At 41.3% G+C, this 72,089-nt stretch overlaps 1 protein-coding gene across 1 annotated transcript; it reads left to right on the top strand.

Annotated features, from left to right (window-relative positions):
* Positions 1–20,917: 20,917 nt before the first annotated feature.
* Positions 20,918–45,625, top strand: SYPL1 (synaptophysin like 1). The gene is made up of 5 exons (XM_049783620.1): positions 20,918–21,065; positions 30,149–30,273; positions 32,115–32,319; positions 39,616–39,804; positions 44,072–45,625. Exons 1-5 carry the CDS (start codon positions 20,997–20,999, stop codon positions 44,204–44,206), a joined length of 723 nt encoding a protein of 240 aa, XP_049639577.1. The 5' UTR covers positions 20,918–20,996; the 3' UTR covers positions 44,207–45,625.
* The last annotated feature ends 26,464 nt before the right edge of the window (positions 45,626–72,089 follow it).

Raw genomic sequence — 72,089 nt, 5'->3', positions numbered from 1 at the left:
CTCCTGGCCTACAGTATCTATCCCAGAATCAGACAAAAGACAGAATGAGAGAAGCTGATCAAAGTGACCAGCCATGACTTTCTCATCAGTGAGCACCAAAGAGTTATTAAGCATAATGTAAAACTTTTCTTTCAAGGAGTCAGTATGCTGTTCTATTCACCTGTGGAGGATTTTAGGGACTATAGTGACAGGGAATTGTCACAGTTTAGTTTAGAATGCCAGGCAAACTTTGGAGCCCAGCTTACATAATACGGTATCTGAAGAACATGATGCCAGTTGAACAGAGCATATCTGTGGTCAAAAATAGAACTCTGTCTCATAACAACCCATACTAAAGCCTGAGCTGAGCAAGAACCAAATGAAATCAGTCTCTGGAGATTCCTGAACACCTGCCCCAGTCATTCTGAGCCTGCCCTCTCAGGAATCACCAGTCCTCAAGTCATGCTTGATCCCTGTCTGAAATAAAAGTACAAGTAATCGTTGACCTAACTGACTTGTGAGGCAAGAGACAGATGTGTACCTTCAAGTGGTGGCAGTTCCAGGCCTCTTCAGGACTGAGTTTCTCAGGACTGCAGCTCCATTTTTATAAAAGATTCAATAGTGGACCCATAAGTACAAACATCAAAGTTAAGAGTTAACTCTGCCATCCTCATGTTCATTTTGTACTGTACATAAAGGCAGAAAGAATGGCCTGGATTTCTCCTAAATGGTTGTTCCAGTCTGTGGCTCATATTCACAGCTGACTAACAGCTCATGGCCCACTTTAAAGAACTAAGAATTAGACAAGAAATTCCATTTCATGAAACACATTAAAATGGTAGTACAGGGGTTATTGAAAAGATAACCTCAATTTTTTTTTTTTGCAAGGAAAGCCTCGTCAATAAGTGGTGTTGGGGCAACTGGTCAGCCGCTTGCAAAACAGCGAACTCAGACCTCCATCTCACACCATCCACAAAGTCAAATCCAAATGTATTAAGGGCCTGGATACCAGACCCAAAACCATAAGAAATATTGAATAACACATAGGTAAAACACTCCATGATGTCAAGACTAAGGCATCTTCAAGGCGGAAACAGCACTCTTCATACAAGTGGAAACAGAGATAAACAGATGGGACTATATTAAACTGAGAAGTTTCTGCACCTCAAAGGAAATAGTGTCTAGGATACAAGCGCCACCCACAGAATGGGAGAAACTATTCACTCAATACCAGTCAGACAAGGAGCTAATATCTAAAATATACAAGTTACTGACAGAACTTAACAAGAAAGAAACATCTAAACCCATCAAAAAATAGGGAGAAGAAATGAACAATTTCTCAAAGAAGAAATACAAATGGTCAAAAGGCACATAAAAATGTTCCACATCACTAATTATCAGGGAAATTTATTATGCAAATCAAAACAGTGATGAGTTACCATCTCATTGAGTTCCCATATGATCCAACTATACCACTCCTAAGGATATATCCTAGGAACACAAAAATGCAATACAAAAATTCCTTCCTCACACCTGTTGGAGACTGTTTGGCATAACTAAAAGCCCCTTTTTACTAAAATCAAAATGGAGTCTCTGAAAGTCTGAGTCAAAATGCCTACGTGACAATTAGCACAAACTGCCAGCCTGAGCAGCTAGCAGATGTGGCCTTTGCCCTTGGACCTAAAGAAAAGGGAGTTACTGCATACCTCAGAACTAGGGGAGTCGACCACAGGCACCAAGATGTTCTCGTAAAAATAGGGGCTAGTGGGCCTAAACGGAGATTAGATCTTATACTTTGTTGCTCAAACACAATGTGGACCTCATGACTGATGAATGCCAGCCTCATGATGTATAACCTTGTTAATTTTGAAAAAACAAGATGTGCCTATGGAAAGTTACAGTTATTCCAAGAAAGCCTTGCCCCCTTTCTCTTTGTTTGGCCTGACTATATAAGGTCTACCTTTCCCCATAATAAATGGACTCTTGGTCGGAATCTTTCGTCTTGAGTCTCTTTATTTCCCAGCCCCTCTTCTCTTTTAGGCCAGAATCCTCTTCGTGACTCGTGAATAACTGTTGTGGTCTCCAGCCTCTCCCGCTGGTCAGGGTCTCTGGTGGGCCGCACACACCTATATTCATCACAGCACTTTTTACAATAGCCAGACTCTGGAAACAACCAAGATGCCCTTCAACAGATGAATGGCTAAAGAAACTGTGGGACATATATACAATGGAATATTATGCAACCATCAAGAGAGATGAAGTCATGAGATTTTTCTATACATCAATCGATGTGGAATCTTTTTTTTTTTTTTTTTTTTTTTTTGGTTTTTGAGCCACACCGGGTGATGCTCAGGGGTTACTCCTGGCTATGCACTCAGAAGTCGCTCCTGGCTTGGGGGACCATATGGGACACCGGGGGATCGAACCGCGTCGTCCAAGGCTAGCGCAAGCAAGGCAGGCACCTTACCTCTAGCGCCACCGCCTGGCCCCGATGTGGAATCTATTATGCTGAGTGAAATAAGTCAGAGGGAAAGAGAGAGACACACAGAGTAGTCTCACTCATTTATGGGTTTTAAGAAAAATAAAAGATATTATTGTAATAATTCCCAGAGATGAGAACTGGAAGAACTGACTAATGATATGAAGCTCACCACAAAGAATGGTGAGTGCAGGTAGAGAAATAACTACACTGAGAACTATCATAACAATGACAATGAGTGAGGGAAATAGAAAGCCTGTTTTGAATACAAGCGGGGGTGGGAGGAGGGAGATCAGGGATGGTGATGGGAATGTTGCACTGGTGAAGGGTGGGTGTTCTTTTTATGACTGAAACCCAACTACAATCATGTTTGTAATCACAGTGTTTAAATAAAAATATTATTAAAAAATACCATGGTTGGGGCCGGAGAGATAGCATGGAGGTAGGGCTTTTGCCTTGCATGCAGAAGGACAATGGTTTGAATCCTGACATCCCATATGGTTCCCCGAGCCTGCCAGGAGTGATTTCTGAGCGTAGAGCCAGGAATAACCCTGAGTGCTGCTGGGTGTGACCCAAAGACAAAAAAAAAAAAATACCATGGTTATAAGTTTGTTCTTATTACATGGTTTTATTTTTTACAAATAAAGTTGTTTATGATTTAGTCAGTCATACAATATACAACAACCTTCACCAGTGGGCATTTCCCATCACCAATGTCAACAGTTTCCCCCTTACCCTGATGCCCTCTTCTCTCCCACCCACCCTTCCCTAACTGCTTCAGGGGGAGGCATTTTACTTCTCTCTCTTTCTCTCTATTTCTTGCTCTCTCTCTCTTTCTCTCTCTTTTTCTCCCTTCTTTTAACATTGTGGTTGCACTACTGTTAATAAAGAGGTGCCATGCACATCCCTGTCATAGTAGACCCTTCTTTACTCTTCAGCTCTTTGTGGCAAGCTTTCTACATGGACTGATTCTTCTAATCCTCATTACTATTGTCTCTGAATATCATCCCCTCACTCTTTTATTTTCCTTATATCCAACAAATTAATGAGATTATTCTATGTTTATCTCTCTCCCTCTGACTTACTTCACTCAGCATAATAATCTCTATGTCCATCCAAGTATAAACAAATTTCATGACTTCATTTTTCCTAATGACTTCATGGTTTTCCATTGTGTAGATGTATCATTGTTTATTTAGCCAATCATCTGTTGTTGGGCACCTGGATTGCTTCCAGATTCAGAATTATTTTTATATTTATCTAAAGTTATTGTTGAATTCAATAACACCAACATTGGTGTTACTATCAAAACTCAGGTATTGCAGTCATTGGTATCAAACACAGTCTTTTCAGGAAAAAAGACAAATATTTGTTGAGACTGAATTACAAAGTCTCATCTTTCCAAATAAATGCCCATTGAGAAATACAGAAACTTATAGTTAGCCAATGACATGATTTCCCTGGCATAGCTTCCTTCTGACCACTGGCCTTTTGCACATTCCTAAGTCCCAAGTATCATAACTTGGCACATCTTGTATAAACACACAGCAAAGAGAAAGTAAAACAATGGCAAACCCTGTAGGTTACTCACTCACAGTTTGACATAATAGGGCTCAATATAAATACCTCAGAAAGTCAGGACAATTTTGCATTACAAGTATTGTTTCCATAACCACCCTGGTTAAAGTGGAACAGGCCATACACAAAACTTCTGGCTTATTTCTCAAACTTGAAGAACAAGCCAGAAGATGGCCAGTGTTGCAGCCAATGTGATACAATCAAAATCTTCTCAGCTTTTGAATCAGTATGCCATCACTATGATGCCACTGTCTAAAAACTCTTGGTTTTTTGTTTTCTTTAGGATTTAAAAAGTGTACAGGTCTTTGACCACTCATCAGCTTTCACATGTTATGTCAGCTCCCTCTCAGGGGTGCAAGTGCAGCTTAGGCTCAGCTGACTGCCAGCAGCTGAGCAGGGCTATTTGTGGCTGGAGCAGCTCAGTCCTCCGCTGTTCCTCCAGTTAGAGCCAGGGAATAAATCCTGACAAGTGACCAGATTCTATTCTTCTGCTTATCTCTAGTTAAAAACTAGTGTCAGATGTTACAGGAAAAGAACTGTATACAGTTCAATCTTTTTACTCTCACACTAAAAAATAACTGAATCTTCCACTGAAGGATTTGAATAAAAAAAAAAAAAAAAAAAACAGAAGCAGGGGCCAGAGAGATAGCATGGAGGTAAGGTGTTTGCCTTTCATGCAGGAGATCATCAGTTCAAATCCCGGCGTCCCATATGGTCCCCTGTTCCTGCCAGGAGCAATTTTTGAGCCTGGAGCCAGGAATAACCCCTGAGCACTGCCGGGTATGACCCAAAAACCACAAAAAAACAAACAAACAAACAAAAACCCAGAAGCAAGGTAAGGGAGGTGGAAGAGAGGCAACAGAAAGCCAAGCTTCTCACAAGTTGAGAAAAACTAAACTAATTCCAAAGATCTCTTTAAAAAAATGAAAGGAAAACAAATCCCAAACTGGATTGCTAAACAATAGCATATTTCAGATTTTTGGAGAGAGGGTGTTCTAGAGATCCCAGGGCATCACCAGCAACTGGTGTGGAAGTTCAATTTAAGAAGCCAAGGATGTGAGGCCGCTCAAGCCCTTTAGTGCTGGGGATTCTGGGGACCTTCCCAGCAATATTGAAGGCCTCCAGACCAATGCCAAACAGTGTTCTGGGACCTCCAGAGCAATACCCAGTGATGCATGGGGAATGATGAGAATGGAACTTGGGTTGGGCTCATTCTAGGCTTCGACCCTTAGATTGTATTATCTCTTAGTTCCTATTTTACATTCTTTGTTAATAAATTTGCAATCAAATAGGATTCTGATCTGTCAATGCACAACTCCTTGGAAAAGATTATTCAGAATAGCCTGAGACCTTGAGGTAGCTCAATGATAGATCACTATCCTTGCAAACCTGGAGGTCTTGATTCCCTGCCAAGCCCCACAGTTTGTTAATCCTGCTGCCACATAAAGTGTCTCATCTCTGCACACTGCAGCCAAGTGTGCATCCCTCAAGAGCACTACAACCATAAGCTAGTGCCCCAACCAAGTGTGTACCATACCCCATCACTGCAACAACACAGAACATCATAAAGGGTTGTGGGGTAAAGAGTAATAATGTGAATCTATGTTACCATGAAACACAAGCCAAATAGTCGATTATCCATACACACACCTTCATGCCCACCCCAAATCAGGAGCCTAAGGGAGCCCCCTCCCAGTTCTTCTGTACTACTCCTTTAAAGCTGTGGTGCCATTCCATGTGGCTAGGGATGCGGCTCAACTGGTAGAGCAGGTGCATTGCAATGTGGGGCCCTGGTTTTGATTCCTGGCACTCATTGTGTCACTCTCACTACAAGAACTAGCACAGAAGCTACAACATCAAAAGTGACCCTGACTGAGCAGACTCTTGGAGTTTAAATCCTGCCTTTATTTTGTGAACTTCAGCAAGGAAATTCAATTTCGATGAGAATTCTATGAGAATTAAGTTTCTTATTTCCATTTGCAGAAAGGAAAGTGAAATTTACATTTTATTGTCATCAGAGTTCATAGGCAAACGTGCCCAGTATAGGGGCCAGCGAGGTGGCACTAGAGGTAAGCCTTGCAAGAGCTAGCCAAGGAAGGACCGTGGTTCAATCCCCCAGCTACCCATATGGTCCCCCCAAGTCAGGGGCAATTTCTGAGCACTTAGCCAGGAGTAACCCCTGAGCATCAAACAGGTGTGGCCTGAAAAACCAAAAAAAGGAAAAAAGAAAAAGAAAAGTGCCCAGTATAAAGTTAACATTTAATTAATGTTATGTGTTCATCCTGCTGTGTTCCAGAACAGTGGGTGGTTAGATCTCGAAGAAAGACTAAACTATGATAAAGGGGGAAAAAAGAGAGAGAAACTAGGCAATAGAATTCTAGAAAGCAATGAAAATGCAATTTTCACTTGCTGAAATTCTGGGGACATAGGTCACACTAATCTCTTTTGTGTGGGTTCGATTGAATCCATTTGTGGTTTTAGTGAGCACAATTCTCATGACCGTTTTAAGCTTATCTCACATTTAAGCAATGAGTAAACTGGAAACATGCTCTAATTTGTACAGGTTATTTTTATAATAATAAGTGCAAATACTGTAATATGGTTTCTAAAGAAATAAAAGGTAGCTTGTATAATGTTTGACATTTTTTAGAGACTTTTCAAGGTCTTTTTTCTTTCTTTTTTTTTAATATGACCCTTGAGTTCAGAGAGTTAGTAGGAATAATGATCCTCAATATTCACTGAGAGGGAAGCTCAGAGGGAAGGAAGAAAGCATCCAAGCAAAAGCTTCACAGGGAATGATGACTCAGCTTAGGAGATGTGAAGGGGACCTGAGCGGTGGTGCCAGCAGTAAGGCATCTGCCTTGTGCACACTAGCCTAGGATGGAAAGGACCGCAGGTCAGTCCCCCGGCGTCCCCAAGTTAGGAGTGATTTCTGAGTGCATAGCCAGGAATAACCCCTGAGTGTCACTGGGTATGGCCCAAAAAACAAATAAAGGAGATGTAAAGGGATGCTCTAGTAGATGGGGATCCTCCGCTGAAGCATAGCAGACAAGAGGGGAGGAAAGGAGGACAGGGGAGTAGAGGGGAGGACAGGGGAGAGGAGGGGATGAGAGGGGAGGGGAAGAGAGGGGAGGAGAGGGAAGGGGAGGGGAGTGGAGGGGAAGAGAAGGGAGGAGAGGAGAAGGGAGAGGAGGGAAGAGGAGGGGAAGAGAGGGGAGGGGAGGGGAAGAGAGGGGAGAGGAGGGGAAGAGATGGGAGGGGAGGGGAGGAGAAGGGAAGGGGAGGAGAGGAGGGAAGGAGAAAGGAGAGGAGAAGAAAGGAGAGAAGGGGGAGGGGATTGGAGGGCATGGGAAGAGAAGGAGGAGGGGGAGAAAGAAGGGGAGGGGAGGAGAGGAAAGTTGAGTTGTTAAGTTGTTTTGTAGGACCTAAGGCTGGTATAGGTCTGAGGCTTTAGGTAAGGGACACAGTGAAGTGGCTGGGCCTCAAAGACCAGATAAGAAGTTTAGATTTTCTTTATAAAGTGTGTTTCTTTGAGCTGAAGAAGGGTAATGATCAGATTTCAGGGGAGGAAGATCACTGTGGCACTGTAAAATATAAGGTGGGAAGATCATTAGCAGGTACTCAATATTTTCTAAGCTCATGTGCCATGAAAGCTTAGGTGCTGGATGTGGTAACAGTGGGAAATAGTGGACAGTCAGTTCGGCACTTAGCAATACAGTACTATCTGCAATCAAAGCATGAGATTATGAAGCAGAAACCAGTGAGTCCTGTTTTGGCTTTGCCAAGTCTACAAACTGTCCCAGAGCATTATTATTTAGATTCCCATTAGGCTTCACTTCTGTGTAATGAGATTATTTATTTGGCGCCAATTTGACCTGTTCATTAATGTTCATGAACTGTATTTGACAAAAATCAGCTCTTGGGAATAGAACAAATCTGACTATATTGGAGAATTGTGCCTCTGGAAACCATGTGACATGGAGGATCCTACAGGCTTTGGGGGTGTTGTTTGTTGTTTTTGTTTTTTGACCACATTCAGTGATGCTCAGGGGTTACTCCTGGCAATGCACTCAGAAATCGCTCCTGGCTTGGGGGACCATAGGCTTGGGGGACCATATGGGACGCCAGGGGAATGAACCATGGTCCATCCTAGGCTAGTAATGCAAGGCAGACGCCCTACTGCTTGTGCCACCGCTCCAGCCCTCCTACAGGCTTTGTTTGTTTTTGGGGTCACACCCAGCAGTGCTCAGGGGTTACTCCTGACTCTATGCTCAGAAATCGCTCCTGGCAGGCTCAGGGGACCATATGGGATGTCAGGATTTGAACCACCGACTTTCTGCATGAGAGGCAAACACCTTCCCTCCATGCCATCTCTCAGGCCTCCCTCCTACAGGCTTTTAAGCAAGGATGGTGCATAATAAAATTGTAGAATTTGGGGCCAGAGAGATAGCACGGAGGTAGGGAGTTTGCCTTGCATGCAGAAGGATGGTGGTTCGAATCCTGGCACCCCATATGGTCCCCCAAGCCTGCCAGGAGCGATTTCTGAGCATAGAACCAGGAGTAATCCCTGAATGCTGCTGGGTATGACAGAAAGAAAGAAAGAAAGAAAGAAAGAAAGAAAGAAAGAAAGAAAGAAAGAAAGAAAGAAAGAAAGAAAGAAAGAAAGAAAGAAAGAAAGAAAGAAAGAAAGAAAGAAAGAAAGAAAGAAAGAAAGAAAGAAAGAAAGAAAGAAAGAAAGAAAGAAAGAAAGAAAGAAAGAAAGAAAGAAAATTGTAGAATTTGATTTTTTGCTGTCTCTATTGCAAATAATGGTTCAAAGAACTTTTAGGTTTTGTTGACTCTCTGATAGGCAGAGTGCCCATGAAAGATCTATCTGGAAATTTCAAGTTCAATATCATATTCTAGCCAGTACTCTCTCTTGAAGTCAGGTCAGAAGCAAAACTGAATGACCCCTAGTTCTGTATAGATGGATTGTTTATATCCAAACATAGAAAATTGACTTCCTGCAGGGAGAGAACAGGGCGTGATAGAGTAGGGACAGTGAGCTGAGCGGATGGAGTGCTTTGTTTTTGGCATGCTGGACAGAATCGCCCAAGACCCAAACTTCCTGTATCTAGCATTAAAAAAAAAAAAAAAAAAACAAAGAAACTCATGTAGCCCTTCCCTGCTCATCTTGGCCTGCAGATTTTGAGTTAGAGCAAAGTAGTACAGTGCAGCATTAACAGAAAATGAATTGCCCAGATGACCATTCTATTTATAGTTAATTCATGCTTTGTTTTTCAGTTTGTTTTGCTGTTCTTCCTTTCTTTGTTTTTCTTTTCTTCTTTCTTTCTTTCTTTCTTTCTTTCTTTCTTTCTTTCTTTCTTTCTTTCTTTCTTTCTTTCTTTCTTTCTTTCTTTCTTTCTTTCTTTCTTTCTTTCTCTTTCTTTCTTTCTTCTTTTTTCTTCTCTTTCTGCAGTGACAGGCTACAGGGCCTCACATATGTAAAATGTGCATTTGAACCAACTCCTCAATGACCCTTTTAAATGTGTACAGTCGTGTGTACAGAAAGCCTGTCATTATTTGGCAACAAAAATTGATCTTCTAGCTTAATAGGAAGAAGGGAGATAAGGAAATACCCAAGAAGAAGCTAACCAGGAAAATTTTGATGCAGAAGAAATGAAGGCAATTTACTAAACAACCAAGGTTTTCTATAACATCATCTGGAAGCAATCCTCTACCAGGGAAGACCCTACCGCTGATCTGACATCGACCTACTCAAAAGAGACTTCCCTTAACACCGAGAAGACTTAACCACAACGACCTGCTTTCAGGAAAGGGCTCTCTGCATTGCCCTCTAATTGTGAGATGAAACTAGAGGATGCTCCACATCATCCTGACTTTGATGTAGGATATGCACAGATTCCAGGATCTTTAACTACAGAAACCTGACACCAACAACAGCGACTGTGTGACTGTGTGAAAAATAAAGTGTATTGGCACTACAGACAATGACTTGGGTTGAACAACCTAGTATGCCTGGAGCCTAGAGTTGGTCCTATGCCAGGAAACTTCAGGGGTAAGGTCTTCTTGTATTTAGGCCAAGGCTTTTCCTTTTCATGTCCCCCATATTTTGCTGGGCCTCTGCAAACAACAATTGCCACTCTAACACCATTTTTTTTTTGTTTGTTTTGTTTTGTTTTTTCTGTGCTCCTTTGACTCTAATTCTTATAAAAAACCACTTAAACTTTTGAGGTTAACTTAAACTAATATGTATGTGCATTGAACTGTAAAAAAAATACTATGCCTTCAATGTTAAAGGAGTTACATAAATTTTGTGGCTTTAGAATGCTTTGTGTACTGCTAAGAAATGTTATAATGTACTTCAATCAGGGGACTTGAGGAACAAAATAATTGTGCATGGGTTTTGTTTTATTTTTCTTAATGTTCAAAATTAAGATGTCAGCAAGGGGATTTCTTTTGAGGATTCTGTTTATGGATGATTGTCTTCCCACTGTAACTTTACCTTGTCCTCTTTCTTTGCATCTTTGTTCTCATAATAAAAAATAAAAATAAAAAAAAAAGAAATGAAGGCAACAAAAGTTTGTTCTAGTTTCCCTAGGAGGTAATAGAAAATGTTTTATTAATTGCTTGGTTAACTGGTTCTTTTGAAGAGTAGCCTCGTAATCATTATTTATGCATTATAAACCTTGTTTTTTAAAAACTATATCATAGATTTATAGTTTTTTATAGTTGACATTCATCCCATTCGTTTTGTTTTGTTTTGAGGGAAAGTCCACATACTGAGGTGCTCAGTGATCACTACTGGTGTAATGCTGTTATGAGGAAGGGGTTACTCCTTAGGAGTCCTGTTCCCTTCCTTTTCTTCTTATACATGTGCTTATAAACCATTGTAATTACTTAATGGTGATCTTTATGCACATTCTACCTCACATACATGTGTCTTGAGGGGTGCTCACTCCTTACCACAGTCCTCACAAGGTTTCTTAGGTGTTGTGAAACCAAAAGCATTGGTCATAATGGGGATGCAGACTGTAGAACTACCAGAAATGCATTCAGCACAGGCAGTGGCACCTGGTATCTGATGCCAGCCTCATGCCCATAAGGCAAAAACAGCCACAGAGCCAGCAATCAGATTCCTGAAACTCCATTTTCAAGTTTGAAAAACAGTGAGTGAGAGAGAGAGAGAGAGAGAGAGAGAGAGAGAGAGAGAGAGAGAGAGAAGAAAAAAGAAAAAGAAAAACACACACTGTGATTTTTTTGTTGTTGTTTTTCCTTTCTAGGTTGGACTGCCCTGAAAAAATGTGTGGAAATTGAGAGATCAATTAGTTGGCAGGGGCTCCAGTCTTCATAATCTACAACCATGAACAAGTACTATTCACTTAGGTCCACAGGAATGAAGCCTTGACTCTCTCAGAACCCTTTGGAAGGCTGTAGGCTTAACATTTCAAACATTAAGGGGCTCCTCAGAGTCAATTCATGAAGTGAGATTGGTTGCTGTGTTTTGATTTTAATACCTGCCTTTTATGTGTTATCCCCACCTCAACACAACCTTCTTCCAGCTGCTTTCCCAAGAATTCCTGGGGCTACAATTTGAATAGATTCTCGCCTAAGGATAAGGAAGCAGAGAAAGGCAATTAGTCCTGGAACTGTTGGCAACTAGGATGGAGACACTTAAGGAAGATACCCAGAGCCCAGAGGAAAAAGCTAACAAGGAAATGTGTAGGAAATGTTTTACCTAGGACAGACAGCTCAGGAGAGTTCCAGATGAGAAATCTCAGGAAAGAGAAAAGGCCAAGTGCACAGAATTAATTTCTCTTTAACTTGAAGGTAGAATGTAAAGAGTCACTGATGTCTCTGCTTCTTCAGCTCTCAGGCTTTCATTAAAATGACCCAATATATTCTTTTCTACCTTTAGCTATTAGACCATTAGAAGAGAAAGCTAGATAGGTGGTGTGTCACTTTTATATTACAAGGATAATTGTGCAAATGTTGATAGAATACTAAAGAACATAGAATTAGGCTCTGTTCTCATAATACAAAGGCAATGAACCAGCTTGATCAGATAAAACTTACTGTTTTCAGGTATTATTTCAGTGAGTAGACATTTTTCTACCTGCCCCTTGGGAGTACTTCTATTCTGATTGCAAAGGTTGGGTAGCTATCCAGATACAATCTCTCAGAAACAAAGCTGGAGAAATAGTACAGTGGGCAGGGCACTTGCCTTGCTTGCAAGCCTACCTGGATTTGATCTCCAGCATCCCATGTGGTCCCCCAATCACTGCTAGGAGAGTAATTCTGGAATACATAATCAGGAGTAACCTCTAAGCACTGTCATACCCCAAATACCTCAGAAATATGGCATCTCCCAAGTAAGTCATTTCCTGAAATACTTCATAATGTAAGTGGCAAGCATAGAAGTCTCTGTGCATATTTCCATGCTCCTAGAAAAATACTCTCTCTCTCTCTCTGGGCTCCTAGGCTGAGCAGCTGAGAAGCTTGGCAGCCAGGATCTACCTTGCTGTCAAGTGGAGTTTCAACTCACAGAAGAAGCCAAGCAGAGAAAAATGGGAGAGATGATAGATAGATAGATAGATAGATAGATAGATAGATAGATAGATAGATAGATAGATAGATAGATAGTTTCTCTCAGAGATTCTTGTGGAATGAAGCTGAGTACAAGTTTCTACCAGTGTTTGCAAATGGCACAATCAGGGCTGTTACTCACCACAGAACCAGTTTGTTTTTATGAGGAGCCATATTTTTTCAGAAAATTTACTGTGGAAGGGGAGACAATAACACACAACAGACTACTTAAAGTTGCTGGCACTGTAAAGTGTAGAACTACCTACTCACCCTGCGGCCTCCCTATATATCCAGCCCCAACTTACTGAATTACTGTGGGAAAAGAATGAAGAAGTTGCAAGACTGAGATAGCACAATTATCTTTTTGTCTTCTCACACATCAGACATTAAGATGTCTGAAAGCAGGGCCCTTGTCTCCCTTTCCTGGATCTTCAAATTCAACTCAGTCCCTGAACACAAAGAGGAACTCAGGGAAGCCGCAAATAAATGAGTTAGAAATGGCATAAATAGATAGAGGCCAAGAGATATTCAACCTGATAAATTCACTCCTTTGAATTAAAGGAGCCTTATAAAAACACATACCTAGAGGAAACATAACTATTTATTTTTTAAATTAAAAAATTAAATATATTTACTTGTTTAAAATCTAATCGTTTTACTTAAGCACCATGATTACAGAATTGTTCATAGTTGGGTTTAATTCATAGAATATATACCACCCTTCACCAAGTGCAACTTTCCTGCCACCAATGTCCCCCATTTCCTTCCCATCCCAACCGGAGACACAATTTTATAGAAAATCAATGGCCATCACTATTGGTAACTACCAGAATGAGGGGAACTTTAATCGAAAGAGCACAAATTCTGAAATTTATTTAGAAACACCGAGCTCCTAAAGTTGAACTTTTTTTTTTTGTACGATCCAACAGTTTACTCTCTCCTATGGGTCTTTGTTGCTTCATAGAAAGAAAACAGATTCTACTCACTTTTCAATATCGGTGGCACAGGAGCCATCTCCATTCTGAAGATGGATTTTGGATTCTCAGAAGCAGTCCCTGGGCAAGGGCTTCAGAGCAGAGGAGTAGTTTTCTACCTCTTCAAAAATATTGTGTTCTGGGCTGCATTATTTCCTTTGGTAGAAGTATAGCTGGCCCAGCAGGAAGGACAAAGACACCTTTGGTCTGTGTGTCAGGTGTCAGGCATGAAAAACACATTTTTCAGAAGTGTTCACCCCATGATGACTTGCTTCTTTGGTCATTCCTTTATGTGTCTTGTGTCTCTTATTGAGGGGCTATGTTATCCAGACCTCTTGGTAGCTGATAGGCCTCACTTATTCCTTTGGCTTTTGGTCCTATGAGAATTTTCGTCTCAGGCCAGGAGTATGGCTCTGTGGTAGAGAACTTGTCTTCCATTGTGAGAGCTGGTTCAATTCCTGTCATCTTATGGTTCTGCAGTAACACCCAGAGTGATCCTCAAACACAGTTGGGGGTATCCCAAAGACCATAAAAGAAAATTCATCTTGAGCCAGAGAGATGATTTAAATGACTGGACTCCTGGTTCCATCCTTGTGGGGTTCCCTGGGCATTTCCAAAAGTGACTACCATAGCCCCTGAGTAAAACTGTATGTGACCTGGGAACAACAACAACAAAAACAGGGACATGAGAGAAGTCCAGGAAATAAGGCACATGTTTTGCAAGTAAGTGCCTGACCCAGATCAATCCCCCAGCTCAGAGCCAAGAGTAAACCCTGATTATAGCAGGGTGTGGCCTCAAAACCAAAACAAAGGTGTATCCATTTATGGGCTGGGGCAGGATTCAGGTTGTAGAGCACATGCCTTATAGGTCTGGGGCCCTGCATCTGATCCTGCAGTACTGCCACTGCATGAAAATAAGAATCTGGGCCGGGTAGGTGGCGCTGGAGGTAAGGTGTCTGCCTTGCAAGCGCTAGCCAAGGAAGGACCGCGGTTCAATCCCCCGGCGTCCCATATGGTCCCCCCAAGCCAGGGGCGATTTCTGAGCACATAGCCAGGAGTAACCCTTGAGCGTCAAACGGGTGTGGCCCAAAAACCAAAAAAAAAAAAAGAAAATAAGAATCTGGGGCCGGGCGGTGGCGCTGGAGGTAAGGTGCCTGCCTTGCCTGCGCTAGCCTAGGACGGACCGCAGTTCGATCCCCCGGCGTCCCATATGGTCCCCCAAGAAGCCAGGAGCAACTTCTGAGCGCATAGCCAGGAGTAACCCCTGAGCGTCACAGGGTGTGGCCCAAAAACCAAAAAAAAAAAAAAAAAGAAAAAGAAAAAGAAAATAAGAATCTGTTTCCAATGATATCTGCCTTATACATTTAAGTGCCTGCACAGCCTCATTCCACCATACGCTTGATCTTGGAATGGGTTTGGCTAGTTGCCAGAAACTAAAATTAATGCCCACTGCTATTTTGTTGGTGAAATGCAAGATTTCTGAAGGGGAGATTTTAATGGTGCAGCTTTGAATAAGAAACTTAACATTTTTCCTCTCCTCTTTTTATTTCTTTTCTAGTGTCTGGGTAAGTTAAGTTACACAGGGGCAGGAAAGTGCTTTCAAATTCCTGTCTCGAATGCATTTTTTTACACATGATCCAATTCCAAGACACACCTCCTCAAGGTCTTTTCAAGAGAACATTTCTAAAAGCAAGGTGGCCTCTCCTTCCCTTTGTGTTAATCCTGCACCTCTACAAATATGTAAAAGATCCCAGAGGAGTGGCAATCCTCACCTTCTTGGCAAATTTCTTTTGTCCTCTCCCTCTTGGCTCACTTCCTATGTCCACAGGATCCTGTGGGCTCAGCTTCTCCCTAGACGGCAGTGGGCAAAAATAGGGAGCACTTGAAAGGCTTCACATCATTTACTGCAATTGTGACCAGAGAAATGATCTCTTGTCTATGCCTGTACTGCTACCTCAGGCTCCTCTGAGAATGAAGCCCGGGACTATTACCAGAAACTCATTGACTAAATGTTTCTAAAAAATTAGTCCGTCAGAGTACTCACATCTTAAGCCATTGGAGTCTCTGTGTTTGATGGAAATAGCAAGTGGCATGAGGCAGCAGGGATGGAGGAGTGGGGGATGGGATGAGAGGTGAGGGTTGCTCTGCTGGCTGCAGAAGGGGAGCTTGTTAGATCATTCTGGAATGATGAGGGGGAGGCAAGACTCCCATTTTGATAGGAGCCCTCTAGGGCCTGCTGAGGGGTGGAAGTTACATTTGACTTTAAATCCCATCCTCACAAAAAAAAAATAATAAATAATAAATAAATAAATAAATCCCATCCTCACTTCTGGCAATGCTGCTTTTGCCTTTATCTATACATCAGATATTTGTAGTTTAAATGAAAAGCATGAGGGTCAGCCAAATAACAAAGGTTGTTGAACCCATGAAAAAACCCACACACATAACCAGAAAAGTTGGAAAATCTAGTCTAGTACTAAAGTTTAGTAAGTACTAGATAAGTACTAGATAAAGTCTAGTACTGCGCCTAGAGTTCTTACCTTGCACTTGGCAGATTAGGTTCTATCCCTGGTACCCTATATGGTGCTCCAGGCACTGCCAGGAATGATTACTGAGTGCAGAACCAGGAATAACAGCTGAGCCGTGCCAATTGAGGCCCTAAAACAAAAACAAAACAAAAATGGGGCTAGAGCAATAGCACAATGGGTAGGGCATTTGCCTTGCACACAGCCAACCTAGGTTTGACCCCTGGGATCCCATATTGTCCTCCAACCCTGCAAGTAGTGATTTCTAAGCATAGAGCCAGGAGTAACCCCTGAGCGCAGCTGAGTGTGATCCCCCTCAAAATATACCAAAAAGCTGTCCACTAAGAACACATTTTTATTTAAACAAGTTAAGTACTAAATAAACACTAAGAATCAAGACAAAATAAAAGAACTCCTAGAAGAAGCAATAAGGAAGAAATGTATACTCTGGTATCTTTGTGTGCCCTTTTCCCCTGCTTTGCCCTGTGATATAAGGTCATCATCTTTTTGTTTGGTTTGGTTTGGTTTGGGGGGGGAGGGGCACACCTGGTGATCCTCAGGGGCTACTCCTGGCTATGTGCTCAGGAATTGGTCCTGACTTGGGGGCCCAAATGGGACGCCAGGGATCAAACCGCAGTCTGTCCTGAGTCAGCCGAGTGCAAGGCAAAAACCCTACCGCTTTTGTTATCACTCCAGCCCCAAGGTTATCATCTTAGATTAAGACTATCTTTTTTGAAAATCAATCATTTCCATGGGTGTCTCCTGAGGCAACATAAGGGTGCATAGTATATTAACAGTGGCAGTTGCTGAATGCAAGGATGGGGTCATTTGGGAAGAGCACAATCAGCACAAGAGAGGACTCCCTTTCAATTAATGCTTTCACTTCAGCACTGCTCCCAACTCCAGTCTGACTTCCTGCAGCTGCCTGGATTAAAGGCCAAAGGGTGAAGCCTCATTTGCTTTGATTTCTAATCATAGAGAAGCTCATTTACTCCTCTTATTACTGGTAAGACCCACTGCAGACAAGATTAAGACTTGAGTGAGGTGCTTTGGTGGGAAGGGGAAATAAAATCATAGATAAAAGCACCTGCCTTAAAAGGGTGAGGGTGAGAGTCCAGTCCCTAGTGCCACCTGCATGTACAGGTGAGATCCTGACAGCTCTGCTGTCTGTGAGGTCTAGTGGCCACACACACAAGCCAGATGTGTCTGGGCAACCTCACTGAGCACCAGGACAAACAATATATCTGATTACCACAGTCAGGGGTGTGGTCCCTTGCAGGGACTTGTGCAAGCCACACAATTGGAGGCTAAATGTCTGAGCGCTGCAGCCCCCCCATCCTGACATCAGCAAAGGGAAGGGTAAGGGGATGACCTCCAGTCATGAATAATAATTACTCATTTTTATGATTCTTTGATGCCTGAATAGCACATATATATGCATTAGGATATTTAGGCCTCCTAATCACCCTCTGACATAATAGTATTCCAATTTTGCAAATATGAAAAGTAAAGCTTAAAGAGGCAAGGGGACTTGTTTAAAAGCATAGAGAAGGAATGGCCCTAACTCAAGTTTTCTGCCTTCAAGTCCTTTGTTCACGTTTGACAGTGATTCTACAATGTCCATCATGTTCACTCCTTTATTCACATACTCTGAGGTGCATCCTCAATACATCTCTCCTAGGACACACACTGGATAATTGACCTCCTATTACATCAGTGTGAATGATAGTATGGAGAGACTGGAGTGTTGTCTTAGATGCATTTATTAGGCATTGATGGAGACAGGATTCAAATTCATCTACTTGGCTCACCAGTTTTTAACCTATAATCTTTCATTTTAACCTATAACCGTAATCTCTATAATCTTGCTTTATTCTTTGGTTTCTTTTTTGAAACTTATAGCTCCTTCCAAATGAACATAGCAGGCACACACAGTGTGCTTTCCAGGGCAAATGACCAAACTCTAGATTGTCGAGACTTCAAGAAGATGAACAATGGCCAGCAGAGCAAACTGAAATGGCATTCACAGGGGGCCTGCAGCCTGATGGGGGAACAAGAAATTAAACCCATAGACTAACCCACAGAGAGGCAGTATGTCTCTTGGGAGTTTCTTTTAATTATTGTTTTGGGGTCACACACGGAAGTGATCAGTACTTACCCCTGGTTCTATGATAAGTGTCTATTCCTGCAGTGCTTGGTATTGAATTGAGGTGATCTCATGTAAGGCATGCACTTTAATATTCCCTGTACTATATCTCTGGTCCCCTTGTGCTAATTCTAATCCTTGAATTTGCTTTGTATTTTGAGGAAAGAGAATCTACCTACTACTGGAGCCTCACTTCCTAGTAATAATTCACAGTCTGAGACAGAGAATGGGACACAAACCTCCCAGTTGGGCATGAAGACCTGTTCTGAAGTCAGCAGTGCACAGATGATTCAAGAGATCTTAGTTTCAAATGCCTTAGCACAAAGCAAATCCTAAAAGATGTGCTTTGTTGTGGTAAAGACTATAATTCATTTAGGCATTTCAAAGGATTTTGACACAATTGGAATAAGTCCCTGGCCAGCTTTTGAAGATTTGCAGGCCTTGCTGATTGAAGAGGAAAGAAGGATTTGTGACCTTCATGGAAAGAAACCCTTGGAAAAAAGTTGGGGGGTGGTGGTGTCTATGTGTCTTTCATCTCCCATTATTATCTGGGAGAACTGCTGAGTGATTCTCTGTACCATGCCTCCTGGATCTCTACTGTGACCATATTAGTCATATGGAGTGGAAGGTGGGCTGCTTTGTAACACCTCTGTGCCTGGGTACAGAGATTGCACAGAGATCGCAGCTCCAGAATTTCAGAACACTGGGACCAAGTTGAAAGAAGAATTGGGAGGCACAGAGAGGAGATACAATTTTTGGGCCAAACCACTGCTGTGGTAAAGCTGATAAAGGCACCTGCTTTAAATTTTGTTCTTTCATTCTCCTCACCCCTTTATTTTTTGCTAATTGCCCTTGAAGTTATTCATTTTTCTGGCAGCTTCACTTTCTAAGACCCCTAAACCAGTATTACAACCATGTTCTACTTATCTATTATTGGTCAGGGGCATGCCTGGTTGGAATTGATGTCAGTTCTCACAACCATCTCTGGATGCATGAACAGCATGGGAGAACATTTTGTCAAATGAACTGAAAAATAAGCCTTCAAGGTAACCACTAATTTGGAACTCCAGTAATAAGGTGCCAGGAGAAAAGGTGGAGAAACAAAGCAAAAAGTATTGGTAAGCTGAGAGTAGAAAGAGCAAGAAGGAAGTAATGCTCTGACAAGGCTTAAGAGCACTGAGTAAGGGCCAGAGAGAGTACAACAGGGACGATGCTTACTTTGGACACAGTCAACTTTGGTTCCATCCTGGACATAGCATATGACCCCCTGACCACTGCCAGGAGTGATCTTTGAGCACAGAGCCAGGGAGTAACCCTGAACACAGCCAGGAGTGATCTCAAAAACCACTTCCCAAAAGAGTACTGAGTACCAAGATTGATCATCTTCTGCTATTGGGAGCTAAGAGGCAACGCTAATCCTTCCTATATACTGAAGAGGAGAAAATTGGCCATTCGGATTTTATTTCACTGTGCAGGAAGCTCTACACTGAGAACTGCAAATGTGAGCCAAGATAAAAAAAACGAAAAAGAAAAAGAAATTTAAATACAGTTTGTACACTTTCTGGATAGCAGACAAGGAGATAGGTGGATCTCAAAACAAGGAATGGTTATTAGTACTCAGTATCAGGTGTCAAATCCTCCTTGGAATAACTTCACTGGCAAATAATCTTTTCATTCATTCATTCATAGGCAAGTGCTTAGAAAGTTGGCTGTTATCTGTAGAAAATCCCTTAGAGACTGGAATTGGGATTTTCTTGCTGAGCTTGATTTAACAGTGTTAAGCCACCTTATCAACTGACACCAGTAGGCTGTCATTTACCCACATATTGGGGACCCAAGCAAGGTCTAAGGGGCAAGAATTAAGTGCCCCACAGGGGAACAAAAATCAATATTTTGCAGAAAGAAACAAAGTGTAAGCATAGTACTCAGGCGTGAGAATGTAGGAGAGGATGTGGGCAGGAGCAACTTTCCCTACTCTTTTTCTTACTGGGAGTCAACTTTCTCCTTCACTAGCTTATGCTGACTCCATGCTAAATAATTTAATTTAATAATAAATTTAATTTCCCTGCAAAACGCTGGAACGAATCGCGTTTCCCAGGTACGCTGACACCCAAGTCCGTTTGCCTAAAGTTTGTCAGTAGTACAAGAATTTCCTCTACACACAGACACACAGACACACACACAGACACACAGACACACACACACACACACACACACACACACACAGAGACACACACACAGAGACACACGAGAGAGCGCCTGCGCGAAGAAGCAGAGAACGAAGAAGCGCAGGCGACGCGTGGGATACGCGCATGCGCGGAGGCCCGGCGCGGGTGGCTCCGCGCGTGCGCAGAGGACGGCGAACGCGGAGACGCAGGCTGGGGCCGCGAAGCGCCGGTCGGCATCATGGCGTCCAACATCTACCTAGTCCGCCAGCGGATCAGCCGGCTCGGCCAGGTGCGCCGCCCCTTTCCCCTCCCAGGCCACGCCCCTCGCGGGAGGGCCGAGACCGTCTCTGGTCTCCGCCCTCTGCGCGTCGGCCCGCGGCTCTAACCGCCGCCGTCCCGCCTTCGCCCCGCCCCTCCGCCCTCGCCCCGCCCTCCCTCCCGCCCGGCCGCCCGCCCCTCCTCGCCGCGCGGGTCCGTGGGTCTGCGCGCTCCCGCCTCCGCCTCCTCGCCGCCTCCGCCCGCCCGCCGCGCTGACTGTCGCGCTCCTTCCCTCCCCAGAGGATGTCCTCCTTCCAGCTCAACCTCAACCCGCTCAAGGAGCCGCTCGGCTTCATCAAGGTGCTCGAGTGGGTGAGTGCTCGCGCTCGGCGGGGAGCGGGCGGCGGGGCCCTCCCGGCAAGGTCCTCGCGGCCCTCGGGCGGCCGAGTCTGTCACACGCGCGTCCGCCGCGCCCGCGCGTGTCACACTCGCAGCCCCGGCCGGCCGGGCGGGCGGGCGGGCGGGCGGGCGGGCTGGCTGGCGTTCCCCGGCCAAGTCGGGCCCGGCCCCGGCGCCCGAGGGGAGACGCTTCCTGCCCGGCCTGGCCGACCGGAACCCGGCGGGGCCTGTGGCCGGCCTCCTCCTCCTCCTCCTCCTCCTCCTCCTCCTCCTCCTCCTCCTCCTCCTCCTCCTGCTCGCCGCCTCTCCGCAGCCGGGTGTCGCCTCTCGTGCCCCGACTTCTTTGCTTTCTGTTGTCGTTTTTCTGTGCTCGGACCGGGGAGCCCCGCCCGGCGGCCTCCCGACTGACTGACTCCCGGCCCTGTGTCAGGGACCTTTCCCCTCACTCCTTGGGGAGGGTCGGGGGCCCTCCAGCCCGGCTTGGAGTCTTCTCGGCGTCGTTTGTTTTCCTTGTGTCCAAGCAACAGACTTGATTTTCTCTTCAAGTCGGCTCCTGACCATTTTCGGCCACGTTCCCTTCAGGGCTCGTCCGGCTTCCGCGAGGCCCCGCGATCTGAAGGAGTTGGAGTTGGAGTTGGAGCACCCCCCGATTGATTCCCTCCCGATCCCCTGCAGGTGGCAGGGCTAGGTTTTCCAGGCCCGGAGAGGCAGCCTGCAGCTGGCCAGGGTGCGAGCGTGCTACGAATGCAGAAAAAGGGTGAAAAAATCTTCACCAGCAAATGCGGGCCTTTTCCGCCAGCTTCGGGCGACATTCGCAACGTGATGGAGCGGGGCAGGGCCAGGCCGGTTTCCTCTCTCCGCGGACCTTCCGTGTCGGGATGTCAGCGAGAACTCAAGATTCTGCCCCGTCTCGTTATTTCCTTCCTTCCTTCCTCCACGCCCCAAGTTTCCTAACCGTCCCTCCCCGAACTTCGACTGGGTTATTTTCTGAAAGTTGCCGTCGTGATTTCACAGGAACCTTTGCTTTGAAAGATTGAGCGAGTGTGTAAACCTTGACAGTTCCTTACACCTGTGTCCCACGTAACTACAAAGAAAATTGCTTTTTGGAAAAGAGATTCTAAAATCGCAGGAGGAAAGTAATGTCTAACGTGGACAGTAAAATATAAAGGCCAAGAACAAGTTTTAGATGATAGATTTAATCTTGGGGGCTGGAACGAGCGATGGTATAGTTGGTAGTGTGTTGTTGCCCCAGGCTTGATCCCCAATTTCCCGTGTGGTTCCTCCAGCACTTCCAGGAGTAATTCCTGAATGCAGAGCTGGTATTACTACCCCTAAACATCTCTGGGTATGACCCCAAAACAAACATAAAAAAAGATATAATCTCGTTGACGATTACTGTTAAGCTTTTACTTAAATGAAAAAGCACTTGTTTATAAGTGGGCTTCTTTATCTGCCCATTTTAAATCCATAGACTTGGGCTGGAGAGATAGCAGGCTGCTAGTGCACTTGCCTTGCACAAGGACATCTGGGGTCCTATCCCTGGCATCCCATATGGTCCCCCAGCACCGCCAGCAGTAACACCCCTGAGCATTACCAAGTGTGGCTCAACACCCACTCCCCTCCAAAACCATAGACTTTATTGTGCCTCTTTAATTTAAAAGATTCATGCTTAAAATTGATTAGTGCTGGCCTAATATATTTTGTGAAAAAAAATCTTTTGAAACTTCTTAAGTAAATTCTACTTTCTGTTTGAATGACTAAGCACAGAAGAACTATTTGTGAAAAGACACTGTTAATAGTGTAGTGGATAATTCGCCAAATACTTAAATTATTTTAGATACCATTTTAGATAATGGTGCTCAGCATGAATAAAACATGTTTCTTTTCCTTATGATATGTTGACAAGACATGGCAACAGACAGGAAAATCCCATGTAAATATATAAGGCATGGGTGCTAAATAATAGGTGAAAAGAGAGCATTTGTTTGAGGAACTTAGGAGTTTATAGATGAAAAAACCCTTCAAGGATTAGTACTACTGGGGTGAGGAAGGGTTTTGTTTTTTTTTTTTCCAGACAAGTGGAACTTGAGCTTAATGGTGTGAAATCACTTTACTCATATTTGTGAATTAAAGTCATGTGCTGGGCTGGAGCATACTGGGAAGGGAGTGGTGTTTGGAATGCCTCTGAAAGGTTTTAAAGGTTTGGAGTTTGTCCTGTGGGGAATCTTAACCCTCTAGGGTTAACCTTTGATACCCTGGGTTCATCCCTTGGGAAAATGCACGTGTGCACAAAATACATGTGTTCAGAACTTTAGGTTATTTACTGAATAGCTTCTACAGAAGCTCAGAATTCCTATTGTGTGGAGTGGGGGTTTACTTATTCAAGGATTTTAAAAGAATGAAACATAATTTGGCTTTTTTTTTTTTTTTTTTTTTTACCATTGTAGAGGATAGTTGGGAAACATAATTTTTGAAGGAAAGAATATCTGTTGTTTGAGAAAGTTATATGCCTTAAAGTAAACTCCCTGGGAATAGAAACATGTAGAAAGTAGAGTATATTTGGAGAAGGAATACGACAAAAGACTCAGATACAATTGATATATTTCTAATTCGTGTTAGTAGTAATACCTCTAAGATAAATCACTAAGGAATAAAGTTTTTGTGAAATTTGGGTACATTATAGATGTATTGAATTTATGCTTTCTTTAGTTCATTTAAGTGGAGGTATTACATAGGCATGTAATACCTATGGATTATGGATCTGGAGTTTGAAAGAAAAGTAAGGAGTGGTCAGAAAGATAATATAGTGCAGGTAAAGTGCCTGCCTTGCACATAGCCTACTCTGATTCTGTCCCTGAGCATCATGAGGAGTAATCCCTCAACCAGAGCCAGAAGTAAGCCCTAAACACACATGGGCACAAAGCCAAAAATTATATTACATTATATTATGTTATATTACAGTACATATAGCATATATAATAAAAATAAGGGGCAGAAATATCAGTGGTCAAACACTTGCTTTACATATGTATGGGCCCTGGTTTCCATTCCCAGCAACCTTCACTCCCACCCCATATAGCTAGTCCCAAGCCCAGTGACAAAAATATAAAATTATTTTTGAAGGTAACTTTTTAGAAGTATGGACCTTTTCAAAATCTTTTCATGAAAAGTGTTCTGCAGATCTATGCCAGTAAAGGAGACAGGAATGATTAAGATGGAAGAAAATAACATCTTGGCATCACTATTAGATTTCAAGAAACTGCCACTTAACATTATCAGCTACAGTGGGAGGGATTAAATAATATGTATCACTTGGTAGTCAAGAAGCTATTGGTGGCTTTAGTAAGAGAAGTTTCAGTAAAATTAGAAGCAGAATGGATTGTCAAGAAAGAAGACAGAAATACACTTTGTGAAAAGGAAGAGATTTAGTAACTCATCTTAAAGGTGAGGAAAAGTGAATAGATGGTAGGTGAAGACTTGTGGAAAGTTGTCAGAACTTAAATGTTTAGAATAGAGGCAGAGATAGGATGAATAATTCAATGCTTAAATGGAATGAATGTTAAAAGTTCGAGGGGAGAAAGGTCCATACTTTGTTTTTTATAAGGCATTGATTGAGTGGTAAAGGGTTACCTCAAAAAATAGTTTTACAAACACCCAAAATCTGAACGAAGGCTGTTAGCCATTTACATGACTAAAAGAATAGCTCTCCAAATTTATTTATTACTATCAAACCTCTAGGGGGTATTAGATAAGAATAAGATCTGGGCTAGAGAGATAGTACTACTGCAGGTAAGCAATTGTCTTGCCTGCAACTGATCAGGGTTCCATTCCCAGCAGTATTTAACATTTCTCTGGTAAATTTAGATTTGGTTTGTAATTGACTGGGGGAGTTGGGTTTGGGTCACACCAAGCAGTACTCAGGGCTTACTCCTAGCTCTGCACTCAGGGATCACTCCTGATGGGGCCCACAGGATCATCTGGGGTGCCAGTAATTAAACCCAGAGTGGCTATGTGCAAGGCGAGTACCTTACCCTGTGTACTATCATTCTCACCCTCCGTGGTTTTTTATTTATAGCCAATTACTCCTACTATTAGTTTTTTTTCCCATGAAAATAATCTTATTTCCTCATAATATTAAGCATTGTTTGGGCAGTTTCTTTCTGCTATATTGCATAGGATGGGCAAGTGACAAATATTTAGTCCTGGATGAATCTTAACTAATAAACTTTACTAATTCCATGCACTAAAATTGTGGGGAAGATACTATTTTTTAGTAGTGTAAGTTGAATTTTAGAATTATTAGCCATCTCTGAAAAAAAATGTTAATAGGGATTGTACCCAGCACAGAAAGGGTCCCTCCCTGTCAGTCCTATAGACTACACCCGGTGGTGCTGAACAGGATGTTGTGCTAGGGTTTGGCCTGTAGCTTTATATTCTCCTTTATTCCTTTGACAAATTTTGAGGAAGCACCATGATAAATTCCATGTTACCTGAGGCGTAGAATAATTAATTTACCTAGATCCTACAGTTATTTTCGCTTGTTTTGGGGCCACACCCGGGAATGTTCAGGGGTTACTCCTGGTTCTGCTTGAATTGGGGTGTGGGAGGGAATAACCATATGAGATGCAGGGGATCCAATCTAGATTGGCTTCAAGCAAGGCAAACATCCTACCTGTAGCTAAAATTGCTTCAGTTCCAATGGTTATGATTACTACATCCAGTACTCTAGTCAGTTCTTAGTACCTTTGGTAACAAATATTTGTATTTCTAACTTAGTCTAAATAAATCTATGAAAAAATTACTCAAAAATTAAGTTTAAAAAAAAAAGCTTAGAATAACTTAGCTTTCTCTTTCATTAGATGCCTGTTTATTATTACAAGCTGCTGATAATTATTGTGTATTGATGATTGTTATTTGATTCTTAAATAACAGCAGGCCATTTATCTTTCTGTGTATGAAGCAAAATAGTTTTATTGAATGAAACATATGTGAGAGGAGAGGGAGAGGGAAAATACATGTTCAAAAGAGAACACAGGCTTGAAGAACAAGTCTAGTAGGGTCATTTATCAGGTTTGGGTATTATTTCAGGTGGGAAAGGTGCAGTGCCAAAAATTGAACCCATGCCGCATGTATGCAGGAATCTGTTTTACCTCTGAGTCACAATGCCTAGCCCTTGTTTCTGGTTTTATTTACAATGAATGAGAAAATTCAAAAGAATTTTCAGAAGTGTTACCTCAGGTCAAATTATTCCTCATGAAGATTGGTCAAACCAACAGCTTTATTTTAAAGTAACAAATAGGAAATTACTCACAGGCTTGAGTTAGAACTCCTCTAACCCTTTGAATATTATTCATATCCATTTATTTATTTGTTTGTTTGTTTGTTTTTTGTTTTTGGGCCACACCCGACAGTGCTCAGGGGTTACTCCTGGCTGTCTGCTCAGAAATAGCTCCTGGCAGGCACGGGGGACCATATGGGATTCTGGGATTCGAAGAACCAACCACCTTTGGCCCTGGATCGGCTGCTTGCAAGGCAAACGCTGCTGTGCTATCTCTCCGGGCCCCGTATCCATTTATTTAAACAATAAACTTTAAAAAGTAGATGTTAGCCGATTATAAAGGGCATAAAGTTTGAACATCTCAAATAGATTGGGATTTTTACACTAAGGACCATTTTTTATTATAATTTTAGTTTATGACAGCACAGAAGAATCTTTCAGAAAATCCTGAGTTTGCATTGTAGAGAACGGGGCATAATATTTTTCAAGGCTATCAGTCTAACATTGACTTTTCAGGATATTTAGATTTCTTTAACCCTGCCATCATGTGTTCATATCTTTTCTACTAGAATTCAGATAATACTTCGCCAGCCACGATTGGATATACATGTAAAGCTTGAAAACAGATTTATTTACTTACCTTCATCATCTGTTTGTTCTGGAATCTCTCAGTATTTACCATGAACACTTGGATAGAACAGATTTTCATAGATGATATGTAGTGAGAGTTTTCAGAATGCACAATGTACTTACATGGTACTCTGATAAAATATAGAAAGGAAAATTAAAATAACAGTGAAGAGTTTTAGTACAATGGTTTTGGATATATTTGATTTAGAACCCCTTTATGTTATAAATACCAAGAACTACAAGGAACTTCTGTTTATGTGCACTGTACTTAGAAATATTTAAATTAATTGAAATTGGGCAGAGACATTTAAAAATAATTATTTGGGGAGCCAAAATGATAGTACAGTAGGTAGCTTGCATGCAGCTCACTTAAAGAAGTATGAAGAGATTGCTGGGTTTAATCTCTGGTATCTCATATGGTCCCCTGATCCTACCAGAAGTGATTCCTGAATGCAGAACCAGGAATAACCCCTCTGCACCATTGAGTGTAGCCCGAAACCAAAAAATAAACCAGTGAAAACCAACAGCTTTATTTTAAAGTAACAAATAGGAAATTACTCACAGGCTTGAATTATATCTGCGGCATTAAATGATGCCAGTTTGCCTTATATTGAAAGGTTTGATTCATTTATTTTGGAGGAAAGTATCTGCTAAATATTAGTCAGGAAAAATCATAGTTTTTTTTTCTTATTTTTTCAGGTAAAATGGTGTTCCATGGCAATAAGTGGTGAAACGAAGTTCATTATACTTATACTTTCCCTGGAGACAGTTGTTTTAGAAAGCGTTAATAATACTTGCACAAACACATCATTTTATCATTCAGAATTTAAGAATATCCAAGGGCAAGGATTTAATAACAACCAGTAGTAGTGTTTACTGCTACATCAAAGATTTTATTTTATTTTTTTTCCTTTTTGTCATGAGAGAGTTTGAACGTAGGCTTCACACAAACATGTGCTTTACCACATAACCACATCCCCAGCCTTATCAGTCATTCTTTGGGAGGGTGATACACCTCCCATGCAAAGCTTGCCCTCCAGACTTTTAAGTTTTTTCCCTACCCCTCAGTTATTCTTGGGGTAGGTGGCTTTTTAAAGACTGAGTGCCAGGAGGTAAAACAATTAATGCTACAAATTTTCACTTTATTAAATGCTTATGCTCAAGTTTCTGGAAATGCCATTACAAGAGACACATTATTTTGAAAACCTGTTTTTTAAAACTTTATTGATTGGTTGGTTGGTTGGTTGGTTAGTTTTTGGGCCACACCCAGCGGCACTCGGGGGTCACTCCTGGTTCTGCACTCAGAAATTGCCCTGGTAGGCTGGGGGACTTTATGGGATGCTGAGAATTGAACCGGGCCCCTCCAGGATCAGCCACATGCAAGGCAAATGCCCTACCACTGTGCTATTTCTCAGTCCCCAGTTTTGAAAACCCTTTCAAACTCATGGTCTCTCTGAGAGTCGTAGGGGCTTCAGAGACCATACCAGTTGAGAAGTGCTGCTTTTTTTTTTTTTAATACAAGATAGATTTCATTGGAAAGTAGAAATTTAGGGGAACAAAATATATGGGAACAGAATCAGGAAAAAAGGTCAGCCAAACTGTCTGTATTTATTACTTATTTTATATTGAGTACTTAAAAGTGTGGAGAGATTGCCTCATGAAAGACCCCAATCAAAGTCTGTCTCCTGGCTTACATTCTCTCTAGTTTTGTGATAAAGTGTGTGTTCTCATGTTTAGTAGTTTTCCAGACTATCATCAGATGGAGATTGAGAGACTCAGAAATCAGATAAAACAATCATATGTCTAGAATTACTGTGGGCCAGAGAGATAGCACAAGGAAGTAAGATGCTTGCTTGCCTTGCATGTAGCTGACCCCAATTCAAGCAACCCAGGCCTCACAAGCCACAGGTCATCCATGAGTACAAAGCCTAGAATAGCTTCTAAGTACTGCTGGGTGCCACCTAAGTCCTTTGCCCCCAAGTAAAATTTAAAACAAAAAACTTTTAGACGAGGAGATGACTATAAAAACACTAGACAGTGATTGAGCCTATGCCAGATATTCTAAAACAAAAGTAAAATTTCTTGTAAGAGTTCAGATCATATCAGTGGCAGCAAATACTGTTTTTTATGAAGTGACAGATGAACATTCAGAATATTGTTTCACTTCACAAGACAAAAATAGAATAATTTAGAAGGCTTTTAAAATATACTTAGGGTCATCAGAGATTTCTAATATTCATCAGCTTAACAATTATATAAGAATAAAGTTCACAAAAAGATGTTTTCAACAGGGCCCGGAGAGATAGCACAGCAGCGTTTGCCTTGCAAGCAGCCGATCCAGGACCAAAGGTGGTTGGTTTGAATCCCGGTGTCCCATATGGTCCCCCGTGCCTGCCAGGAGCTATTTCTGAGCAGACAGCCAGGAGTAACCCCTGAACACTGTCGGGTGTGGCCCAAAAACCAAAAAAAAAAAAAAAATGTTTTCAACAGAAATTAATAATCAAAAAACCTTCAACTATTTAAAAGGAAACTCAAGTTTAGTTCTCCTGGTTCAAATTTTTAAGTATTATGGAACAATAGGAATGGGGCAGTTTAAGAACTTTTTGTCATTGTACTTTATAATGAAAGGAAGAGTAACTACCAATAGTTTTCATATAGTTACCTGGAGATTGCAAATAAAAATAAGTTTAATTTTGGGGTGGAGCTATGGCACAAGCTGTAAGGTATCTGCCTAGTGCGCACTAACCTAGGACAGGCCGCAGTTCAATCCCCCAGCATTCCATATGGTCCCCCAAGCCAGGAGAAACCCCTGAGCGTCACTGGATGCGGCCCGAAACAAACAAACAAAAAAGTCTACTTCACCCCAGTTGATTTTGATAACAGTAATTAAAACATCTGCTTGGATTTCATACAAATATTTTATAAGTACCTACAAGTATTAATAAATGTATAGTTAAGTGGGTTGGTATAATAATTGCCATATGCTCATGTTGAAAATTGTAAATGTTATAAAGCTTTTAAACCATCTATTCTAGTTTGTAAGACTTTCCAGAATGTTAACCAGTTTTTGATAATAAGTATTTTAATGAGTTACATATTGGATTCAGTAATGCATCTTTTTTTTTTTTTTTGGTCTCATTTTATTTAGTTTGCCTCTATCTTTGCTTTTGCCACGTGTGGAGGTTATAAGGGTGAAACAAGAATTAATGTCACTTGTTCTCCTAAATTTAATGACAGTAAAACGATTACAGCTGCTTTTGGTTATCCATTCAGGTGAGTTATTTCTTTGTTTTTATAGTTAAACAACTTCATTTTCTTATTAACTATTCCAGCAAGTTATGAATATGGGCAGGGGACAGAAAATTTCATATTGCATGTTTTTTAAAATAGTGATCATTGCTACTACAAGTGTTGTATACAGACCAATGTCTATAAATTGTTTTTCCTATTCTGGGATAGAGCAAGTTCAGAAAAGAAAAAAAAGCATTTTGAAAATTTTTTATATGCCTCTGGTGTTTGTATTATCATATATTGGAGATCATGAAACAAAACTAAACAGGGCTACAGTCATTCACATTAATGTGAGAAGCTATTTGGAAGCAAGCGAAACCTGAAAAATCCCGATTTCTCATGCATTTGTATTTTCCCATTATAATGCTCTTTATAGAGTTCTATGTGTAGTTATATAAAGTGAGGGGTTCTTCAGTTTTATGTATTGGCATAAAACATTTCTTTACTCAAACTAAAATGGTTTTTGTGAATTACTCTATTGACATCAGTGTTCATTGGAAAGTTTATTGCATGAATCTTCTTTCCCCTTCTCATTTTATTTACCTGACTTCTGGAGCTTAATATTTTGTTCAGTAAAATGGGAAAATTACTTTTTATTACGTTGAATTTGAAAAGATTTGTCAGCTAGCTAGTGTTTAGTAATCATCCAAGCTTCTTTGTAAAGTTTCTCTATAAGGAAGCATACAGTACACAGCAATTTTATGGATAGGGAAAAAAAATTTTTTTTTGATATTTTTGGGCCACACCCGTTTGATGCTCAGGGGTGAGTTACTCCTGGCTAAGCGTAAGTGCTCAGAAATTGCCCCTGGCTTGGGGGGACCATATGGGATGCTGGGGGATCGAACCGTGGTCCTTCCTTGGCTAGCTCTTGCAAGGCAGACACCTTACCTCTAGCGCCACCTCTCCGGCCCCGGATAGGGAAAAACATTTTTTTTTAATATTTTTTTTGTTTTTCTGTTTTGGGTGGTGGTGGTGGGTGGTAGGATAGGGAAAATTTAAAGTTAACAGCTAATCAATACAGAAATAATAATGTGAATAATTGGTTATCAATTGATAATTGATTATCCTTGCATTGCACACACTAAATTTTGCTTCTTTTTTTTTTTTTTTTTTTTTGGCCACACCCAGTGATGCTCAGGGGGTACTTCTGGCTATATGCTCAGAAGTCGCTCCTGGCTTGGGGGGGACCATATGGGATGTTGGGGGATCAAACCGAAGTCCGTCCTAGGCTAGTGCAGGCAAGGCAGGCGCCTTACCTCTAACGCCACCTCTCTGACCCCAATGTTGCTTCTTAAAATGGAATATCAGGTTGTTCCAGGCCTCTCAAGCTGCCAACTTGTTTTTGTTTTGTGGAAATACTAGCTTTCTTCAGTGTATAGCCCTGGCTCTGCACTCAGGGTCACTTCTGATGGGCTCAGGAGACCATATGAGATGCTGGGGATTGAATCCAGGTTGGCTGACTGCTAGGCAAACACCCTACCTGCTGTGCTATTGTTCAAGCCCCTTTACCTGACAATTTTTCATATCTGGATACAATATCTGGGTATGAGAGTATTTAATTCAGTCTATATTTAATCATAAATTAATTACCAGATTATCATTTATGCACTTTTCTTACGAGAATTTTATTTGCATATTTGAGGTTTTTCTTTTTTCAAAATAAAAGTTTTTAATGTATTTGGGAATGTCTTTTGAAATTTTATTTCACTATCCAGCCTATGTATTTCTGTAATATAAATTATTATTTCTATAATTTCTATATTCTATAATTGCCGGAAAGGCCAGCAATGGTTTATGGATGTATTTGTATTTTTTTTTACTAGGTTGAATCAGGTATCATTTCAGGCACCTGATGATGTAAAAGCGTGTCCCGATTGGACTGAAAATGTCCTTGTTGGAGATTATGCTTCTTCTGCACAGTTCTATGTCACATTTGCCGTCTTTGTCTTCCTATACTGCATTGCTGCTCTTCTCCTTTATATTGGTTATACAAGCCTGTATCGGGATAGTCGAAAGCTTCCCATGATTGTAAGTAATTGTTTTGTTATATACAAAAAATAAATTAATTGTGTGAGTATATGTTATTTTTGAAGTTTAATATATATTTTTATACTTAAAATATAAAAAATAATTTTTTTTTGGTTTTTGGTTTTGGGACCATACCTGGTGACACTCAGGGTTACTTCTGGCTATGCGCTCAGAAATCGCTCCTGGCTTGGGGGACCATATGGGACACCGGGAGATAGAACCGAGGTCCTTTCTAGGCTAGCCCGGGCAAGGCAAATGCCTTACCGCTTGTGCCACCACTCTGGCCCCATGAAAATAGAATTTCTTAGCATAATTTCATTAGTTATATTTTTGCTGTTTGCCTCGATGTTGAGCTTTCTTGTGTTGCCATACTTATTTCTTTTCTTTTTCTTTTTCTTTTTTTGGTTTTTGGCTCATTCCCACCAGCGCTCAGGGGTTACTCCTGGCTCTACGCTCAGAAATTGCTCCTGACAGGACAGGCTCGGGGACCATATGGGATGCAGGGATTCAAATCACCATCCTGCATGCAAGGCAAATGCCCTACCTCCATGCTATTTCTCCAGCCCTGCCATACTTTTTTTTTTTTTTTTGGTTTTTGGGCCACACCCGGTAACGCTCAGGAGTTACTCCTGGCTATGTGCTCAGAAGTTGCTCCTGGCTTGGGGGGACCATATGGGATGCCGGGGGATCGAACCGCGGTCCGTCCAAGGCTAGCGCAGGCAAGGCAGGCACCTTACCTCTAGCGCCACCACCCGGCCCCCAGCCCTGCCATACTTAATTCTTAATTCTTTCAGCCCTTTTGTGGCATTTTTTTTTTCCATATTCTTGGAAGTACAAAGATTTTTTTTTTTTTTTTTTTTTTTTTTTGGTTTTTGGGCCACACCCGGCGTTGCTCAGGGGTTACTCCTGGCTGTCTGCTCAAAAATAGCTCCTGGCAGGAACGGGGGACCATATGGGACACCGGGATTCGAACCAGCCACCTTTGGTCCTGGATCAGCTGCTTGCAAGGCAAATTGTGCTATCTCTCTGAGCCCAAGATTTTTTTTTTCTAATTCTACTTTTCCCCTGGAAAGAACTCAAATGTATGCTAGAACATATTAGGTTGCAAGAAGTGAGAAATTAAATAATTAATGCCTTAGCCTTAAATATTGCTGTTCATATTAGTAGTCTCATACCTATTTTCCTTCTTTCTTGCCCCCCCCACTTTGTTTCAAAAAGAGCTCCTTGTGCTTTATAGTGTCTTATTGAACTTCATTGTCTATATATATATAATAATAATCAACAATCTTTGGTCCAAAAAACAAATTTCGAAACTGGAGTGATAGCACGGCAGCTGACACCTCTTCCCCCCCACCCCTGGGTTCCATTACCAGCATACACACCCACACCTGCCCACCACCAGGAGCAATTCCTAAATGCAAAGATAGGAATAATTCTTTTTTTTTTTTTTTTTTTTTTTTTTGGTTTTTGGGCCACACCCGGCTTTGCTCAGGGGTCACTCCTGGCTGTCTGCTCAGAAATAGCTCCTGGCAGGCACGGGGGACCATATGGGACACCGGGATTCGAACCAACCACCTTTGGTCCTGGATTGGCTGCTTGCAAGGCAAACGCCGCTGTGCTATCTCTCCGGGCCCAGGAATAATTCTTGATCACTGCCAGGTGTGGCTGCAAAGCAAAATAAAAAATAAATTTGGCTCACCTTTAAAAAGAAAGTTAATTTGGAATACAGCTGTATCCACTCATTTACCTATTTTAGAAATACATTCATGTTACCCTGCCAGAGTTTAATTGTGACATAAATTAAAAAATATTTGGACCAGCACTATAGAACAGCAGGTAGGGTTTTTGCCTTACACATTTCTGACCTGGGTTTGATCCCTGATGCCACATATGGTCCCTTCCCTAGGAGTGATCCCTGAATAAGTCTTGAACACTGCCTGGTGTGTTCCAAAACCAAAAACCAAAAATCTATCGTTACTGTTCGTTTCTTTGCAGGAAAAGTTTGCTGACTCTGGGCTGCATCTCCAAATTTCCTTTTTTTCTTTTTAACTTCGATTGATTGGTTTTTGGGTCACACTCAGCCGTCCTAAACAGGGGTCACTTCTGGCTCTGCTCAGAAATCGCCCCTAGCAGGCTGGTGTACCACATGGGATACTGGGAATCAAACCAGATCTGTCCTGGGTTGACCATATGCAAGGCAGACGCCCCTCCGCTGTACCATCTCTCTCCAACACCTCCAAATTCTTTAATTTAAAATCTCACCCTGTTTTGTTATGAGGTTTTTTGGGTTTGTTTTTTTGTTTTTTTGTTTTTGGTTTTTGGGTCACACCCGGCAGCACTCAGGGATTACTCCTGGTTCTATGCTCAGAAATCACTCCTGGCAGGCTCGGGGACCATATAGGATGCCGGGATTTGAACCACCATCCTTCTGCATGCAAGGCAAATGCCTTACCTCCATGCTATCTCTCTGGCCCCAACCAAGTGATAGTGTGTGTGTGTGTGTGTGTGTTTACCTCCATGCTATCTCTCTGGCCCCAACCAAGTGATTGTGTGTGTGTGTGTGTGTGTTGTGGGTAGGTGCTTTCAAAAACCCGATGGTATTCAGGGTTAGTTCTGGTTTGGTGCTAGGAATCATTCTTACAGGGCTCAGGGTATCAAGTGTGTGTGTGTGTGTGTGTGTGTGTGTGTGTGTGTGTGTGTGTGTGTGTGTGTGTGTGTGTGTGTGTGTGTGTGTGTGTGTGTTGTGGGTAGGTGCTTTCAAAAACCCGATGGTATTCAGGGTTAGTTCTGGTTTGGTGCTAGGAATCATTCTTACAGGGCTCAGGGTATCAAATGTGTGTGTGTGTGTGTGTGTGTGTGTGTGTGTGTGTGTGTGTGTGTGTGTGTGGTGGGTAGGTGCTTTCAAAAACCCGAGTGTGTGTGTGTGTGTGTGTGTGTGTGTGTGTGTGTGTGGTGGGTAGGTGCTTTCAAAAACCCGATGGTGTGTGTGTGTGGGTGTGGGTGTGGGTGTGTGGTGGGTAGGTGCTTTCAAAGACCCGATGGTATTTAGGGTTAGTCCTAGTTTGGTGCTAGGAATCATTCTCACAGGGCTCAGGGTATCAAATGGAATGCTGAGAATCAAACCCAGGTCAGCTTCTTGCAAGGTAAGGGCCCTACCCACTAGCCCCTCATCCAGATAATTTTTATAGTCAGCTTAGAGTCAGCAACTTGAAATTTCACTGGCAAAACCAGAGATAAGCTGTGGTATTTTAAGTTGGAGCTCTCTTGAAAAAGAATAACTAGAAAGGCAGTATTAGTGACATGAAAAGAAAACAAGTGATTTAAGGATTCTGGTCATTTATACCTAAGGAAAACCAATGATGTTTAATAGTTGTTTGTCAAAATAAAAGGAATACTGTGATGAAATTATTAACTAAGATAACAGGTTTTATATATTTACTTACTTATTTTTTATTTTTGCTACCTGGACCTTAGGAATGCAAATGGTAAGTAAGGAATATATAATAGTCTATTACCAGTCATAATTTATTTCATTTCTCATATTGAGAATAAAGTCTCAAACCATCTTCATAAAAATTTTTGGTTGTTCATGCCCTTCTTAAAAGATAGATATAAAACTTTTAATTCAGCAGAAATTTATTACTAAGAATCTGTAACTTCTGCAGACTTTTCAACCTTTATTTTGAGGAAACCATGATCAAATAATTATATTCTTTATTATATTATATATGAAGTCATGTCTTGTTTATTTGTGATTATCTATATAATTATTTTTATTTATTTATTTTTTGGTATTTTGGGCCACACCCAGTGACGCCCAGAGGTTACTCCTGGCTATGCGCTCAGAAGTCGCTCCTGGCTTGGGGGTCCATACAGGATGCCAGGGGATACAACTGCAGTCCGTCCTAGGCCACCGCTCTGGCCCCCTATATAAATTTTTTGATTAAGCAGTACTTCATTTTTTTGGTGATTGTTTTTTTAAAGTAAGCTTTAAAAGCACCATATTTTAAGATAATTGAAAATGTTAAACTAAAATATTTCTGTCCATTTCTCTTTTATCTACATCTTTTGGGAGCCACATCCAGTGATGCTCATAGGTTACTCCTGTCTCTACACTCGGAATTACTCCTGGCTGTGCTCAGGGTACTATATGGGATGCTGGGGATAGAACGGAGCTTCGTGCAATACAAGCACCATACCGGCTATATTATCATTCCAGCCCTGATCTTTTGTTTTTGGGTTACACCTGCAGTGCTCAGGAATTACTCCTGGCTCTGCACTCAAGAATTACTACAGGGGGTGGTGATGAGGTTTTGGGGACCATATGGGATGGTGGGGATTAAACCTGAGTTGCCTGCATGCAATACAATCACCCTACCCACTATATTATTATTTAAGTCCTGATTTACATTTTTAGAAAGGTACATGCCAATAGTAGAGTTCCGATGTAAAGTACATTTAGAAAAATTGGTTGTTTTAAGTCTTTTAGTCATGTATATATATATAAACACACATATCTTGAATCTATATATATGATAAGATATATAGAGTTGTTAATATAGATATACAGTATAGTTGCTGTATCTTTTAAGTAACTATTGGTATTTATCTTAAATCATTCATTAAAATCTGATTGACAGAACACTAAAAAGTTAATTATATATATATATTAAATCCTGTGATAAAGTCCAACTCATTTCTGAGTTTTAGAAAGGATATGTACAGCCATTGTAGAAGCCCCCATGGGCTGGAGAGTTTGGAGGTTACCTGGAAGCTAAGAATAGGCAGTATTAAAGTTTGAAATTTTACATTATTGTCACTTTGGTCACTAATTTTTTTTTTGGTCACTAATTTTTAAAAGAAAATTAAGATACAACTTAAAATGGACTTTTTAAAATGATATTACGGGGTGCACATTATAACTTGGCAGCACACAACTTGCCATGTGTAAGGCAATTTAGTTAAAATTTAGTTAATTTAGTTAATATTTTAGGTAGTATTTTAGTTTTCCAGCTTGCTGAATAAAATAAGGAGAATTATTTATTTTCCTTTATTATTTCAGTAAGAAATTCCTTAGACTATTTGAAACTTTGTTCCTGTTATTGGAGATGTAACAATTAGAAATTATCAGTAATAAAATACTTTGAGATTTCAAAAATTTTTTGGAGGTCTGGATTATTTTGTTAGGTGTTTCGGATTGTTTGGGGGCCATACCTGCTGATACTCAGCGCTTTCTCTTGTTCTGTGTTCAAGACTGACCCCTGGTGGTTTTCTGGGAGACCAGGGTCAGCCACCTGGAAGGCAAACACCTTAACCCAGGGGTCTCAAACTCCCGGCCCTCCGTACAACATTTTGTGGCCCACGGCCGGCCTTCAAATATCGCAGTATTCGCGATTATTCGCTTACTGAATAATTGCAATAAAAATCGCATTAAGTAAGAAAAAATCGCATTAGACATTCGCAGACCCCGAGCAGTTCCGTCCGAGGTATGCAAATGTTTAATGCGATTTTTTGCGATTTTTTTCTTACTAATGCGATTTTTTTATTGCGAATATTTGGTAAGCGAAATCCCTTATGCGGCCCTGCTTCACCCCGACTTTGCCTCCTGCGGCCCCCAGGTAAATTGAGTTTGAGACCCCTGCCTTAATCCCTATACTATCTTATCTTTAAACACTTTTTCTTAATATGATTAACGTTCGGGGCCGGGTAGGTGGCGCTGGAGGTAAGGTGTCTGCCTTGCAAGCTCTAGCCAAGGAAGGACCGCGGTTCGATCCCCCAGCGTCCCATATGGTCCCCCCAAGCCAGGGGCGATTTCTGAGCACATAGCCAGGAGTAACCCCTGAGCGTCAAACGGGTGTGGCCCAAAAACCAAAAAAAAAATATATATATATATGATTAACGTTCTTTTTATTCCCCTCCCCCCATTGATTAACATTCTTAAAATATTGCAGTCATTAATTTTTTGAAGATCTTAGGGATTAGGAGATGGCATAGAGGCGAGGAGCCCTAGTCTGTCACCTGGCTCTGCATACCATGCCCCACATTTCTGGAACTACATCCATGGTAATCATCAGAAGTAGATTTTGTGGTCTTTTAATTGCAGGGTCCTTTTGCTGCAATGTCATCTTGGGGACTTAACGTTGAACTCTCTGGCCAGTTTGTGTATAACCTGGAATGGTTAACAGATCCCTAAAAATTGTTTGGAAGATCCCTCAACCCCCCCCCCCCAAGACAAGTTAGATTGACTAAGGGATATGAAGGTATGAGCAAGGTTGATACAGTTAAAAAATGCTAACTTTGGGTCCAGAGCAATAGCACAGTGGTAGGACGTTTGTCTTGCATGTGGCTAACCTGGGTTCAATCCCCAGTATCCCATATGGTTCCCCAAACCTGCCAGGAGTGATTTCTGAGCACAGAGCCAGGAGTAACTCCTGAGTGCCGCCGGGTATAGCCCAAAAACAACAACAGCAAAAAAGTACTGATTTTACATTGTAAGATATGGATGGAGATTTGGGTTATGGAACTGGAAACAAAGGTGATATAGGGGAGTGGGTTAACTGAAGCATTATGGAAGGATGTACTTATTGGTAAGTACAATATATGAGCCTAAGAGTGGCAGAGGTGAGTAAGATTGTAGTATGAGAAGTGCATAAAATCTAAATGTGTAGTTTAAAATTCTTAAATGCCTGAAGAGATGATTAAATTTTGCTTACTATAGTGTCTTAGCTATTAGGTAATAATAGTAAAAGCAGTATTAACTGTCAAATACGGCATTTAAGAAGATGGGATGGAGAGATAGCAGAGCAGTAGGGGATTTGCCTTGCATGCAGCCAACCCAGGAGGAACCTGGTTCAATTCCCAGGATCCCATATGGTCCCCCAGCCTGCCAGGGGCGATTTCTGAGTGCAGAGCCAAGAGTAACTCCTGAGCCTCACTGGGTGTGGCCCAACAACCAGCCAGTCAATAAATAAAGTTTAAATTTTTTTGTTTTTGTTTTTGGGTCATGCTCAGGGGTTACTCCTGGCTCTGTGCTCAGAAATTGCTCCTGGCTTGGGGGACCATATGGGACACCAAGGGATCAAACCTAGGTCAGCCACGTGCAAGGCAAACACCCTACCACTGCGCCATCGCTCCACCCACCCCCAATTTTTTTTAAAAAAGGAAAAATTTAGTATGTCATAAATGTCATATCTCAGAACTTTGGATTAGATGTAATGTGAATTTCATCATTGATGTGAAATTTGGTATTTTTATATTGTTCATTATTAATTTATACTTCTCTGATTTTTCCTTTAGGACTTTGTCATTACTCTTGTGGCCACATTTTTGTGGCTGGTGAGCACTTCAGCCTGGGCTAAAGCTCTTACAGATATTAAACTAGCTACTGGTCAGAATATTGTCGAGGAATTGACCTTTTGCAAGACTGAGAAAGGGAAGTGTCACTTTGACTCTGTGACTAGTATGGGATCTCTAAATGTATCTGTGGTATGTATGTTGTATTTCTTCACTTAAAAGAAACCTTATCATTGATTAAGAAATCTTAACTTTTGGGGCCGGGCGGTGGCGCTAAAGGTAAGGTGCCTGCCTTGCCAGCGCTAGCCTTGGATGGACCGCGGTTCGATCCCCCGGTGTCCCATATGGTCCCCCAAGCCAGGAGCAACTTCTGAGCACATAGCCAGGAGTAACCCCTGAGCGTTACCGGGTGTGGCCCAAAAACCAAAAAAAAAAAAAAAAAAAAAAAAAAAAGAAATCTTAACTTTTAATAAGCCTCTTTAATAGATCAGTATTTATTTCCATCAGGCTATCAGAATCCCAGATATTATATAATGAGAAGTATTAAAAATACTACTTTTCTAATGGTCACTAAGAATTGGTTCAGAAAATTTTTTTAATATTTGTAATCAAGGGGCCAGAGTGGTTGCACAGAGGTAGGGCATTGCCTTGCACTCATCTGACCTAGGACAGACAGTTCGATCCCCTGGCATTCCATATGGTCCCCAAATCCAGGAGCGATTTCTGAGTGCATAGCCAGGAGTCTGAGTGTCACCGGGTGTGGCCCAAAAATAAAACAAAAAAATATTTGTAACCAAATTTGAACCGATAAAGATCAAATCTTTCTTTTTAGTAAAATTGGCTAAACAGGCTGGAATTTGATCTGAGAGGTACTAATAATCGTCACTAACATGTATTAAGACTATATTATGGTAAGAACATTATGGTATTATGGTAAGACTATATTATGGTACGAACATTACACTCATCTCTTGCTTACTTACCCAATTACCATCATGAGAGCAAAGAAGGTGGTATTACTATCTTTAATTTACACCTTTTTTTTTTCTTTTTTTTTTATTATTATTATTTTTATTTTAATTATGACAACAAAGATGCAAAGAAAGAGGACAGGGTAAAGTTACAGTGGAAGCCCAATCACCCATAAACAAAATTCACGGTATTCCCATCGATGATATCCCAGCCTTGAACTTTCAGCCAAAGAACATTAAGAAAAACAAAACTAAACCCATGTACAATACTATTACTTTGTCCCTCAAATCCCCAGTTGTAGTACATACTATTTCTTAGCAGCAGACAATATAATCTAAAGACATTAGACTTATGTAACTCCTTAAACATTGAGGGCAAAGTACATTTCTCTAGTTCCATGCACATGCTTACTAGTTTAAGTTAACCTCAAAAGTTTTAGTGGGTTATTTTTCTTAAGGATTAGCGTCAAGGGAACTTAGTAAAAAACGGTATTAAAGTGGCATTTGTTTGCATAGGCCCACCAAAACATAAGGGACATGGAAAGACAAATTATGGTCTAAATACAAGGAGACCCTACCCCTGAAGTTTCCTGGCACAGGACTGACTCTAGGCTCCAGGCAAACTAGTTTGTCCAATTCAAGTCATCGTCTGTAGTGGCAATACACCTCCATTCCTCACATAGTCTCTGTTGTTGGTATCATGCTTTTGTATTAAAGATCCTGGAGTCTGCATATCCCATATTGCAGTCAGGATGGTGCAGAGCATGCTCTCGTTTCACCTCACACTTAAGTGGCACTAGAGAGAACCATGTCCTGTAGAGCAGGTCATTGATGTTGTCAAGTCTTCTCAGTGTAAACGGAAGTCTCTTTTTAGGGGGTCGATGTCAGACCCTTGGTAGTGTCTTTCCTGGTAGAGGACTGCTTCCAGCTGTTGCTATAAAAGACCTTGGCTGTTTCGGAGATAGCTTGCCTGGTTCCGGCGTGAATGGAGGATGCCCATTCTTCTGAGGCCTGTGCCAGGTCATTATATCAATGTTCAGGGTGTAAGGTACATTGTACTGAGATTTATTAGATAAGAACTTATCTATATGTATGGTGTTTTCCCATTTTAATGTGTCTATGCAAACAAGGATCAATGCCATGAAGCGTTGTTGGTGCATCTGGAGGCAATAGGAACAAGACCAGCAATTTCCATGACATAGTTCAATCATAGGCATCAAACTGAGGGACAGTTCCAACAACAATCCTTACTATACAGCTTACAAAGAAAAGACAAGATGAAAAGTGGATAGAAACATCATGGTAGAAAAATATATAGAAAGTTACATCAGTTAAAGAAAATACCCATAAAATATTCAAAAGATATATGTGTTCAATATGTGTTCAATTAATGTCATTCTAAATAGTTCTGGGATTTGTTAGAACTACTGTATGTCTTAGGTCAAAGATTAAAACTATCTGTTACTAAAGTTAAGAAGGGTAAATCTAGGGTACTGATGGTGGGAGGAGCAAATGTTCGCGCGGGGGCGCTAGCCCCTGCGCAGTTTGCAAAATGTAGACTGGTATGAAATTTCCAGTGACAGCCTGAGTATAGCTGAGCAGCTATCTGCCACCCACCAGATCAAATTCCACCCCCAAAGCCCAACCCTAGGTCCGGGCCCCCCCCTGACCCTAGGCCGGACCAAAAGGCCGCTGGCACATGGGGAGGCCTGCCAGCTGCCCGTCCGTGCCGGCTCAAAATCCTGCTCCAGGAAGGGAGAGGGACCCTCCCAAGCCTGAAGGACAGGGATTTGACCCCACCCTAGGCCAGTGTCCGGGCCTGGCCTGGGAGTGGGGAAAACCCAGGGTGCCCCGTCACCCCCGTTTTTATACAGCTAGGAAAAAGTGTAGTTCATATGTTAATTTCTTCAGTGCCATAACTCTTCAGTGGTAATTTAAGATTCAAACCAACTCTAACTTTAGAGCCTACTGTCAAATCTGACTTGCTTTGGATCAAGGAAAATAATAACTTATGGTTACCTGAATCTAAAAACCCTACTCTAAAACATGTTATCTGTATAAATTAAATATTTCATCAACTTTACCGAAACACAACATTCTTAAATATTAATATACTAAATATAGGCCTAGTCCAGGTTAAATGCTCTAGTGAGAGGGAAGAAGAGACCCTTATGTTTATTTTTAGGGAGGTATCATATCTTTTTAAGAAAGCCATTTTGCAGTAGATGAAGTGAGCCCTCTAAGCATTATAAAGTCTGCCAGGTGTTTTAGTGATTTTATAATGTTAAGCTCAATTTTTCATTTATGTTGACATTGATCTGAGATAGTTTCAACAAGTATTTTTGTATTTCAAGTATTTGGCCTTTAGTAATAATGTTAAACTTTTTTTACCCCATATTTTCCATACATCTTTGTTTGTTTTTTGGACCACACCTGGTGATGCTCAGGGGTTACTCCTGGCTTGGGGGACCATATGAGAATCTGGGGATCAAACCCAGGACCGTCCTGGATCAGCTACGTGCAAGGGAAACATTCTACCGCTGTGCTATTGCTCCAGCCCCATCTTTGCTATTTTTATATTTATTATTAAGAAACTTTGAAAATCAGGGCGTCTCAGTTTATTCATCTCTGAGATTTTGTGTGTATTTGGGGGCCCATACCCGGCAGTGCTCAGGGCACCAAATATGATGTTGGGGATCGAACCTGGGTCCACTGTATATAAGGCAAATATCCAGCTCACTGTACTGACCCCTTCTCTGAGACTTTTATCTTGTCAGGTTTATGTCTATGAAGAGTAATGTTGACTAATGCTGAATATGAAGTAAAGTTCTTTTGTGGCTCCTTTTGTCCTCTGGCTACAGCTTTTTAGAATTAGGGACATGGTAGTAGGGAGGGAGAAAGTGGTAAAATAGGAAAAGTTAAACTGATAGTTTATAACCATTCAGATTGGAGAAATGCAAATGTTCTTCAGCCCCAACCGATTGGATTTTAATGAGAGTGTTAGTTATATTTCTCTAGTACAATCTTCTCGGTAAAAATGAGCATGTAAAAATAAGATAGATATCGCGGGGCCGGAGCATAGTACAGTAGCAGGGCATTTGTCTTACACTCAGCTGACCCAGAACGTACCTGGGTTAGATTCCTGCCATCCCATAGGGTCCCTCAAGCCTGTCAGGAACAATTTTTGAGTGCAGAGCCAGAAGGAAACTCAGAGCGCAACCAGGAATGGCCCAAAAACAAAAAGATTTTCTTGTAGCTATGATTTTATATTGTGCATGTGAGATGTAACTTCATTTCATTGGGAATAAATAAACCATTATATATCTAAATTTACACTGAAATAGAAAGCCTTCTCTTGAAACCCCACTTTCTGTATAAAGTTTAATGAAGTAATAGTAAATTGCCTAGAAATGTTGAGCTTTCAAAGGAAAACCTAAGATGGGTGCTAGGTTTTAAGAAGTTACTCTGTTTATTTTTCTATTTCATAGATCTTTGGCTTTCTGAATATGATACTTTGGGGAGGAAATGCATGGTTTGTATACAAGGAAACCAACTTACACAGTCCCTCAGACAACACGGCCTCCCATGGCCAAGGAGGTATTCCACCTCCTGCTGGAATGTAATGCAACGGAGAAATACACTGGATGAGAAATTTGTCTGTACTATTGACCTGTTGCCAACCTCTTGAAAACCATTATTTGTTTCTAATAAAGTAATGGCTTTTTCAGTAAATTGGTGGGTTAAAATTTTGCTGCTTTTTTACATAAAGCCTGTGCCTTTCCTAGAAATTGAAGATGTAAATGTATTCTCACATGTAAACTTCAGGGTCTATTATGAGCTGAGACACAATTTTAAAAATTAATGGAAATGTCTTCACTAAGTTGTTTGCCTTCCAAAGTGTTTACACCTTAAGCCTTAATGTATAACTTCATTCAAAACAGAATTATATTGTCATATCCTAATAGAAAGAAAATCTATTTGGTATATACACTACTGTAAGTTTGTACAGATCATATACCTAAGACATATCTTTGTTTAAGGAAACCTTGATTATAGAAGTCATATTTAGAAAAAAATAGTTCAGAATTTATATCTGAGCATTGTTTATATGTTACAAAAAATTTTAATTGCAGACACTGGGTGTATGTTTTATTACTGTTTTTCTAAGTGGCCTATAGTCAGTACCAATGGCATATTAAAATTGTTTGGGGAATGGAGTTTGGAAATTTCTAATAGATAATGTAGTTGATATAGTCATTCTATTGCATGAGATCCTATTATGTTGGTTTTGCTGTTTAAATAGAACATGTTTCAGTAGATCTGTGTTATGTATGGGCATTACTCTTAATGATGGTTATTTGCTATCGTATTGCTGTTGCTACATACATGCAGGCTGAAACCTGGTCTCCTTACAAGTATAGTAAAATAATTCTTTTTTTTTTTTTTTTTTAGATTCTATGTATAGGGTTAAAAAATTATGAGGCTTGCTCTTTCAAGCCTGTGTTCTCCCTTGGATACACTCTCTCTTGACCCTTCTTTCTACTCTGTAGTAGCTCATGTTCACAGTTGAATACATACAAATGTATTCCTCTCTGTTCTCCTCTCATGTCTTCAATAAAGACATCTTGCTTTGCTAAAAAGACAAAAGAAAAATTATGATTGCCTTATACTTTTGAAAAATCAATATTTAAATTCAATGAAGTTGCTATTTTGATAGCATTAATATTGTGTAAAGAAATGTGATTCCCATTTTATGTTTCTTAATGTTCGCTCTTACTTTACTAAAGGATAATTAAAGAATTATGCATTGTTAACAGGTTGGAACATAAGCGAATTATATGGCTGCACATACATTTGGGAATATTCTGAATCGAAGGCTTACTCACTTTTTGCTTTTTTGTTGTATGGGGCAAGATTTCCTATTCTTAAGACACAGTTGTTTATATATGAAGCACTTGTTATTGCCTCATTTTTTGCTTTTGTTAATGACAAGAATTGTCAGTATGAAAATGTGTATATTTTATGCCACAACTTAATAAAAATGTTAAAAGTGCATTGATTGTTATATTGCAAAAAACTTCATCTTAAAGGCATGAGTAGTACAAAGGGAATTGATTTGCAAAGCAGAAAATACAATATCACAGTATTTTCAGCAACAACAAAAAAACTTGACAAGGCAGACCGAAGATAGCTCAAAGTGCTAGAGTGCATGCTTTGTGAGTGGTAACCCAAGGTCCAATCCTCATTTCACTGGGAGCAATTCCTGAGCACTGAGCCAAGAGTAGATCCCATTTCATAACCCACTCCTTCCAGCTAACACTAAGCTAATGTGCCGTTCCCCCCTCCCCCGCCCAATTTTCTTTTGATAAAAAACAAGAGTTGGCAAAATGAGTTAGAAATGTTGGCTCTTTAGAGATCCTATTTTGATTTTAAAGATGCTTGTTTGCAACTTGCAGATTAATTTTCGGAAAACTTTTTTCTAATTGACTATTTTAAAGACAACCAAGTTTATTAAGAGTATATGGTGTAGAGCCAGACTTCCTGGGACTGAATCTTGATTTCACCATTTACTAGCTAGTTAGTTTGCTTGATCCAAGTTACCTGCTTTATGCCTCATTTTGTTTATCTGAAAAATATAAGTAAAATTACTAATTTCAAATAATGCTTATGAGGGTCAAATGAGTTAAAAAAAATACCATAGAACATTTATCTAGCATCAGTAGGAGGGGGTGAAAGGAAAGAAAATTATAGTTTAGGTGGCATAAGAAAAGTGGTGGAAGTTTTGGTGGTAAAATACCACTCTTGTATCAATAAAGTACACTGATACCATAAACTTCAATACTTGTATATTTACTATAGTAAATATTTACTATAGTAAATATTTACTATAGTAAATGATACTTAGAATAGTTTGTAACATACAATAGGTACTTTATAAAATTTCCTTGGTGCCCTCCCACCACTCTGCACACACTAATGTTCAGGCTCTGCACTCAGAAATTACTCCTGGCAGGCTTGGAAGTACCATTGGGATGTCAGGGGTCAAACCAGGATCAACCTTGTGCCAGGCAAGCGCTCTGTTTGCTATGCTCTCTCCAGCCCCCTTTAATTGTTACTAACTTGAGCTGAAAAGCAAGGGTGGTGGGACAGACAAGGCAGACAGAAGTTTTGGAACTTAGATTAACCACTATAACAAAAAGTATCACTTTATATATGCTTGGGTATTTTTCTGTTGTGGCAGATATTCACAAAATTAATAACATTAAAGTCTAATAGTAGTTATTTAACTATCCCAATATTGGGATAAAGGTCCCCAAATCAACTTTTCTTTCAATTTTAGAATCATATCTTGTATTTATTAGGCTACTATATTAACTTTGTCTCAAATTGAAATGGTTTCTCTTTGCTTTTTTCATGACATTAACATTCTTTAAGAATACAATTTATTCTTGGCTGAAGCGATAGCACAGCGGTAGCATGAGGGCGTTTGCCTGGCATGCGACCCATCTAGGATGGACCTTGGTTTGATTGTCCAGTGTCTCATACGGTCCCCTGAGCCAGGAGCAATTTCTGAGTGCATAGCATCAAAGGGTGTGACCCAAAAAGCAAAAAAAAAAAAAAAATAAATATATATATATAAACTATTCTTTTTCAGAGTTTTCCCTTTGTTTGGATTTGTCCAAATTTTTTTTCTTAAGATAACACATTTTTGGAAGGAATAATAAAACATCTTCAGATTATTAAGAGATAACTGATACTAATTTTTCCGTTACCATTACTGATGATATTAACTGATAATTTGGCTAAGGTTTCATTGGCAAGATACTCTTACTTTCAAAGTACTTTTTTTATTTTGCAATTATTCAAAGCAAATAGACTGGATGGATAGTATAGCAGGTAAAGTAGTTGCCTTGATGTGGCTGATCGAGGTTTGATTATTACTACACCATATAGTTTATAGAGCCCATAAAGACTAATTTCTGAGCACAGAGCCAGGAGGAAGCCCTGAGCACTGAAAAAAAATTTAACTTTTTTTTGGGGGGGAGGGGTGGACCATATCTAGTGCTCAGGCATTACTCTTGACTCTGAGCTCAGGAATCACTCCTGGCAGGCTCAAGGGGCCCATATGGGATGCCGAAGATTGAATATGGTCTGCCACATGCCAGGCAAACAACATATTTGTTTTGCTATTGCTATTGCTCCAGCCCCAAATTTTTAAACTTTTGGGAGGATATATGAGTAGGTTATATTTTTGAGAATTGAGTTGCTTGGATAAAATAATTTTCAATTATAAGGGCTAGAGAGAATACAGCAGGTAGAGTACTTGCCTGTACAATTCATAGCACAAAATATTCACCTCAGCCACATCAGGAGTGATCAGTTCTTGAGCACAGGAGCATGGCCCTAAAAAAGAATTTTTAACTAAATAAAACATTTTTATTTATTTTATTATTTTATTTATTGTTATGTTATATTTCAATACTATAATTTTATAGCACTCCAAAAATATATAACTAGATGCCCACTACTGGATTAAATAGATACTAACATTCATGTCAGAGCTGGGTTTTTTTGATTGTCGATTTTGTTTTTAAGAAATAAAACCTTAAAAAAAAAAAAAAAAGAAATAAAACCTTACAGATAGAGCCTTCTTAAAATATATTCCCCTTTACAGCCCACCCCAACTTTCACCAGAAGATAGCACTGAAATAAATACTTCTCTGAAATGTGTAAGTGCTTCCCTCGGAGTAGTCCTGTATGTTAGAAAGTGAGGCGTTCAAATCTTTGGTTATAATGTAGGTGCTTCAAAATTGTCAATCAAATATTTATACCAATTTAGTCACCCGCCAACAATATCTTGAGAGTTCCTCTTGACAGTACTCAAGAATTACACACATTCTTGCCAACACTTGCTGTTACTTAACTATTGCAATCTGATGGGGTTGGCAGAGTAATATATTTTAACTTGTGTTTCTGTAGTTGTTGCTCCTTTTATTGGCCACTTAGGTTCGCCTCTTTAATAATAACCATTCGCATGCCCTTAGCCAGTTTATCTGTTTGTCTTAACTTGAGTTTCTCTTTGTTCTTTATATACATACAATACCTTGACATTTATGTCGTCATACAATTTTTTTCTTCACATTGATTTAACTTAGCTTGCAACTGCCATGTTAAGAGGCATGCAACATCCGGCCTCTGGTGGAATATACCACATGTGTTAATTTAGAATCAGATAGACTTTTATGTAAATGGCCAGATTGTAAATATATTAGAGACCTTGCAGACTGCATATATTAGCATGTGATATTTTTATAATCCTTTGTGCCATTTGAAATGGTACAAAAATATCCTGGGGTGTCAGATTAGGGCTCTTGCCTTGCACGCAGATAATTTGGGTTTTATCCCTGGCATTTTCACATGGTCCCCCAAGTCTGCTAGGAGTAATTCCTCAGTGCTGAGCCAGGAGTAACCCCTGAGCTTTGCTGTGTGTGGCCCAAAAACAAAAACATTCTTGCAGGCCAGATTTGATTCAGAGTTAATATGTATTGTTCCTATTATATTTTAGTAACCAACTCTATTTTTCTTCAGGCCATAACATAGTTTTCACTTTGCAAAGGACCCTTATCTATTTAAATGCAATCTTAGCTTTGCCTTGTGTTTAAGAGCCTTAAGAGTTTTTAATAACTTGTTAAAGTTTACTATGAGAGGAAAATACATAATTTATTGTGTCCTGAGATAACAAAAAGTTAACTTTGCCTCTGCAAAATTTTAATAATTTGGTTATCAAACAAAAAAATGAAAACAATTTAACTATTTTTCTCATGATTTGTAATTTTGTGTCTTAAGATTTAAATTGTCTCTGGGGCCAGAGCTGTATATAGCACATCTGGAAGAGAGTTTGCCTTGCACGGGCAGACCTGGGTTTGATCCCCAGCATCCCCATATGGTCTCCTGATCCTGCCAGGAGTGAATTCTAAGCACAGAGCCAGGAATAATCCCTGAGGGCTGCCGGATGTGGCTGAAAAACCAAAAAAAAATTTCAATTTCAAGAAACTGCATTGGTTTTATAGGAAGATGCAAATTTAGGAGGATTATCACATATACCAAGGCTTATAATTGTATTTATGAATACAATCTTTGTCACTACATTTGTATTTTTATCCTTTAATTATCCTATAAATTTTTGGCATGAAGATTTAGATTTGCATCTCTAGTTCTTATTTCCCTTTGTTACTATTGTAACATTTAAATTACATTTTGAATTAAATTATAATTGTTTATTACTCATATATAGGACTTACATTTTTTATTTTATTTTGCCTTTGCCCCCCCCCCCCCCGCCCTGAAAGTATTCAGGGGCTGCTCTGACTGCTCTGGGAACCCTACCTTCAGGCCCTTTGTGTTGATTTTTATTTATTGATACTCTACAAAGAAACCTAAACCTCATTAATTTTAACAATAGATACTTATACTTTATATGTGTACAGTTATAGCATTTATTTTTATTATGTTTTCAAAATTATTTTTCTCATAATACATGATTTTTGAAATCTATAAAAAATAGAAAATATGTAGTTAAATACAGTAGCAGCTATTTTGTTTCAATATAGCAAACTTACAGTGTTTAAATTGTAGCTTTGTCCCTGTAGTGAACAAAATTTGATCAGTATCACCAATTCTTATATTATGGAACAGACAATATGGATCATCTCACTTCAAGTAGTCAAAATAAGGGGCTGAAGAGATAGTACAGGGTTTAAGATGCTGCTTAAGGCTCTTACCTGCATGTGCTTGAACCCAGTTCAATTCCTGGGACCACATAGGTCCCTGAGCCCCAGGAAGGATGATCTCTGAGCATAGACGTGGTTCTCAGGGCTTACTCCTGGCTCTGTGCTCAGGGATTATTCCTAGAAGTGTTTAGGAGATCCTATGTGGTATCTGGGATAAGTAGGGGTAAACTGTGTGCAACATAAGTACCTTACCCTCTCTGGCCCCTGTTAGACACTTGAAGTTTATTCATGCTGCTGGGCCTTGGACTTCATTAATCCTCACAGATGAGTCTCATTGATTTATATACCACATGATATCTATCAATACTATTGATGGGCACTTCAGTGGTTTGGAGCTTTTGTTGTTTGAAATAATACAGTGGAAAAAAATAATACAGTGTAGTCTCTGGGTTGATATAGTCTGCCTGCCTATTTAAGTCATAATGCCAAACTATTTCTGAAAATGGCTTTCTTGATTTTCATCTCCAGTAGCAGAAGAGGTATTCCCTTGCTTCATATGCTCACCCTACAGGAGGAATTATTTCACTGCTCATTTTTACTAATCTGGTGGTGAAAATATTTGACACATTACTTATTTTTATTATTTGATGAGGGCCACACTTGCCAGTACTCAGATATCACTCCTGGCTGTGCTTGGGGGGACAATATGTGATGCCAAGGCTTGAACCAGGGTCAGCTACATGCAAAGCAAACACCTTGGGGCCGGAGAGATAGCATGGAGGTAAGGCATTTGCCTTGCATGCAGAAGGACGGTGGTTTGAATCCCGGCATCCCATATGGTCCTCCAAGCCTGCCAGGAGCGATTTCTGAGTGTAGAGCCTGAGTGCTGCTGGGTGTCACAAACACACACACACACACACACACACACACACACAAGCGATTTCTGAGTGTAGAGCCTGAGTGCTGCTGGTTGTGACTCACACACACACACACACACACACACACACCTTAACCCCCTTGTACTACCTCTCCAGCTTCTTAAAAACTTTGATTATGAATGAAGTAAGATCAATGACCATTTTTTTGTTGTTTTGACTTGGGGAGGAGGCATAATTGGTGGTGCTGGACTTCTCCCAGTCTTGTGATGGGCGGGGATTGAGAGAGGGGAAAGCAGTATTATTCTTGGCAGGGATTGGGAGCCCAAGCATTGAAGGGGATTGAATGCAGGCCTCCTGCATGCAAAAGTTGCACTCTGTACTTTGAGCTCTCTCTTTGGCCCTAAACATTTCCCAGTACTTCTGTACTTTCTCTGAAATGACCTTGCCCTGAGACCATCTGATGGGGGAGGTGTGGGTTTTTGAGCTGCTATACACTTTTGATTTCCTTTAGTCTTTATTTCTTTTTATAGCCCCACACCTCTGATTGATTCTCTGGTCACTGCTAAACCTTTGGAATAATGTAATTAATGGCACTGCTCAGACCAACATGTATGAAGAACAAATGTCTGTTACCCTTAGTGTGCTGTGCTGTTTGTCCTATGTATCAAGCTATCAATCTGTTGACTTAATTATCTACATCTGTGTGTTAACTGAAGCTTATGCAAATAAGGAGATAATTTGTTTAAAAATAAAACAGTGGAAAAAAACGGTGTATCAGGCAAAACAGGTTTATCTGTTTGGGCTTTGCTCCACTTCTGAAATCTGTCAGTTTAGATCTTTTGCCAAATGCAGTTTTCTGTCATTATTTCTTTCATGTTATTTTAGCCACACCTTTCTCCTCTAGAACTCTTGACTTTTCCTTAGTTTTTTAATTTAGTTTCACTTGTTGTTCTTTGTGGTCTATTTTCTCTCTGGCAATTGAGTAATTTATATCCTGTCTTCTAATCCATGAATTCTTTTCTCTGTCGTCAATTATTTTGGTTTATCCCATTCTCTGAGGTTTTATTACTGCCTTTTTCAGTTCTAAAATTTCCATTTGGGTCCTCTTTCATTTACTTACTGAGACTCTTGTTTCTTTGTTTTCTGGGTTTATCTTTTCATTTGCTTCAATCATTTTATAATTGCTTAGTGAAGCATTTTTATTAAAAACTACTACAAACTATTTGTCAGAATTCTAACAGCTCTGTCATGTGTTATCTATTTGTTGTCTTTTTTCACTCTGATATCTGTTTTCTGTGGCATGAACAATTTTTTTTATTTGAAGCCTGAGCATTTGGGGTTTTATAATATGAGATGCAGGGACTATCTTAAATGTTCTGTTTTATTTTATTTTATTTTATTTTTCACGAATAGAGAGAAGGTTGGGCAGCAACCAGCTATCGTCAGGAGCTTTGTTCTCTGGAGTCACTCCTGGCAGTATTTGGGGAACCAGATGCTGTGTTAGGGATTGAGTCAGGCTTGGCTGTGTGAAGGGTGAGCACATTATTAATCTCTGTGCTCTCTCTAGCTCAAGCTGCTCAAGATTAGGAGAACTGACTCCCCTGCAGCTGAGAGGACTGCTCTGGGTCAGCCCATGTGTGGAAATCTGGAAAGCCATCAGTCATGGCAGGGGGGGGTGGGTGTGGCCCCAGTTTTCTCAGTGATTGAAGGAAAGTGATTATTGGCAATGTTTTCTGTCACACAAAGATAACTTTTTGAGTACAGAGTCAGTTTTTGTTGAAGCTTCTTTGGGGGAAGATCTAAACCTGCTTGTATTTTCCTCAGCTCTGTCTGAGACTTATGAGGTAAAAAGGAAATGAAGAAACTTAACCAATATGTTGTATATTTCTTGAGTTCCCAAGTCTCTGACAAGTCTTTATTCATCTTTTCATTTCTCAGAAACTTCTTTTATTGCTCACATATAATATCCTTGGTGTTCAGTTGCGATAGAAATAGGGGACAGTACATTGACTCTATCGTTGAGGAAGTTGAGCTCTTTGTGTTCTTAATTGTCAAAAAATATTGTTAGTTTATAAGGGAAGAAGATTTTTGAAATGTATAGAGAAAATGTACTGACACCTCCACTTTAGTCATTGTTTTCCTCCTGCTTGGTGCAGTGCCCGTAGAACAATCATCTAAGTGGGGACATAGGCTTAACAGTTTGTTTTGTTTTTTTTTAGATACTCATACCAAAGTAGTCCACGAGTAATTTTATTTTAAATAAGAGTTTATCTTTTTGCTCCTAATTTTAGCCATGAGAAGGACATTGGAAGTTTTAGAAGTATTGGGTTAGTGCTAACATGAGGTATCACATGTAGCAAGTCTCAGGGTAACAGATACTCAAAGCAAAGAGAAAGTCAGCCTGGTTTTCAACTCTAGACCTGTCCTAATTATTACTCGAATGATTCCAGTTCTAATTTTTTTTTAATAAGTTTTTGGATCACCCCCAGTGATGCTTGAAGTTACTCCTGGCTCTGTGCTCAGGGACAACTCCTGGTAAATGCTCAGAGAATATGGGACAACAGAGATCAATGCAGTGCATGCTAGGCAAATGTCCAACACACTGTACTATCCCTTCAGCCCCAAATCTAATGATTCTTATGCAGGGCTACTTGTTGGAAGACAATAAATACACTTGTAAATAATCAAGGAGTATGTTTGATGGCAAGTAACAAAGATATTTTAGTGGCTTAAATTGATAATACCTCTATCATTCAAGTCAAATGCTTATCTCATTTGAAAAAAAATGAGTTTGAATAAATGACTAAACAAACCTCATGAATGTACAGCTACCACTACTACTACTACTACTACTACTACTACTACTACTACTACTACTACTACTATTACAAACACACACACACACACACACACACACACACACACACACACGATCAGCTCTGTGAACTGCTCGTGAGAGATTGAGGACATAGATACTGTGGTTTATATCCTTGACAAGTCTGTTTTGGTGAAATTCCAAGAACACCTTTGGGATACTAACCCAGAGGAATGTGATTTGAGGTGAAGAAGGAAAAAGATGAAGTGAATGGCTCTTGAGATATTTTGCTACACAGACGAGCCAAGAATTGGAGGAATGAAGAAGAATGTTGGAGCAAGGAAGGGGCTCTTTGTGTCTGTCGACTGAAGCTATTACAACATTTACACTGAGAGGATTGAAGCACATTAGACCAGAAAGCTAGAATGATGCCATAAAGTTTGGTGGCGCAACTGAGATGTGGCCAAGATGAGTGAGGAAAGGCTTTGATGCCTAAAGAGAAAGACTGATATTTGTGAAAATAAATATGGTTCAATTAAGAAATGAAGAGGGAAATGGATTCTTGCACCTTTGCTCTCATAAAGAAAAATGACATTTTTAAAGGATTTTGTTTGTTTGTTTGTTTTTGTAGATTTGGTTTGAGACTGAGGGGTTATCTTGGATTGCAGCTGTTTTCTTGATGAATTCAGCAAGGCATCAACTGCATCCATAAGGGGAATAGCAGTTGAAATGGAGGGGTGACTGTGTGAAATGGAACACATAAAAGTGAAATAACATCCTAATCAGCACAGTAAGACAAGAAAGAAAGATGCAGCTACTGGAGAAAGTGCAAAAAAGCAGGAGGTGAGCTGGAGTGCTGAGCCATCAGGCTCATAAATCAGGGTTAATAGGAGACTGGTGGATTTGACAACAAAAATCAAGTTTCCAGAGAGTAAGGGGAAAGGGAAAGATATAGTGGATTAACAAGAAGGTCGGGATGTTTATTTGTTTGCTTTTTTTTTTTATTGGTTTGCTTTTTGGGAAAAAAAATTAAAGAAAAAGTATAAGGCCAGTAAAAAAAAAAAAAAAACTCATTCTAAATTTTAAAAAAAAGTTCAGACATCTGGCTTCTGGTTTCCTCTTTGATTCTGGAGACCAGCTCTTGCCAGGTATGGGGTTTGGGGAGGCCCCATACCAGAGCTTTTCTCCCTAGCCTGGGGAGTGCTGGGAGGCATGGCAGGCCCCCCAGCCATCCTTGTCTTTTTCCCCTGACTCCAGGCCTTCCCTGGGTGCCAGCTCAAATGGCCAGAAGTGGGTTCGGGTGGACTCTTAGTGGTCCTCAGGTTCCCCCCTCTCTCTGTACTCCAGGGGGGAGGTGCATGGGGAGGAGGGCGGGCAGACATCTGGCTTCCGGTTTCGTCCTTGATTCTGGAGACGAGCCCTTGCTAGGTATAGGGTTTTTCTCCCCTGGACTTCAGTCTTTCCCTGGACACCGGTCTAGGTGGACTCTATGGGGGTCAACAGGCTTTCCCCCTATCTCTCCCTACACTAATGGGAATGCACTCTGGGAGGAGGGCAGGCTGTTCTAGCACTGGTTTATATTGGGACAGTCAGTGGAAATTTTTTCTCTTTTTTTTTCAAATTGATATTATTGTGATATTATCCATAATATCCATCTTGTATTGGGACCTTGATACTGCCCTACAAAGCTGATTTCTAATATTTTACTGCCTCAGTCCCAACCCTTACTTCCCCCCATCCTCCCATGTAGGTGCAGCTAATGACATGAAGCTCACCACATAGAATGTTAAGTGCAGTTAGAGAAATAACTACACTGAAAACTATCATAACAATGTGAATGAATGAGGGAAAAAGAAAGCCTGTCTTGAGTACAGGTGTGGGTGGGGTGGGGAGTAGGTAGAGCTGGGAAATTGGTGGTGGGAATCCTGCACTGGTGAAGTGGGGTGTTCTTTACATGACTGTAATCCTACAAGTACAATTATATTTGTAATCACGGTGTTTAAATAAAGATAATTAAAAAAAAGTTAAAAATAATATTAAGGGGCCATAGTAGGGCTCTTGTTTTGTATTCTGCCAACCCAGGACAGGCCCAGGTTTGATCCCCAACAACCCATATATGGTTCCCCAAGCCTGTCAGGAGCAATTTCTGAGTACAGAGCCAGGAGTAACCCCTGGTGTTACTGTTTGGGCCAGGTGTGTCCCCAAAACCAAAATAATAGTAATAATAATTTTTAAAATATCTTCAGGGCACCTAGGGAGAGAATGCATTGAGCAATATACTTGCCTTGCACATGACCAACCAAGGGTCAATTCCCTGCATTGCATATGGTCCCCAGAGACTCACCAGGGGTGATCCCTGAATGCAGAGCCAAGAGTAAGCCCTGAGCATTACCAAATAAGACCTTCTCCACACCCCAATTATATGGATATATAAAGGGTCCAGGCAGGAAGTTCAAAAGTCTGGGCCTTAAACTTTGCATGCCAGGGGCAAAACTCAAACCCCAGCAGCATCCTAGGTGCAATATCTGAGCACTGATCTAGAAGTAGGCTCCAAGTACTGCTGACTGTGACCCCTCCAAAAAATATACTAAATAAAATTATAATGTCTGAAAATGAAGATTGTTGAATTACATAATTAAGGATGGGCTGGATGGTGATGAAGGCATTTCTCTGCCGTCCCAGGACACGTGGCTGCATCCCCCTCCAACTGGCGAGTATCTGGGTTCAGGAGAGCGGTGGGTATAAAACTCACTCACAGGCAGGCTTCGGGAGATATCAGCTTTATTCATCCCTGGCTAACATGTGTGTCTTATCATAACCATTTACGCATGCTATCCTTAGCTTGCCCTGCATCTTAGTTTCTTTCAGCCATCTCTTCTGCTCCTATCTCCAACCTCATCCAGGCAAAATCCCCTTTGGCCCCTCAGGCCAAACCTTTTATAACCTCCCCAAGACCCCTCCCAGGAACGGGAGGCCTTTTTTGTAGGTAAGGTAACAGGAAGAATGGGGAATGTGGTAACAAAGATTAGGAAACAAGAGATAAAGCCAAGAAAATATGAGATTATTACAAAGATCTATGAAACTACAAATTTAATGAAATTCCAATCAAAATCTCAATATTCTGAAAAAATCTTGACAAGCTGTTTTTTTTTAAAATTTATTTAAGCACTGTGGTTAAAAATTGTTTGTAAATAAGTTTCAGTCATAGAATGTACACACACCCCTTCACCAGTGCACTTTTTCCACTGCCAGTGTCCCTGGTTCCCCTCCCATCCACCCCATTCCACCTGTCTCTGAAGCAGATATTTTGCTTCTCTCTCTCTCTCTCTCTCTCTCTCTCTCTCTCTCTCTCTCTCTCTCTCTCTCTCTCTCTCTCTCTCTCTCTCTTTCTCTCTCTCTCTCCTCTCTCTCTCACTGTCCCCATCCACTCCATTCCACCTGTCTCTGAAGCAGATATTTTGCTTCTCTCTCAGTCTCTCTTTCCTTTCATCTCTTTTCTTTCAGTCTTGATCTCTACTTTTTTTCTTTTTCTTTTTTTTCTTTTTTTTTTGGTTTTGCTTTTGAGTCACACTCAGAAGTTCTCAGGGGTTACTCCTGGCTCTGCGCTTAGAAATTGCTCTTTGCAGGTACAGGGGACCATATGGGATGTCCAGATTCAAACCACCATCTGTCCTGTGCAAGGCAAACACCCTACTGCTGTGCTGTCTCTTCGGACCCTCTTTTTCTCTTTTCACACTGGTTTGCACTATGGCTAATTAAAAGGTACCATGCATGTTACTTTTTTCCCCTTTCACCACTCAGTTCTTGTTCAGAGTAATCAGTTCCAACTATCATTGTCAAAGTGGACCTTTCTCTACTCTAACTGAACTCACCATTCATGTGGCAAGCTTCCTATCATGAACTGGTCCTCCTGACCCTCATCACTAATGTTTCTGGATATTATTACCATACTGCCTTTCATTTCTCTTGTATCTCCCAAATGAGTGAGATTATTCTATGTCTATTCCTCTCCCTCTGATTCATTTCACTCAGCATAATAATCTCCATGTCTACCCATGTATAGGAAAATTTCATGATGTCACTTTTCTTACAGCTTCATAGTATTCCATTGTGTAGATTGTGTAGATATACCACAGTTTCTTTAACCACTCATCTGTTGTCAGGCACCTGGTTTGTTTCCAAATTCTAGCTATTGTAAATAGTGCTGCAATAAACATAGAGGTGCAGAAGGATTTTTGCATTTTTTTAATGTGGTCCTAGGGTATATACCTAGGAGTGGTATTGCTGGATTATACGAGAGCTCCGTTTCCAGTTTTTTGAGGAATATCATATTTTCCAGAAAGGCAGGACTAGGCAGCATTCCCACCAGCAGTGAATGAAAGTCCCTTTCTCCCCACATCCACCCCTGCTCTAGTTATTCTTGTTCTTTGTGATGTGTGCCAGTCTGTGGTGCGAGATGATATCTCATTGTTGTTTTGATTTGCATCTCCCTGATGATTAGTGATGTGGAGAATTTTTCATGTCCCTTTTGGCCATCTGTATTCTTCCTTGAGGAAATGTCTGTTCATTTCTTCTCCCCATTTTTTATGGGTTTATATTTTTATCTTGCTAAGTTATATCAGTACCTTGTATGTCTTAGATACTAACCCCTTATCACATTAGGGTGAATAGTTTCTCCCACTCTGGACAAGCTGTTTTTAAATGAATTTTATACCATATAACCTCAAGTAACCAAGACACTCTCAGAGCAGGATGTAGTACAGGGATTTTCCCTACTCAGTAATAGGACTATAAAGCAACTATGACTTTTAATATGAGATGTTTTGAAGAAAGACAAACTGACCAATGGGGTAGAGGAAAATATCAAAAAGGAAATCTAAGCAAATGTTTGGCCTGTGTGACATTGATAATACTGAAGATTAAGTGCCTAGAATATACCTAGCATGTAATAAAGTACTTTGTATATACTTATTGAATTAAGTTTGAATGAATGAGCAGTTGAGCTCTTTAATACTCCATGTGGTATACTTGGCTATCCCTGATTTTTTTGTGTGTGTGGTTTTTGGGTCACACCCGGCAGTGCTCAGGGGTTTTTCCTGGCTCCGTGCTCAGAAATTGCTCCTGGCATGCATGGGGGACCATATGGGACGCCAGAATTCGAACCGATGACCTTCTGCATGAAAGGTCTTACCTCCATGCCTTACCTCCATGCTATCTCTCCGGCCCCTGATTTTTTTAAATTATATTTTCTCTCAGAAGAGATAAACAATGTTGAACATGTTGAACCATGCCCAACAGTGCTCAGGGAACCATATAGTGATGGATACTTGAACCCAGGGCTCCCACATACAAAGCACTTGTTCCTGCCCCTCAAGTCACCCTGATTCTAAACCAAATTACATAACTTAATTTAAAGGGAAAACTTTTATACTGGTTAAATAAAGTGGGGGCTGAATAATGTTTAAATAAAATGGAAGGTGAAAGTGGGGGCTGTACAGCAGGTAGGGAGTTTGCCTTGCACACAACCCACCTGGGTTCAATCCCCCAACATCCCATGGACCCAGGGACAATCAGGAGTAATTTCTTAGTGCAGAGCCAGGAGTAAACCCTGAGCACCACCAGGTGTGACCCAATGCCCCCTCCAAATAATAATGTATAGGCTTTTAGACTGAAGAATTTCTTTGGGGAGGGCGTTTTGGGCCATAACCAAGAGCTGTTTGGGCTACTCCTATCTCTCTGTTTTCAGGAGTGACCTCAGCAGTGCTGGGAGATCATATGTGGTGCTGGTAATCATACCAGGCCAGCCTTATACAAGGAAAGAGCCTTTTCCCCTGTACTATTTCTTTAGTCCCCAATAAGAATTTCTCAAAGCTTTAAAGTACACTATAAATGAGATCACAGACAGCCTAGACTAAGTTAAATTAGGCATTCTGCTATAGTTAAGAGAGGAGGGCCCGGAGAGATAGCACAGCGGCGTTTGCCTTGCAAGCAGCCGATCCAGGACCAAAGGTGGTTGGTTCGAATCCCGGTGTCTCATATGGTCCCCCGTGCCTTCCAGGAGCTATTTCTGAGCAGACAGCCAGGAGTAACCCCTGAGCACTGCCGGTGTGGCCAAAAAAAAAAAAAAAGAGATAGAGAGAGAGAGAGAGAAGTAACTATATCTATATACAACACTTATAGCAGTAAAATGAATGCTAAGAGAGAAGAGAAATTACAGAAGATTAATATAATGTGATACTATTGTTATTAAACTCAAAAAGAAGCAATGCAACTATTTGGAGAAATAGCACAGGGGAAAGCCAATTGCCATGCATACCAACAAAGCTGTTTTGAGCCTCAGCACCACAGATGGTCCCCAGAGCACTGGAAAGAGTGATTACTGAGCAGAATCAGGAATAGACTCTAACCCCACAACCCTTCCCCCATCCCATCCCCTTCTTTACAAGTTTAATTCTTCCTCTACAACACTTGCTCTCACTCCTGTTCCCAGACATCCTTCCCTCTGTCCCTGCCAAAGCTACCTTCACACATTGTACTCATTTTGGAGAAAAAAGGAAATCATTTGTATATATGTATGAGGTGTGGGTTGCAGTTGGTTCTTGGTTGCTGCCTGGCTGGAAAGGTGACATGATAAACCACTAGAAACATGGACAGGGAAAGAAAAGTTCTTTATTGATTTGTTCAACTCCAATCTGTGTCTCCACACAGACCCCCTTTCTGTGGTTCCAGTAGCAGGCTGCAGTACCTGGCAGGGGTTTACTCAGTTGTGGTGGTGGCACACATTCTGGCCAATATATTTGTACAATGTGGTGGTGCTCACTATGTGTCCACACTTCAGTTTCAATGCTAAGGGTTCCAGGCAGCAAAGTCACCAGGCCCTCACATGGTAACTGATGGGTGGCAACTCTATCCTATCCTCAGTATCATGTATGGTCCCCTGAGCATCCCAGCCGTGATACCTGAGTGCAGAACCAGGATAAACCCTGAACACTGCCAACTGTGGACCCCAAACAAAAATAAAATAAAATAAAATAAAACTACAACAGCAATAAAAACTTGTCATCACACTATACTTTAAAAAAATAAAAGTTCGGGCCGGAGTGATAGTACAGCAGTAAGGTGTTTGCCTTGCATGTGGCCAACACAGGACAGACCCCAGTTCAAATCCCAGCATCCCATATGTTCCCCTGAGCCTGCCAGGAGCAACTTCTGAGTGCAGAGCCAGAGCACCGCCAGGGATGACCCAAAAAGTAAAATAAAATAAACAAAAACAAAAAAACAAACAAAAAGAGAAAAGTTGAGTCATAAAAAAAAGAAAAAAGTTATTAGAAGATTTTATACCACTCCACACAAATGCAGTCATTATGTCTGCATTCATAAGCAGAAGAAGCCTCATGTCCAATCTCAAGGGATTGGGGATCCCAGATCTGGAAGCAAATGCCAACACATGAAATAATCCACAGAAGGTTGAAGAGAATAAAACAGATTCAGGAAACTTCCACCACAAGCTTTCTGCTCACTAGAAAAAATACCAGCGAATAGATAGACTATTTGTGGAAACCAAAACTGCAAGCAGCTTCTCCCTGAGACACAAGGTCTTTATTGGGCAGAGAAAGACAATCCCCTTATGTGGAGAACAGGTAAATGAAGGGATCAATCCAGAAGTACTTGTAGTCCATGAATGACAAGCACAAACAAATAATTGTCCTGAATAGAATGAAAACCAGTTCTGCCAACACTATAGATTCTAGGGAGGTGGGACATTTGGGGCATTGGTGATGGGAATGTTGCACTGGTGAAGGTGGGTGGTCTTTTTTTGGGGGGGTCACATCCGGCGGCACTCAGGGGCTACTCCTGGCTCTACACTCAGAAATCGCCCCCGGCAGACTCGGGGGACCTTGTGGGATGCCAGGATTTGAACCACCGTCCTTCTGTATGCAGGGCAAATGCCTTACCGCTATGCTATCTCTCCAGCCCAGGTGGATGGTCTTTAGATGACTGAACCCCAACTACAGTCATGTTTGTAATCAAAATGTTTAAATGAAGATATAAAAATAATAAAAGAGAGAGAAACAGTGAAAATCATGGATGCACCTGCCGCACAATAGAAAATAGGAATTTTGGGAGAATCAGGCCAAGTTCCTGCTGAAGCCACACCAGATACATACACCTCTCAAAACTGCCTCTATGACAATAGCTTTAGCACTTAACCACTGATCTCTGCAGAGACACCAAACCAAGCCAAACAAAACTGTAGGTATTTGGTATTTGGACTGACATCACAAGGACTTTTTTGAAGTGAGTGGGGGTAGTTCTCCACCTTTTCTTAATTCCACAGAAATCCTGGCAGCCAAAACTATATCTCACAAAAGTTAAAATTCAGCCACAGAGCTTAGAATTCCTGGACCGTGCAGCTACATATACAATCACATGACAACTCCAAAATTTTTAATACTGTCACCCCAGGAGGAACACACCAATTTAGGTGTCAACATGGATTCACAGCCATCTAATGTTTGGAAACAAATTACCAGAACATCAACTAGCAACAAATCTCTTAGCTTGCTGATCTTAGCTTGCTGATCTCATTGCGAGATACATGAGTTTTCACAATTTTTCTCATTGCTATACCTCTTTACAAAATAATTTCACTACCAACTACCTATAAACAAGCACTATAAAATATATTATTTTGTGCCTGACAAAAGGTTAGGCTTGAAAATGGGCAAGAATCCAGAAACAATGGAGGAGGAAATTTTACATTGGTAGTGGGATTGATCTTAGATCAAATCTATTAGGAGCAACTATCTAATTCATGGTCTTTTAATAAGGTAATTTATTTTTAAAAAAGATTTTATTACAGCACAAAGGCTAGCAGGCAGGATAAATCAAGTTTCCTAAAACAACTAAGAAAAGAACCTAATAGAAGACTAATATTTTTTTCTGAAAGATTGCAATAGGCCTCTCATAGCAGAGAAAATAGATGGAACCAATAAACATGATACTGGTTGACCCAATTCTCAGGAAAGGTGAGTCAGAAGCATACACAGAGACACCATTTACTAGTACTGAGAAACATTGCAGAAATCTCACATCATGTTCAAAGGGGATGGGAATCAAAGTGATCACATTACTAAATTAACATAAAGACAGGGAAAATAAGATGTCATTTTCTTGTTCATGCTTTAAGACTCCATAATTCCATATCCTGGTACACATCCAAAAGAAATATTAACACCTGTGAAATATGGAATAAGAGCATGTCCATAGCAGGAAAGATTGTATAGAAAAAAATAGGATCAACGCAAATGTCTACTGATAGGAGAAATTAGAAATAAAATGTAGAAGAGTCACAATGGATAGGAGTGAACACACATGGAAACATATGGACACATAAATCAACAGTACTTGACCAACCACATAGTTGTTTCAGAAACAATGTTGAATGAAAAGAGCAGGCTACAGAAAATATGAGTTTTACTTATCCCAAATACTTAAGTTATATACTAATTAGGTGTATAGCCTTATTTGGTAAATTTCATTTAATTTTTTAATAAACAAAGAAATGATAAGTATTAAATTTAGAAGAGAAATGAGCTACAAGAGGTGAGAAAGCGGAATTAAGGAGAAAAAATATGTTCATCTAGTTCTTGATTAGGCTTTAATTTCCATAGTTATTCAGAAGCAAATGAAAATAACAACAATTAAGGCACCTCATGAACCAATGATGTTGGTAGGGTGCCAAGAATCAAAGAATTTCTAGGCACTTCAGTTCCTTCCTTCCTTCCTTCCTTCCTTCCTTCCTTCCTTCCTTCCTTCCTTCCTTCCTTCCTTCCTTCCTTCCTTCCTTCCTTCCTTCCTTCCTTCCTTCCTTCCTTCCTTCCTTCCTTCCTTCCTTCCTTCCTTCCTTCCTTCCTTCCCTTCCCTACCCTCTTCCCTCTTCCCTTCCCTCTTCCCTTCCCTTCCCTTCCCTTTCCTTCCCTTCCCTTCCCTTCCTTCCTTCCTTCCTTCCTTCCTTCCTTCCTTCCTTCCTTCCTTCCTTCCTTCCTCTCCCCCTCTTTTCTTCTATTTTTTTTCTGGAAAAATGATAATTTTTAAAAAAAAATGTTTGCTCTAATTCTACTACCCACCTACAGCAGAGACTCCTCCTAAGAGTCTGGGTTAATGACTTGGAACATGCTTTTTTGGCTTCCCAATGAAGTGTGAAGTGTTGCTGTTCTTGTCAACAAACTGTCAAGTGAGCACTGAGCCACTTCCAACAAGTCTAAGGTCAAGGGATTGGTTTTGAAACCTTGGCTGAAAACTTTAGGAAACAAACAAACAAAAAAGGTGTCAGCTAAGGCTCCTAAGGGACAGTTTTAGTTTATTTTTCAAATCTGGTTCCAAAAGTCACATTTAACTACTTTTGAAAAAAGTACTTAGAGTACTGAATAATAAATATTTATTGTGTCAGTGTTTAGGCTCATTTAATATTTTGCACATTTCTTTTATGTGCTTTATTATTAAACTTTTCTTTATGATTTTATAAATAGCCCTGTGTTTTCACATACAATACAAAATTATTTGAGGGTTTTTTTAAGAGGGGACACATACCCAGCAGTACTCAGGGCTTACTCCTGGCTCTGCATTCAGGAATCACTCCTAGTAGGGCTTGGAGAACCATATGAAATGCTGGGGATCAAACCAGGATTGGTGTTTTTATTTAGGAATATTCAATAAGCCCAGAAAAGGAGTTTGAAGTTTAGAAAGTCTGTGTATTTAAAGCAGTGTCACTCAGACAGGCAAATATACAGTGTCCACCACCATTGACAGGCTTGGATAAAAGGGGGGCACGATACTCAGGTGGCCTGATACACTAGATTCCTGTGGGATTCCAAGAAGCTGAACACTTGTATTCAGTTTCTCATCTGTTCAATTCAGGATCCAATACCTGTATTTCTTGTCTTCCTTAGTCTAACATAGTGGGCTCAATAGTGAGGCAAGGGCCAGGGTGATAGGGCAATGGTGAAGGGAGCTCTCCCCAAGATTCTTAGAGAAAAACGTTCCTTAGAAGTGCCCCTGAGACAGGTAAATAATTTTGAGTTAAGTGTAGTTAAGACTCTGAAGACTAACAATAAACATTTTACCAACCTCTTCACCACCTAGGAAGAATAAAAATTGGGACCCAGAGGGATAGTGCAGTAGAGAGCTTGTTTTGCAAGCATCTAGTTATGAGTTCAAATCCCTGGTGCACCATATTTGCCTAGATCCCTAGGACATTATAGTTTCTAGCATCAGCAGTGATTTCCAGCTGCACTATAGCCAGTGTGTCAGCACCTCAAAAAGGAGTATGACCCTTGGCAAGTGTCACAATTGAAAAAAGATGTGTGGGCCAGAGAAATAATAAAGGGGTTTAAGTGCTTCCTTGTCTTGCCTTACAAGTTGTCAATCCTAGTTTGATCCCCAACTCTATATATGGTCCCCTTAAGCACTGCCAGGAGTGATCCCTGAGCAGAGTCAAGAGCAAGCCCTGAGCACTGTTGGGTATGGCCCCAAACCTACCCCAAAATGAAAAAAAAAAAACCTGAAATCAGGCCTGTCTGATTATAAACCCTAATCAGGAATGTGACTCCACATTTATAACCTTGTGCTCATGATTTAAAAAAAAAAAAAAAGTGGGCCCGGAGAGATAGCACAGCGGTGTTTGCCTTGCAAGCAGCCAATCCAGAACTAAAGGTGGTTGGTTCGCATCCCGGTGTCCCATATGGTCCCCCGTGCCTGCCAGGAGCTATTTCTGAGCAGACAGCCAGGAGTAACCCTTGAGCACCGCCGGGTGTGGCCCAAAAACCAAAAAAAAAAAGTACAATGCAAGAGTCAGATAGTCTAGGGATTAAAGCTCTTACCTAGCCATGTAGCCCCACCCAGGGCTCAATCCACAGCCCAGCATATTGTTCCTGCCAAAAGTGATCCCTCACACAAAGCCAGGAGGAGTAAGTCCTCAGCACATCTGACTGTGGCCTCAAAAACCAAAAATTGCAGTTTGCAAAAACCTATTTCTTGGTGATCCAATCAATATGGTGGCCTCTAAAGCAATCACAACCATGAGAAATGCCAATCCTTGGAATATTAATTAACTCCCCCACCCTTCCTGGCTCCCATTCCTCTTCATTACCATTTCAAAGTACTTTCTCTTTCTGCCTCTTAGGGCGAAGCTCTCCTCAAATGAGAATTTTGAATTCTTGAAATTTCTCTGTCCTACTTCAGCTTCCCTGATACTTCACTTTCCCTGAGAGAAAGTGAAGAATTTGTTACTAAAACCTGAGATGTCTTCAGTGGTCTGCCATTTGAGGAAATCTGATCAGAAACTGAAAACTGCATCTAAAATGCAGACTCTCCTTTTGACCCATCTGGCCTGAAGTCTGACCCACAACTTTCTAGAAGGCTCCCTTGGAGCTCAGGACCTTTCTGTAGCTGTTCTCACTGTCTTTCAGAGAAGACCTGGGTCTGAAATCTTTATCTCATATTTTTTCAAGAGGAGCAGGAGGAAGGATCTAAAATAGTTAAGTCTGGCAGCTTCATCTGTTTGGCTGTTGTTGCCAGCAATCTGGGAAATGTGTTTTTCAAGGATAAGACATTTGGGCTTGGGCCAGCGCTCCTGTCTCTTATCAGCAGGAAAATGGTCCTTTCCCTCCAGGCCATGCTGTGGAACATGAACACCGCATGTGCCACAGGTTCAGAGCCTCCTGTCTGCTGGCCAGGTGGGCAGGGAAAGCTGCTTTCGGTAGGGTAAAACCCTAAAGCTTTAATTTTTCTTGCTGCCTCTGAGGCTCAGAATGAGAACTTAAGGGTTTTATTTTATTTTTGCTCTCTGATGCTTGCAAAGGTCATTCTAAGAGGACAGGAAAGTGCCAATTCTTGTCTACAAAATAGGTTTAGGGCAGGAGAATCTGCTGGTCACCCACTATGCCAGTCTCCAGCGAACAAGTTGTGTGTCCCACTTAGTGTTCTTTAGCAGATGTCCATTCAACCTTGTTTCCAGTTTCCTGCAGTGCCTACAACAGCTATACAGATGGGAAGAGACAGGGGAGGCCTGAAACAGTGTTAGCAATAAGGTTAGGCCTTCCTTTAACCTCTTCTCAGGGAAGCTTTTTCTTCCAACGGGACAGGATGCTTCCCTCCTGGTTCCATCAGAAACCTCAGCCCAGAAGCACTGTTTCCAGTGGGGGCAGAAGGCTGAGCAAGTTCACTCCTGCCTGCTTTCTGCCCTGCTTGCTACAGCTTCTTACTTCCTTCTTCATGGTCAAGTGGGCAGCCCTGCTTGAGAACTGAGAGATAAATACTTTGATCCACAGTGAGCAATTAAGTCCCTGGCTTGACCTAGCTGCACAAATTCCTGCTTCTCAAAAATGGGTACAGGCAGTAATAGTAGGTCAAATGGGTGCCTGGAGGGATGGAAGTTATTGATAAGAGCCACAAAGGAGCTACAAAGCTACAGCCTTAGCCTTGCATGTAGTCAACCTGGGTTTAATTCCCTGCATTCCATATGGTCCCAGAGTCCACCAGAAGTGATTTCCTGAGCACTGCTAGGTGTGGCCCAAAACCAAATAAAGAAAGGAGCCACAAACTCAACCTACCATAATATCCTCAATTCTACTCAAAAATTTGGAAAGAAAAGATTAGGTCTGGCATTTGCGTGTGTGTATAGTAGAGAGATGTGGGATTGAGGGGGATACCTGGCTGTGCTTAGAACTTTACCCCTGACTGTGCTGAGACCTGTCAAGCTGTGGAAAACTGGGGTCATGGAGCATGGAGGTTTTGGGGGGAGGCACTGAAGGTCACTGTCCAGCAAATCAGCAAATGACATACTGATGGAAATCCCAGTCCATCTCCAAGGTCCTGACATTCTGCCTTTTCTACTGACAGGCCCTGCCGTCTATTGCCCTCAGCTTGAAGACTGAATGATTTCCTACTTCCATATCTCTGAAAATAATAAATCAATCTCCTCTCATGTTTGCCTAAAATAAGAGTTTATGGAGATGAACACCTCTAGGGAGAGTCATTTAAAGAAAAGAAATTTTTAAAAATCTATTTGTTTGGTGTCAGAGAGATAGCATGGAAGTAGAGCATTTGCCTTGCATGGAGGACGGTAGTTCAAATACCAGCATCCCATATGGTCCCCCAAGCCCACCAGGAGCTATTTCTGAGCATAGAGCCAGGAGTGGCCCCTGAGCGCTGCTGGGTGTGACCCAAAAACCAAAAAAATAAAAAAATAAATAAATAAATTGTTTACCTATGTATTTATTTCCTCATCCCTTAATATTTATTATTTTGGGGGGATAACCAAGCTTTGATTATACTTGGTTCTTAGGCTGCCATCATCAAATTGGTATGTGGGTCGGTGCCAGGGATCAAACTTGAGGCCTCACACCTGCTCAGTAGATGTTTTGCCATTGCATCATTGCCTAGGCTTTCCTCCAAAAAAACCCCAAAGATATTCATTCATAAATGAACATTCCTGGATTTAGTGGTGTCTCTTTGAGTGGAAAAAATCTAGGGTTTTTTGTTTGTTTTTGTTTGGGTGGGGGTTGGGCCACACCTAGCAACACTCAGGGCTTACTCGTAGCTCTGCACTCAGAAATCAGTCCTGGCAGGCTCAGGGGACCATATGGGATGCTGGAGATCGAACCCAGGTCCATCTGGGGTCAGCCCGTGCAAGGCAAACTCCCTACCAATGTGCTATCTCTCCGGCCCAATCTTGTGTAGAAAAATTCTAAAGCAATACACAGTACTCTGAGATTGGAAGCAGCCATAGATCATTCTGGAAAGGAATCTTGCCCTTCCCAAACACTGGAATTTATATCAGAACAGCATGTCTTGGAGGGGCCGGAGGATGATACCTCTATCATAGGAACACCTGACCATCTCAGGTCAATTACCTCTAAGTCACCTATACTGCTATATCAGCCATACGGCCCCAGGAGGGTTCATCTACCAGGCTGGGACTGGCCACCAGCCTCTTTGAGGAAAGGTTCCCTGATGGAACACAGACACTGTGTGCTACAGCTGCTGCAGGAGCACATGGCACAAAGAGCCTCACCCAAGGAAAACAGTGGTGGGTGTGGAGGGCCCCCCAAAGGCCTTGTGCACCAGCCAGCAGAGGCTGGGCAACATTCCCTGAGCAAACTACCAGTGCTGGCAGATGCGCAGCTTTCCCTTTTATAGGGCGGAAAAGCAGAACTCCAGGCAGTCTGCAGAATGTAAACAGCTGGCAAGGCCACACAGCTCAGCACAATAGCAAAACCCAACCTTCCAGGCCCTGCTGAGGGGAGCTGGAGGAGAAGGGCCCATTGGACTAGGGTCTCTAATAACGTCATTCCTTAAGCAGGAATCCAAGGCTCAGAAGGGCCTGCCAAAACTGCTAAGGAGGCCCCGGCAGAACAACTCTCAGGTTTCAACCTGACAGCTGTCCTCAGGCTCTGCTCCCTGTGTCATTCGCAGTTGGGACCCCTCTGCAGGCTCCCCAAGGGACTCTGGGAGCTATGCCCAAATCAATCGGACTACTGCCTCCTGCTGGGAAAAAAATCACTCAGTGCCCCACTGCTGAAAACAGTTTGCTTTCCTTAGGTAAACAAACAACTGTCCAGGTTCCTACCCAGGGATCTTTCCAGCACCTAGCTGTGGTGTCTATCTCCCACTCGGGGAGGTGCAGAAGTTCACCCTGACCCTGTGCCTTTCATCTTTAGTACCCCCAATTGGGTGACAAAGATTTATTACCTGGCAATAAAGAGCCTGTCTGTTGGGGCTGGGGGTGAGGGCACAAATCCGCGTTCTGCTTGAAGCTCTGCTCCGAGATAAGAGCTTCCTACGCTCTAAGTTTAACCTTCTTCAGGGAGACTTCCTGGAGAGGGGTGGGTTGTAAACTAAGTGACAGGTGGCATGCGGGAGGGTGTGTAGGGAGTGCAAGTGTCCCCCTTCCTGAGCCACTTGAATCCCTGAGCCATTCTTGATATACCACAGCAGGTGTGGGGCTTGTGGGGGGAATTCCAGCTGCCTTCTGCCCTGAAAACAAAGCAGAGCCCCCACTTAACCTGCAGATGGGCTGCAGGGATGGTGTTTTTGGGTGAAAAGTAGAGCAGAGCTCTGTGTACACAGGATGGGGCATGTTAGCCCTGCCCCCAGGCATTCAGATATCCACGTTCCCAGCTGCTGGTGGTAATGGATGGCTGGGACCAGTTTTAGGGGACAGTGGGGTGCCCTGTTGGGAGGAATAAGCATTGAAACTGCTGAGCACCCAAATCTAAACAAGCTTCACTCCAGAGATTCCCTCCTTCCAGTCACAGCAGAGATGCTGGAGGGCCCATTTACCAAATAAGCTTAGTTTTACCCCCATGATCCTCACCAGAGGGCCAGGGAAAGGCAATCACCCCCATTGAGACCCAGATATGTTAAGCAACTTGCTCAGGGTCACTCAACGTATTGCCAGAATGTCTGGAACGCATTCCCCAGCTCACATTTATTTGGGGTTCTCTCTTTCTGTCACTAAGGTCAGGGTGGGGACAAGGATTGTGACCTTCCCAACTACACAACCTCTTTAGATGTGTCCTTGGAGTCTCAGATACCTTCAGCCTTGCTCTGACATGCAGACTATTCCTAGGGAGCTCCCCCACCCCAGGTCTCTTGCTTTGCCGAGGTCCCGGGCCATAAAACACGAGAACTCTCCTCTCTCGGGTGTACTGTCCTGGGTGGTGCCAGCCAGGGCCTGAGGAACCAAAAGGTAGCAGCTACTAGTCCAATCAGAACCTTTGGCACAAATAAAAAAGGTCATTTCAGATCCACCTGGCAGCACTTACACTCAGACAGAAGAACCACCCCCTACCTTGTTGTATTTGAGTCCAGAGGTGACCCTTTTATTCTGGTGCTGCCTGGAAATTGCTGAGTGCTGGGGATGGTTTGATCAGAGGGGTGAGGAAGATCAGAAAAGCCAGGTCCTATTTGCTGGCTTTCAAGCGCCAGTCCCTTCTCTTAGCATCTGGGTGATGTCAAGGTAATGTTACAGAACCTTACTGTCTGCCAGTTTCCTCATCTGGAAATGGAGGATCCCCTCTAGCATCTTCCACCTGGGTTACAGTGCAACTTAAATCCCCCTGCCCTTTGATTTTGCAGTGCCAGGCCTGAGATTTCACACTCACAGGAGCTGAGCCACAGTCCAGATAAGCAAGTTAAAGGCACTCAAGCAGGTGTCTCATGGGGGCAAAGGCTGTCTCGGTGCTGGTGCAGGTTCACTTCTACTATTACTCAGTGTGCAGCCAAGGGAGCCTGTCCTAGCACCGTGCCTGGCTCTGAGCACAGCTTCTTTTCACTTTCAACTTCCTGTATGTCTTGCTTCCCCTTTAGCAGGAACTTGACACTGTTTTCATTCACTGATGTTCTCCCAGCCCTCCCCACACTTTGAAGACTGTACAGAATGAAAGCATCATTGTGGAGTGAAAGAAAGAGAAGAAAAGACAGAAGAGAAAAGGAATCTAACAAACTTCACCCTTGCCAGCTTGTCCCACAAAGTTTGCTGCCTACCATGACAGCCACAGTGTCTGGGCTGCCCTTGGCAAACAAATTGGAAATATCCAAACTTTGGAGGTTTGCAGGGGAGGCACCGTGTCATGGCTGACTACAAGGTGTTGCCAGTTCCTAGGAGCAGAGGATCTGCAAGTAGCCCTCCAACAACACTGCTTATGTTTGGTGGTTGGTGGGTGTGTAATTCTTGCAGAAGTTCAGTTTGGGGAATATGGGACTGGCTCTCCTTCCCTGAAGGCTGTTCTTTTCATTACACCTGTTGAATATTTAAAAAAAAATGAGTATCCCAAGAAGAGGGTTGAAAATAAGTCTCTGTTGGGTGGCAACCATGGTGGCCCCTGTGGGAAGTGGTGTCCCCTTAGAGTAGCCCTATCTGTGAGTCCTCAATATATGTACATTCTTCCAACGCTCAAGACAGACCATGCAGTCTGTGATAATCCTCTTCCACCTGGACGGGGTCTGAAAGTAAGAGCTGTCAGCCATTTTACCATGTCAAATTGTCTGCCCTGGAACTCCTTCTTGGGCTTTTGAA

Source organism: Suncus etruscus, chromosome 1, assembly GCF_024139225.1.
Source record: "Suncus etruscus isolate mSunEtr1 chromosome 1, mSunEtr1.pri.cur, whole genome shotgun sequence".
Taxonomy (NCBI): Eukaryota; Metazoa; Chordata; class Mammalia; order Eulipotyphla; family Soricidae; genus Suncus; species Suncus etruscus.
This window is presented reverse-complemented; position numbering and strand designations above follow the sequence as displayed.

What these genes read in the sequence shown, in the direction of transcription:
- SYPL1 (XM_049783620.1), top strand. Translation starts at nt 20,997, where the DNA reads ATGTCCTCCTTCCAGCTCAACCTCAACCCGCTCAAGGAGCCGCTCGGC. An exon ending in GTCGAAAGCTTCCCATGATT is followed by an intron (nt 32,320 to 39,615) that starts GTAAGTAATTGT and finishes TTTTTCCTTTAG; the next exon opens with GACTTTGTCATTACTCTTGT. An exon ending in GATCTCTAAATGTATCTGTG is followed by an intron (nt 39,805 to 44,071) that starts GTATGTATGTTG and finishes TCTATTTCATAG; the next exon opens with ATCTTTGGCTTTCTGAATAT.